The sequence below is a fragment of the Oculina patagonica genome, chromosome 12 (assembly GCF_052425735.1).
Source record: "Oculina patagonica isolate OP01 chromosome 12, crgOcupat, whole genome shotgun sequence".
In the NCBI taxonomy this organism is placed as follows: Eukaryota; Metazoa; Cnidaria; class Anthozoa; order Scleractinia; family Oculinidae; genus Oculina; species Oculina patagonica.
The window spans coordinates 12,811,228-12,882,571 of NC_135769.1; the positions used below are offsets into that span (position 1 = coordinate 12,811,228).

At 38.3% G+C, this 71,344-nt stretch overlaps 4 protein-coding genes across 5 annotated transcripts; 2 read left to right on the forward strand and 2 right to left on the reverse strand.

Moving 5' to 3' along the window:
- Window positions 1–402: 402 nt before the first annotated feature.
- Window positions 403–7,942, reverse strand: LOC144631450 (uncharacterized). The gene is made up of 3 exons (XM_078489877.1): window positions 7,875–7,942; window positions 4,864–5,245; window positions 403–1,383 (listed from the first exon to the last, which is right to left on the reverse strand). Exons 2-3 carry the CDS (start codon window positions 5,216–5,218, stop codon window positions 770–772), a joined length of 969 nt encoding a protein of 322 aa, XP_078346003.1. The 5' UTR covers window positions 5,219–5,245; window positions 7,875–7,942; the 3' UTR covers window positions 403–769.
- A 3,606-nt stretch (window positions 7,943–11,548) lies between these two features.
- LOC144631607 (leucine-rich repeat-containing protein 56-like) lies at window positions 11,549–28,425 on the forward strand. The gene is made up of 16 exons (XM_078490080.1): window positions 11,549–11,752; window positions 12,927–13,107; window positions 13,474–13,561; window positions 14,447–14,507; window positions 16,101–16,197; window positions 16,706–16,788; window positions 17,231–17,348; window positions 19,209–19,437; window positions 20,082–20,225; window positions 20,630–20,686; window positions 20,993–21,048; window positions 21,713–21,864; window positions 25,372–25,434; window positions 25,761–25,946; window positions 26,875–27,069; window positions 27,163–28,425. The coding sequence occupies exons 1-16, from the start codon at window positions 11,712–11,714 to the stop codon at window positions 27,287–27,289; spliced, it is 1,878 nt and encodes a 625-aa protein (XP_078346206.1). The 5' UTR covers window positions 11,549–11,711; the 3' UTR covers window positions 27,290–28,425.
- A 3,883-nt stretch (window positions 28,426–32,308) lies between these two features.
- Window positions 32,309–59,838, forward strand: LOC144631496 (liprin-alpha-1-like). Its single transcript, XM_078489934.1, has 31 exons — window positions 32,309–32,865; window positions 33,444–33,551; window positions 37,416–37,517; window positions 40,483–40,647; window positions 41,247–41,321; window positions 41,414–41,545; window positions 42,202–42,303; window positions 43,252–43,377; window positions 43,836–43,982; window positions 44,455–44,589; window positions 45,007–45,090; window positions 45,670–45,801; window positions 45,962–46,024; window positions 46,238–46,297; window positions 46,820–46,866; window positions 48,241–48,507; window positions 49,376–49,484; window positions 50,921–50,989; window positions 51,606–51,790; window positions 52,124–52,445; window positions 52,801–52,872; window positions 53,397–53,525; window positions 53,652–53,729; window positions 54,030–54,127; window positions 54,316–54,370; window positions 54,477–54,519; window positions 54,869–55,044; window positions 55,558–55,629; window positions 56,076–56,295; window positions 56,745–56,815; window positions 57,320–59,838. The coding sequence occupies exons 1-30, from the start codon at window positions 32,632–32,634 to the stop codon at window positions 56,780–56,782; spliced, it is 3,645 nt and encodes a 1,214-aa protein (XP_078346060.1). The 5' UTR covers window positions 32,309–32,631; the 3' UTR covers window positions 56,783–56,815; window positions 57,320–59,838.
- A 108-nt stretch (window positions 59,839–59,946) lies between these two features.
- LOC144631495 (NACHT, LRR and PYD domains-containing protein 12-like) lies at window positions 59,947–67,854 on the reverse strand. 2 transcript variants are annotated; one of them, XM_078489933.1, is made up of 4 exons: window positions 67,643–67,854; window positions 61,761–65,564; window positions 61,714–61,724; window positions 59,947–60,632 (listed from the first exon to the last, which is right to left on the reverse strand). In XM_078489933.1, the coding sequence occupies exon 2, from the start codon at window positions 65,547–65,549 to the stop codon at window positions 61,779–61,781; it is 3,771 nt and encodes a 1,256-aa protein (XP_078346059.1). In that variant the 5' UTR covers window positions 65,550–65,564; window positions 67,643–67,854; the 3' UTR covers window positions 59,947–60,632; window positions 61,714–61,724; window positions 61,761–61,778. The 2 variants fall into 2 exon arrangements, with proteins under 2 accessions (XP_078346059.1, XP_078346058.1); XM_078489932.1 differs by lacking the exon at window positions 59,947–60,632 and having other exon boundaries at window positions 60,861–65,564.
- Window positions 67,855–71,344: the final 3,490 nt, after the last annotated feature.

The following is a 71,344-nucleotide window of genomic DNA, read 5'->3' on the forward strand; positions in this document are numbered from 1 at the left end:
ATGATATTCATTCTTATTCAGTTTCTTCTGCATCATATTTTGTTGACCATGAGCAGAAATGGGGTTGCAAACGTTACACATTCCTGCTGAGTGGCCATGGTACAGTCGAACCTCTATAAAGCAACCCCCTATAAAGTGGCCAGTTATCAAAGGGCCAAAGATATTGCCAGTTAAGTATCTTTAAAACTGATTAGCACAATACGTGCAAGATCTTATCCATTAATAGCACAATTAACAGTTTTCATCACTGACTACTGCTTTATATGTTTAACTGTAGTTGTAGGTGTTTTAAACATGTACTATTTTTGTGCGTTCTACTTTTTCAATATTAATTAGTTATGAGATCGGGGTTTGGGTGTTTCAACAAGTTGAAAATAAGCAACTACCGGTATCTGTAGTAAGAGAAGGCAAACATTTGTCATTTGATATTTTTTAATGATGAATAAATTTATAATTTGCAATTACCAATGCCTTGTCATACTATAATTAAGGTTAATGCCCTGTGACAAATTGTCCTCGTCTGAGTATATCACAATACTCAACTGTAACATGTAACAGTAACTGCAACAACTGTAACTGTAACATTAAAATGTAAGAAATGAAAAACATTGTCTTGTGATCCGCAATACAAAGATGAATGGGATAAGAGCAAACATTCAATGCTCTCCTTTTTCATCTTTTATCAAAAATAATATCTTATGTCCCTTGTAGGATGTGGCAATTTCATTCACATTTCTTCCCTTATGGAAAGAGTAACTTGAGCTACCATCTAGTCTGACTTTTGCCTTCCTGTGAACTTCCATCTTGAGGGGCAATTCCTCTCTTTAAACCCTTGATAAAAAGACCCATTCATGAGTAGCCCCTCCTCATCACGACTCATAGATACACTTAGCGATCCTTTGTACCATTTACCACACACTTTTTGCTCTGTCTTGAAGTGCATTGTCTTCTGACATAAGTTGTCCTTCTTTGGATCTTTGAATCCTAAAATGTCTCCTCCACTGCAACAATCGTCCAGCAATAATTCTCCCCCAGCCGGAAACAGGTCTAACGTCATTTCGCCCTTCTCCCCTACACTCTCTGCTGGTTCTGTTACAGTTAAGTTCCAAGACCCTTGAGCCTGTTCATTAAGTTGTTTCAAAAGGTTCAACTTCTGTTCTTCTCTTTTTTGTTTCTCATTGGACTTCTTCAAGGCGGCATCAGGATCAGTGTTGAACAACTTTGCAAGCCCTGGATTCAACTCGGCAAACTTTTTTCTGGGCAGCATTGCAACATTCTTCACTTCATTTGTGGTGTTTAACACTGATTTGTTTTTGTCAGCAAGGAGAACTACCAACTGCTGAAGTTGATCCAAATCACACTTTTTAGCCAACCCTGCAACACCTGATGAAAGAAAGAAATAAAGAAAGAAAGAAATCCTACTGTTTATTTAAGGGTCAAATGAACAGAAATTTGAAAATGCCATTTTAACCAACCAAACGCTAAAACTATCCATTGTTAAGTAAAATAAAGAAAAAAATTTCCTTTCCGAGCCTTAAAGCGTGAATAACAGCAAAAAATACGAAGATTTCCGAAGGCTTCACGAAAACGTTTTTGAATGACTGCATGCTGAAATGGAAGGAATGGAACAGGTTTTTCGACGTCATAATTGGTGTTTTTGAAGACGACCGCAGACCGATTCCACAGACCCCACCGACGGCAACGTCAAAGACAATGTCTGGTGGAAAATGAATTTATATTTTACTTGAGAATCTCGCAACTTTCCGGATGTATTCTGCTTATTTATTGCTCCAAGAACTAGCTCCCGTTGAATATTCAAAGATAGCGTTTAACCCCAAATAGAAAAATCTCGATGATTTGCGTAAGTGCAGAATGCAATGGAACAATTGAAGTATGATTTTTATATATGTTCTGTTTTCTTTTTACTTTCGGAAAACTGTTCACAGGCTACTTGTATTCTTTCCCAGGTGTTCCTTACGCTCTTGCAACGTATCACGACACTTTGTTCGGTAACAAAATACTTTTGTCTTCCTTGAAAATGCGATAACATGAAACTTTTGTTTTTTGCTTGTTTTACGGCGGATGGATGACATTTGTTTAATTTAAATAAGTTACGGTTTAGACTGCACGAAAGACGATTCTCAAAAACTAAAGAAACAAATCTAATCAAAAAACATATTTTTCGACAGGTTTTTTAAAAGCAGTACAGCTAGGATATCTGTTTCCTGGTTATCAGGTGTCCACCCATCGGTGCAACCTACGAGCGCGAAGTCCAATCATATAATTGCGTTTACTGCGCCAAGAAGTCTGCAGGAAGCGACCGCACACGCAAACAAGCGACGAAGCAGAACCGAGACTAACTCGCGCGTTGGTGAATACGTTGAGTAGTACCACAAGGAGAGAAGGGCGAAACAAATATATACGTTGAGATCCAAGAAAGCGTAGATTGCTCCAGGACCTAGGGGGGGTGCTCCCCACCCCCACCCCCCCAGAAAAATTAATAATTTAGTAATTATAATTGTATTTACACCATAACGCTTTAAGGGTTTAAGGGTTTGCGGACGACAGCCCCAACACCACACAAAGTGCCCCCACACCCACAGAGCCCTCCGCTCAGAACCTACGAGATGCCTGCCAGGCCGCACAAAACCGAACATCAGCGGAGGGAGCAAGAGCGGTGAAGGACGGACGGACCGCGGCGGACGGAGGCCGCCGAGCGCCAGCGGAGGAGGACGCACCCCCCGAGGGAAGAGAGAGGGGGGGACAGGGGGGGGCCGGCCGGGGAGCTAATAAGAAGAAAACAGAGATTCCTGATTTGTTTTCATACCAGCGTTCATTCTACCTACATGTATGTCTCACATGATTATGCAAAACGACAGCAAACAAAACTTTAAGCTATTATTTAGCTTTAGTTTTTGATTTAACAAAAATGTGCGCCACTGAACAACAACCAACAATCAATCAACTGAAAAACGGCCGAACAGAACGAAATAACTGCTTGAAAAGTCACTAAACACATTTTTTTAAATTCTAATCAGTCTGCGGTCGTCTTCAAAAACACCAATTATGACGTCAGAGGTTTTTATTTCCAACAATTTTCCGACAATTTTTTCGAGCATTTTAGGATTATGAAGGCCTAGAAAAAGCATTTTTCAACTTGCAATATCTCTGCAATGCAATGTCCAATTACTTTGAAACTTCAGGATATGTTTATTTGGCTCTTAACACAGGGTTGGAAATTGGCGCTCTCCTGCTCACCTAGGCGAGTGTGAAAACTGTTGGGCGAGTACAAATCACGGATCACTCACCCAGTTCGGTGAGTATGAATTTCGTGTCCAGAATATATTATTCAAAGTAAAAGTAACTTTTACTTTCCACTTTAAAATAATCTGCACTGTACACAAGCCGATAGCTTACCAACATTTAGAAATCTCCAAAAAAGCTGTGTTTGCGCTCGTAAACAGAGAAAAATGGCTTCCATTTGGTGATTGTTACATGATTGAGGTACTTGTACAAAGTAATACCTCTGGTCATAAATACACTGACTCGTCCACCGAGCCACGAAACCCAGCAAGCTTGCGAGATGGCTATTTTCGCCTCTTTTCAATTTCGACACTTTGCTTGGAAAGTACAGGAATTTGGAAAATATATATCGAATAAAACTGCATTTCAACTTTTGAAGTAAGTGTGCTTGTGTTTCTATTGTGGAGTAAGGTCTATTTTTGGTGATTTTTCAATGAAGAAAGTAGATTGCAGTCTGTATCGTGAATGACCACTTATTATTCGTGGGTGTAGGGGGCTAAATTTTTCTCTTTTTTAATGGAGGAGACTGGGCGAGTGAAAAATGATCTGGGCGAGTACAATTTGAAGGTCACTCGCCCAGATGGCGAGTGCTTCGAAATTTTAGTTTCCAACCCTGTAATAAACCCACGGACAGAAAATAAAATAAAAAATGAAAATTTCTGTTCATTTCATTTTGACCTTTAAGCCGTGAACAAGCCTTCTTAGAAAGGAGAGAAATATGTAGCATATTGTCTTTTCAGTGGCAGTGTTTTTTTTTTGCAAAAGAGGCTTTTTCGGTTGGCTTGGAGCATGTTTAAGTAAAAAAGTTTCTTTAAACCCCTGACAGAGCAAGAAACAAAGAATTAAAAATAAATGACAGAGCATGTATAATCCTTTTGCAATTTTTTACTTATACAATCAGTAAAAACAACTGATGTCAATAATTTTTTAAGGTTCCAATTATGATTAATGGTATTGCAAATCACGCATCACGTGATTGTGATGTCCAGTCCTGCATCATGCGGCTTATATTGGCTCCATCATGCGTCACACAATCGGCTGCTTTTATTCGGCCATCATGCGTCACACAAAAACCTTGTGCCACCCTGATTTTGATTATGACCTGAATGTAGCACCTTTTTGTCATTTTACATCTTGGTGTTTTGCACCAGAAGCCATCTTGAAAATGTTGCTTTTTGTGTTCGAGCAAGATTTGAGTTTGTATTTAAGTCTTCTGCACATGTGTTTAGCCCAAACATCCGTGAGCTTGAAAAGATGGTTTTCAGGAAGAAATAGATAGCCTTTGAGGACTTCATATAAAGTAACGTAGATGCACTACGAGTTTTGCCCGGGGCCGGACACAGTCATGTGCACTCCCCCCACCCCCCTCTACATGCTTCACAAGATTATTAAAAAATTAATTCAATTAATTATTCAATATAAAATGTGGACTGGAATCGAGTGAAATTGGCCCACTAATCACCAAACTCTGAATTTTCCGAGTAAAAATGGAATAAGAATGACTGAAAAGTCAGATGAGCATCCAAGAATTGTTTGATTTTAAAAAGAAAATCCCCTTACCCGTCAAGTCAGCCACATCTTGGTTGAGAGAGTTGGGGTTCTCCTTAATAAGTTTAGATTTCTTTGCTTCGTATTCCTTCTCCTGGTCAACTTTTTTTTCTTCATTGAGTTGGCGCTTCCTGTTTTTCTGCTCACGACTTGCAACTTTTGCCTTCAATCCCTCAACACCATATTTAGTCTCGGCTAGGCGCTTCAGGTCCTTTGGGTCAAAGTACTTGGTTGGTCTTCCCATTCCAAACCTGTGCCATGGTGGGATGCGATACTCAAGAACAAACAACTCTTCTGTTGTGAGAAAATAATCTTTTTTGGCTTCAGCAGATGTAGGCCAGTTAAACATGAAGTTTCCATTATCCATTGTTGAACTGAAGGAGTTACTGTTTCCCTAAGTATTAATTAGCACAACCAAAATAACTGTACTGTTCATGTGCATCTTAGGAAGCATCAATATTGATGATAAAGGTGCTGTCCACACATATCCAGATATTTTTGAAAACAATTTTTTTTTTCTCTGTATTTTATAAACTACTGTAAACAGGCTAACCAAAATGCATAGTAGGCTAACCAAAGTGAATAGTAGGCTAAAAAAGTGCATAGAAGGCTAACCAAAGTGAATAGTAGGCTTACCGGAGTGCATAGTAGGCTAACCGGAGTGCATAGCAGGCTAACCGGTATTAGTATCACCCAACTAGCGGACTAATGCAAATCCTGCATTTTGATTGGCTACACCACTAGAGGACTTATTGCTGGCAAGTGTTAATGAGACAGCACATTATTTTATTCAGTAGGGCCAAAAATCCAAAATTTTCTCGGATGTAAGACTCAAAGCCTGCGCAGTATAGTATTATCCGGGACAATTGAAACGGCAATCACGCGCCCATCACTCACAGAACAGACAGAAGTCCATATTGATTGTGGCCGGTATGTCTCAATTTTCATAAACGTTGCGAATCGTTTTGATAACTAACGCAATGATATTCCATGTGTCCTGAAAAAAGATTAGTATCTCTATACTTTTGTAATATGCTGTTTCGGTTTCACTTCTTATATCTTACATAAGCAGAGGGATCACTCCTGCTGTGACAGACACAGAGCTTGTTTATTCAATTTATTCAGATTGTCTGACAAACATTCCAGCAAGTATTCGCTCATCGTAACCACAGTCTGTGTCTTCCGCCACTAAAATTAACTTTTTGCATCGTGGAGGCAGAGATATAATTTTTGATCACTTTCGATTGCATGATTATCTTTCGCTCACAAAAAATTCGCAAAAATACTTGGTGTAACATTTTAATTTAAATCATGAATTGTTTCTTTGACTGGAGAGTTTTTGCTGTTGTAAACACCTTCGAAAGCCTTGTAGAAGCGGAGATTTATTTCTTGTCGCGATGCTTCTCAAACATCGAAGATAAAATCAGGCTTGTCGGCACGTGTTTTTTCAATGATCAAACAAAAAGTTCGCTCGCAAAAATGTCGCAAGCATACTCGGTGCATAATTTCAAGCTAAATCATATTTTTTCTTTGAGTACAAAGTTTTTTACTGAGATTTAATTCTTGTCGCGACGCTTCGGAAGATAAAATCACGCACCTTTATTTACGGGATCCAAAAAAAAAAATCTTTCACTCGCAAAAATATCGCAAGCATAATCAGCCCATCGATTTAGTCTAAATCATGAATTGTTTCATTGATTACAGAGGTTTTTGCTGTTATAATCTACTTCATATTAAATCTTGTAGAAGCAGAGATTTAATTTTTGTGAATGTCGGACGCTCCTTAACAACGGAAGAAAAAATCGATCTCAAAGTTGTCATGCCTCCAAAGTTCAAAAGTTTTCCAGACTGGTTGACTCTTCAATTCAGTTCCCACTGTTTTATCCACCTTCGCCAGCACTCACTTTCATAATGAAATTCCTAGTAGTAATAGTCATCGAGTAGCGAATTTGGCGCAATCGAGCGTGATGCTTTTTTTTGTTTTATTCCCAAATAAATATTTTTTCAACTTGCATTTGCTAACTTTATTATTGCTTTTTCTGTCCAACTAGTTGGATGTTACTAAAACAATTAGACCCGTCACCCTCAAGGGCTACGGGTATAATTGTTATGCATCTATCAATGGTTTGCCCCGGGATGGGGGGGGGGGAAGCGCAACCCCAGGGGAATTTGACATTTTTTGGAATCCAGAGTTGAATTCCCCACCCCTGAGCACAAAGTGAATTTCAATTTTCGCATATCTCCTCTTAAATTTCTAACCCGGTAGACCATATTTTAGATGTCAAAATCCCTACCCTGGGAGAGCTTCACAATGTCAAATTCCCATGGGTTGCCCCTCCCCCCCCCCCCCATCCTCCACACCATCTTGGGGCAAACCATTGATAGGTGCATTAACTAGTTACCAGTCGACTACCGTTAGTGGCGGCCATCTTGAAGTGGGCGTAAAAAAATGCCCGTATCGATCGTATTACATTGCTTGAACACGAATTTCTAGTTCATGTTAGCCGCTTTGTTCGCTTTCCTGGGCTTTCAATCGCACAATGCCGCCCAAAAAGCCTCGAAGAGAAAGACTGAATGCCCGGGCTGCCACTCAACTAAAGCCAAACATCGTTTTGGTACGATCAATGTCGAAGTTTTGTTGTGGCCCCGAACGAAGATCACTCACACTTGTGGAATAGAGTGTACTGTAGCTGTTCATAGACATAAAGCAATCCATTCCCGAATCCCTTCATCCTCAAAACATCCTGCCTTTCAGCATTCGGAGGTGTATTCAAATTATTGTGTGCCTTTTAAGAAGGCTAGTTGAGGAAGATTATATGGTCCTACATCGAAACCAAACAAACAAGAATGGCTTCGCCTTCAGCACTTCACACCAAAGCGTTTTTCTTGCTTATTTTGAGCCTTTAACGAGTGAAATTTGAACTAGTAAAACATGGAGTACTTATTTCTTATCCTACACTCTCAAAATGATGCTTTCTAGGCTTATTTGAGAAGAAAAGTTACTTTTTGTCGCTCTCACTTACCGACTCCGATGGAATCTCTTTGCAGCAGCGAAGCCCGAAGAGCGAAAAACGCGCCAAAACGTGACGTCACTTTGTGGTCACATGATTAGACCACAGGCACCCTACGATTTTTATGGGGAGGGTGACCTGGCCTGGGCAGGGGCAGCGCGATTTTCCATAACCTGCGATCAGGCGTTTTTCTCTCGCGGCGGTGTTTTTTTTTCGCCTTCCCTCCGCCGCGAAAAAAAGAAAGCCTGTTCGCAGGTTAGATTTTCCAAGGTTGCGTTTGGGTGAACTATGATACACTTTGTGCCGCATACACCGAGACAAATTTGAAATAGTCTAGGACAGTACATATAGCATACATGAAGGATAAATGCTGTTGGCACCGGGGGGAAGCAGAGGACGCTTTGTTTTGGACCGATAGTTTTCTCAAAATTGTGAGTATTGCAGCTACTTTTCCAAGATATTACATCGTGAGTTCTGTTTAGTAAGTTTTAAAAACACGTCAAGTTTATTTATGGATGTAAGAATTCTTTTATGGGGATTTATCTAGTGGTTTATCGGTGCTGATTTAAGTGGTGGTGTTAATAGGCCTGCTTTTGAATGCAAAAGGAGATAATTCCATCGCGTTCTTAGTGGAATAAAAGAGGCACTCTTTACAGAGACCATAGTTAGTACTAACTATGCAGAGACGAGCGTGTTAGCATGGGGTATGAACAACACTTATTTAATGATTGAGTGAATCTTAGCACAGGCCACAATTTAAATCCTTGGATAGTACTATGTTTAATACAAATTTGGATGGAGATGTCAGAAGGGGACTGGGTACAATCAATGTAAGTTTTTTGTAATAATTTTAAATATTATATATATTTTTTTATTACACAAGGTAAAATCATAGATAACAGCTATCAGAGGGAGGGAGACGTTTGCAGTTAAAAAAGATAAAGATAATGTCTGCCGCCTTGTTGAAGTTGTGGATGCGTCCAGCTCAAGTTCTTCATTATCAGAGATCAGCTTTAATGAGGCATGCTTCTACATGTACAAGTAGTGGTGCAATTCTGTCCAAGCCAGAGAAGAAGAGTTTTGGATTGGTAAAAGTTACATGCATTGTGATCCCATTTTTGTATGTTGGTGGCCTGATTTCTCGAGAAGGAGCTGCATGGCTGGAGGAAAATGATATTTTCTCACCTGAAGATGACGACTGACGTCAAAGTTATACTACGCACTGGGCATTAATTTTTTATGCATAAATGACTTTCTGTTGTAAATATAATTTAATTTATTTAGCAGGAGTGTTCCAAAACTAGACTGTCAAGTCCTGGAAACATTTTAACCTACAGTGTATGAATATAAATCGTGATGTTAAAATAATTTTACCAGATCCTGTGAGTCAACATGTATTAGTAGAGTTGGACAATAGTATTAAATCTTGTTCACTTTATCTAAATTTGTTATTTTTTAATGGAGCTTTTCCACTTTTTCTGTTCTCAGTTACAACAAAATTGTGCAGTTTTATGGTCGCAAAGAAACATTTTGTTTGTTGTTGTACAAAAACTGCAGTAAACTACAAGCTTTCTTCAGCATGACTTAGTCTTTGTTAGGTGCCAATAATGAATAAAAAGTTCTTATTCACTACATTTTTGTTCTCTGTGTCAGTATTCCACTTTGGTTCCCATATTTAGCCATTAACATTCTCACTAACATGGGTACACTACCATTCATAACCTAAAAAAAATTAACCATTGAACGGTAGTAATCAGAGCTGGCGATTTTTTGAAAAGAACCTCTGAGTCAAGGGTATGCCAAATGTTATAATAATAATAATAATAATAAATATATTTTTATAGCGCCTATCCAGGCCTGCTCTAGGCGCTAAATATTAATATTATCAATATTTACATGTACCCAAATTATTTCTGATATAAATGGCAAATGTAAATGTTGTTAGTTTGTTTTGTATTTTTTTTTCTTTTCCATCTTTTTTAATAAACTGGTATGTTACTGTTACTGGTCATGCACTTAGCTTTGGATAGCTAGTTGCCAGGCATGCCAATGAAACAGAGGAAACAAAATGAATGAAGATAACGTGGTTAAAATCCCAACCAAGGGGTGTTGAATGGTTAATGCGAGACCTTGCGAGACGGCGAGACTGATATCTTTTCTGCGAGCCAGAGCCCTTTTTAGCCTTGCAAAAGAAATCGAGACTCTGAGAGAGCGTCAAAGAAAAATTCGAGACGAGGAGACCCCTGAAATTTGGCTAAAGTTTTGCGAGACACTCACTTTTTAGGGGTCATGAATGGTCCCTCAAAATGTCGCAGTGCTCGCAAAATTAAGCTTTTGCTCGGAATGCTCGCAAAATTTTAGTGGGTGCTCGTTTGCTCGTTCTCGCACATTTTTAAAACTGCTCGAGTGTCGATTTTTGGTGGGGTAGCTTTTTGAAAAGTGCTCGTTGCTCGCAAGGCTTATTTTTGTCAATGCTCGTGCTCGCAAAGAAAAACGCTGTGCTCGCATGCTCGCAAATGCTCGCAAACACCATTTGATACCCCTACTTTTTGAAGGACCATTCACCCCCCCTTAAACCAGCAGGAGGCAGACCAGGCAGTTGATTGGTCTAATGATTATGCCATCCTATGGTTGAACCAAACCAGTCATTTTAATGCAGAGGCTTGTCAATGGACAGACAGTTGTAGCCAGTCCCGGCAGTCTGCCTCGTGTTCAGAAAACCCCGGGGGGGGGGGACCCAGGGGGGGGGGAAGGAAGGGGGGGGGGGGGGGGCGGGAAATTTACACGCTCAATATTTTTTGGGTCAAGAGATCTGTCACCTTTTTTTTAGGTCTTAAAAAATACATTTATTTTTGGGGTCTTATCTCCAAGCAAATTTTTCGTTTCAAGTTTCCATTAGTGGATCCGAAAATATTCATTCAAACTTTTTTTCAGCAACGTGCATAATTTGAGGTTTTTTTAAGTCTTGTATTTTTGGGGGTTGGAAATTTTGATGCCAGGTATTTATTGGAGGTCTAAAATTTCAGGCTTGTGTATTTTTTCGGTTTGCAATATGTTGCTTCGTCGTTTCCCCCCCCCCCCCATCATGTATACTTCAAGTACCCCCTGGGCAGAAAATATCTTTAGTACCCAGTCCCACTGGTAGACTCCCTAATTTGACGAACATGCCCAGGGAGATCATAGTAGTCTCACAGCAAATGAACAATTTCTTTTCACTACACTTTTATTATTGCAATTTTCAGTCAAAAGCGAACTCTGAAATTCAATCCTCAACCAACGGTTTATGCTTTTTGCTGCTGTCAATCATCTGAGCGGACCTCTCGGGAAACAGAAGTTCTTTTCAACCGGGTCAAAAGGTCAGGTCTGTCAGTTGTGATTGGTAGATTTTGATCCATTTTGCTTGTTTCTGTTTGCCATGGTTTGTTGGCAGTTGTTATAATAATTATGATTGACAGCAGGGAAAAACGCAATCATAAGTTGGATTTTGAATTTCAGAGTTTGCATTTTACTGAAAACCGCAATAAGCAATGGACTTTGCATTTCTAGGTTTCTGTGATCCTGTATTTTTGTTGACATTAAAATTAAAACTGTCTTTCCAAATGAAATCAATGGAACATTATTGTTTTGGGGTCGGTGTGGCTCCTCCCTCCCCTCCCTCTGCCCCAATTTGTCAGCAACACAAATCCCATAATGCATTACTCCGTAGACAAAATGGCGGGCTTGGGCGACAAAGGAGACGAGAGAAAACTGATTAATATCTAGATTTTACGAACCGGGCTGTGATGAGTTCTTGTTTTAGAAGCCCATTGAGGTCCGCCAGTATAAACAATATTTGAGAAATCTCTTTCGATGGCTTGTATGGAAGAAAAATTGGCGTATCCAGGAAAGAGGTAAGTTGACAACTTGAAAACGATGGCAACCGATACACGCTACAAAGCTCTTGCACGAAAAGCAGAAAAAACAACAACATTGCAGCGTTGCAGGTGTATCCACTGCCGTTTAGTTTAGTAAGCGTGTTTAGTCATAATTTGAGCTTTTAATGACACTGGAGCTGACCTATGTTTATGTACCGAACAAAGTTTACTAAATCGATGTCCACAGAAAATTTTGGGATGCATGTTTGTTCAATGTTGTCTGTCTACCATCATATGGCAGCATTTAGGTTAAAAACTACACCTTTGTTTTCTTGAATTTTACGGAAGCATTTGTTTCTTCGTTGTTTTATTTTGGGTAATTTTGATTGTCATTTACTTTTATTTAAGCTTATTACATTTTATAGGACAAAGCTATATAGCCATACAGTGTATAGGAGGACTTTACAACACCACAAGACCTTATAAGTGTACATACAAGGAAGAGACTAAAATAGTGAAATAAATAACAAATTATTGAAATTATACTGTTAAGGACCATAAATTACACAACATATTTAATTACCAAATAATTAATATTGCTCCGCTGAGATCTCCTTATTCTCAGCCACCGTGACGCTCAAAATTGCAAAAATTGGCATCATACTATGACTGGGGTGTTACTAAACTGCAGGCGAGCAGACCCCAGAACCTCCAGAACCCATCATTTTATGTAAAAATAATAAAACTAAAAAATCCTTAACACTACTCGCAAATTCCTTTATGAGTATAAAGAAAATTACATTTAAAAATATTTAATTATTAGAAATAATATTATTAGAATATGTGCTGTCAACTGGGCCAACTTTATTTTTTTGTACGTAAAATTATAAGTTCCGCGGTCTGCTGATCTGCAGTTTAGTAACACCCCTATATATGACTGCAGGGGTATATATTTGCAGAATGCCAAATGCAAATGCTGACCCTTGTTGTGTAAGGAAAAGCCTTGATGTTAATATGGTTAAGGTTTGGGTAAGGGCTTGTGTTTGACATTCTTCATTCAGCATTCAGCATCTAGTGTTACGGGTTTGGCAAATACTCCTAACATTTATACTTTGATGGAAAAAACTTAACAAGTTTTCTTGTCATTAGTTACTGTCAGTAGAAAAACAAAAGAAAGAGAGTTCAATAGTTGATTTTGTATTGTTTTTAGTCTAGGGATGGAAGACACTACGTTAACCCTGGAACAAATTGAACGCATACCTCCAGCCCCTAAAGAAATCTCCTCTGTAAGAATACGTGAGTTTGATGACAGTACTGCCAATCCTGAACCAATAGCACAAGATGAAGAGGCAGACCAGTTGTTGGAAGAATTCCTGTCACCATCAAAACTGGTGGGTGTAGCAAGTTTTGACCTAAAGGAAATTATTTTGATTTCTACTTTAAAAATATTGTTCATTTCATTATTGTTCACTCACTCTTCAAGTGAAGATTTAAATATTCAAAGTGAAACTCTATCTAAATTAACCGTACGCAAACCATGACTGAGTTAATGTTGCACAGATTTAACTGAGAATTTTACAGGCTAATTTTTGCCAAATTAGAAAAAAATAGGATCAAAACCAGGTTCAAAGGATAGATTCAACTGTAGTTGCTATCAATTTCTATAAATTCAGAGGTGAAAATTAATAATGACAATTAAAATAGATGTCTTTGTGAGCCTGTAACATGGGTTTGAAATGTTTTGTTGTCTTTCCCAGAGATCACTGACTGGCTTCAAGAATCTTGATGAAGTTGAATACCTTGAAATGAAAGTTGATACAAGGGAAAATAGTCTTGGAAATTTTGGTGAGTATAGAAAAATTGTTTATTAGCGATCATCAAATATGTCAAGTGCACTTTTATAATAAGTTGTCTCAGTGTTACTGTATTGGACAAAAAGATTAATGATTTTTCAGAGTTTGTACTTATTGTAAAACTTGTTGGAGGTAAAAGATAGGCTGACAGCCAAGCAAAGGTTGATATACAGTAAACTCTCTCTAAAACGGACACTGTTGGGACCGGCTCCAACTGTCCGTCTTAGAGAGGTGTCCGTCTTATTGGGAGTTTAGTTACAGTAAAATGACTGAAAAACGGCAGGGATGCATACGGGACCAACACCAGGTGTCTGTCTTAAAGAGGTGTCTGTCTTATAGCGGTGTCTGTTAAGAGGGAGTTGACCGTAAAAGGAAAATTTAATCTAAATTAATTAATTACATTATTAAATTTATTAATTATTAGAACTTGTGCAGGTAACAGGACTTCAGTTTTCTAAAAGGCCTCTGGTTAAAATGTTAAATTTCTCTGTCCTTTCATCATAATTTGTTTTATATAACTTAAAGAGAAACAACATGTTACTGTAGAAAGTTATACATCATTGTTAGTTTTGTCTAATGTCAGAATTCATGAGACAAAAAAGCAAATAATAGTTTTATTATTTGATCCTTCAAGATTTACTACAACTTTGAGCAGCACCACAGAATCACTTTTGATGAAAGTAAAGTGTGTTATTTTCTCTATCGGTTGTTGAAAAATGAAACACTAGTAGCACAAGGCCCACTTTTCCCAGTGAAACCTCAGTTCATGTTTCATTTCATCTTCAGTATCGACCCAGAGGAAGGTAATCACACCTGATTTACAGCTGCTCAACAGCTGTACATGTAGATAATGTTCATTCCTTTTCCTTTTCTTTAGGTGCTCTATTGCCAAACTTGACTGAGCTTAAATTATCTAACAGCATAATAGCTACTGTAAGGTGAGTCCAGAGCTCTTAAACTTACATGTAAGTCCCACAAGTAATGATTAAGTTATTAAACTTCTCTATGAATGCAAAATGGTGCAATATCAAGTAGACAAGAGGGACAGGTATTGGAAATAAAAAAAGGAGATTAGATTAAAAATTACAATAGAAACATGATTTCTCAAACCTCAAGGGGAAATTATAATTGCTTCAAGAAATCGGGAGGTTCGAGAAATCGGGGGTAAAATTACAGAGAAATATTATCCAAGGGAAATTAAAACTAGCTCAAGAAATGGGAGTTTCAAGAAACCGAGGGTTCAACAGGGGTTTCAATAGAAGCCGGCAACCGGCGAATTTCGCCGCCTACTTTCCAAATCATCTCCGCCTACTTTCTAAGACCTTCTAACATAAACTAACATTAAATTTCATTCGAGTTCCTTGAGTTTCTCGAGTCACACAATTTCTCACCTGTTAAATATGAAATATGGAATAAAAAGAAAACGCTTTCTTTGCTGTGTCCATTTTTTTTTTTGCCGTGCGGGTCCACATAAATCTGCATAAATCGCTCACACTGCATCCTCCGCATCTTCTGCGCATTTTTGCGCATAAAACTGAAAAATTGCTCCATATAAGCGACAAAGTAGCTCTTTACTATCCTCACAAACAAAAATAACAAGGAGACTGATCATCTTGAAAAAGTTTTTCCTCTCAAAACAGCGACGAAAACCACGCTTTTCGTCCGTGAATAATTTTAAACCCCCAGGCGTTTCATGTGTCTTTTGGCGATGGGCCTGGATACTAGTGCCTGGTTACTAAGCTACGAACGCTTTCACGAACACAGCGCAAAATCAGGTGAAAAATTTGATGTAAAAACAGTGATGAACGAAGAAATACCTGTCAACGAATGGCAGAAAAAGATCAAAAATGTTAAAGTTGGCAGAAATGATATTTATTCTATAAAGTTCTAAAATTCTGGGTAAGACTGAAGTGTTTCCCGTTTATGTGTTTATAGTACATCCTGCACATCAATCGGAAAGGAATCAACTTTAGCTTTATATTGATTGTTGAAATTTCTTCATAATCCAGCATTTTTTCACAATCAACTGGGCATTTTCCGCCAGGTTTTATTTTTTTTTTTCTCAAAATCATGCTTGAAATTTAGAGGTGCGGCTTATCTACGAGTGCGGCTTATACACGAGTTTTTACGGTATATAATGAAAAATTCCCAAGATTCAGTATTCTATGGGTGACGTAATCCTTTTATTGAAATTAAACTTCACCTGAAAAACTAAAAATAGTTGTCACTAATGCTGTTGTTACTTAATCAATAATTAGTACTGAAATGGATGCCAGAATGCAGGAAATGGCATTTCCGGGCCTCTAGATTTAAAAATTTTCTGGGGGGGCATGCCCCCAAACCCCCTAGGGGGAGGGGCCTTACGGCCCCTCCTTGTCACAGCCGCCTACTATGAAAGGGTCAGCCGCCTACTTCAAAACTTATTGAAACCCCTGGTTCAAGAAATCGAGATTCTTCTGTAACTGTTCAACAGGATTACATGATGTATTATGCTAATGCTGTAGTGCTGTGTTTTTTGTTTGTTTGTTTAGAGACCTGGGTACCTCTTTGACTAATCTAAGGACACTTTGGCTATCAAGATCTGGACTGAGTGATTTGGATGGAATTAGTTCAGTTTCCTCTTTAAAGGTACTAACAGTACCCGGGCCCACTTATTAGACCCCCCTCGGTTATAGGACAATCTACCTGAAAACAAAAAAGTACAAAAGTACATCTGATTATAAGCCCCCCCCCCCCAGATATAAGCCCCTCCACTTATAAGCCCACACAAAACCCCTTACGAAGTTGTATAAGCCCAGAATTTTATGGTATGACAGGTCGATTCATTAAGTTTTAATTACAGGGTTTAAATTCACGAAAGTATTGGTGGTGCTATTTTTTGCAAGAGTTGAAAAAAAATTACAAGACCCTCTGGGAAAATATATTCCTTGGTACACCCTCCTCCTTTTGGAAATTTCTGGGCCTTTGACCCCCTCTCTCTACCCCCCCCTCCCCTCCCCTCCCCTCCCATCACCACTCTGAAATTTCCAATCCAGGCTACTGTGGGGGGTATATGAATACGCCACAGAAATGGGATATGCTGCAGTGGTATGGGACACGTTGGCCTGAAAGCTAATCAATTACTGATGTGTTGTAGGAGCTTTACTTGGCATTTAATCACATAGAGGATGTCAGCCCTGTCAGCATGTTAGACCAGCTGGAGATTCTGGACTTAGAGGGGTGAGTACAGACCTGGATTGATTGCCATTGTTCCAGATAAGAGGGGGTCTCAGGTCAAAAACATAACAAGGGCTGCTACCTGTCCCAACAAATTAAAACTTTTAATGATTTGGTGGATGCAGTTGGAGTTTGGCCTGTTGGAATTCCTTGTTGACACTGTGCCTTAAAAACTTTACTGCAACCCTGTTAATATATACAAATAGGTAACAGTGGGTATTATTAATGACTGAAATAATGAAAGATTGTTTTTTTTGCACACCAGGCATTTACCAGACTGAAATAAGAAAGAATAGTAATTTAAACATTAATTATCGGAGACTTGATTTTTTGTTCCAGCTTGTCCACTTGGATACATGTAGTCTTGCATTGACCAAACATATACCATTTGTCAGTTATGGGCTAGCCTTGCACATTGTAAAATGTATGTTTGTTTTATCATCAGCAACAATGTGAGTGACATCACTCAGGTGGAATTTTTGTGTCTGTGTTCGTCACTGAAGATCTTGACATTAGAAGGCAATCCAATCTGCACATCACCACACCCACTCTCGTCACAGGAGGTACACATTGATTTCTCTGGCCTTGTAAAAAGCCCTGGTAAACAGTCCCAACATCAGGATCCAGCATCTTTTAACATTGTTGGACCTTATTGTTACATTACAACATGTTTCAAATTGTTGGACTGGTCTACACAGTTAGAAGATGTTGGATAAAATTTTGGCTTAAGTCAAATTTTTGCCCAACATTCCCCAACAGGAGGGTCAAACAGTTCCAACATTTCATCCAACAATGTTGAATTATTTTTAACATAAAAAACATTGCCATGGTTTGACTGTTTTAACATTGACTCCAGTTTACCATAGCCAAATTTGCAATTAAGGTCATTGCCCTGTATTGCATTGCGCATCCTTACTGCGCAGAATGTTACGCGTATTTAGTGGCGCGCGCGCGCGCGAACATCAACAAAATGGCGGCTTTTTTGTATGTGGCTTGGTCCGCGAGAGAAGTAAATTGTCACTTTCTCCTAAACGAGTGTGGTGACCTATCAATTTTTTCTCATATTTTTGGTGTAGCGATCAAATTCTTTCTGTAAAATGAAAACAGATCAATTCATGTGTTTAAAAAATAAATTATCGCTAAAAAATTGTACTTTGCCAGTACTCGCAGAGGAATTATAAAGGAATTATATGGAATATACATGGTCTTCCTGCTCCTAAACGAATCTGGTGACCCCCTTTTTTATTTCAAAATTTAAGTTCCCTCAAAGTAATAAACCAGTAGGCGAAGTTTGGTTAAAAAATTGTGTTCAGTTCTATTTCAGGGCAATGACCTTAACCAATCAGGGACTGGTTGTTCAAGGGGTGCATAATGCTATCCACTGGATAATGAATTATCCAGTGGATAAATGTTAACAAAACAAACCAGGCTATCCACCTAGATATTGGTAGATAGTGTTATCCAACATTTGAACAACCAGGGCCAGAAATCTTGTCTACTGCCCTGATGTCCTGCAATATCAAATCACTGACCTGATATCAAAAGATTTTTTTATAATAACTATAGAAGCGAATTCTAATTTTTACTGTCAATAACAGTACAGATGCATGAAACTCATTGCTGACGCAATCAGCAAAGGTTTTGTCAAACTTTTTAGCACTGATTTAGTGCTGCATTCTTGATGAGGTGAGAATTATACCACAAAACTATAAGTCTTCAATGAGGAAATCATCTCAAGTTTACCGGTTAAAACTTAGAGCAAAAAGATGAGGATGTTTATTGATTCAGACCTGAAAATCAGCATTGAGCGGGAATGTGTGCTGTCAATAAAATTAAGAAGCTGAACCGCATTTTAGCGGATTATTTTGTGAACAATTTTCACTGGATTAAAGGATAGTTGAACAATTAGTATTTTGTCTTGTATATCTAGTGGTATTTTCCAAACTGTTATTTTCGAGCCGCTGATTCTACAAATTACAGCGACAAAATTTAGATTCTGCGGCCATACGGCAATTGCATTTTCCTCATGCATTTCTTTCCTTCGTTTTAAAATCAGTTTTGGCTTTTTGTTATTGTAAAAAGCAAATTGACATCAGTTTTTTATGCATCTGTCCTGTTATTGATGATAAATTTCATCATGTAACATTGTCACAATTTGTCATCAATAACAGGACAAAAATTGAAAATTTATTTTGCCAAAAATAGATATTTGGGTGTGGTTAATACCTTGAATCATACCTTTTTGGTACACTTTAGTAGCATGTAAGGCTCATTTGATCTGGCCATGGGTATTTTGGCCCCGCCAAACTCACAAATAATTTATGCCACTAAGTGTATGAGTAAGTATGATTTGGTATGAATATCACTATGGCTCTCAGGAATTTTGTAAGAATTTCTTCTGAAATATTTTTTATGCTTTTTAGGAAATGAGAAGCTATGATTATCGCAGTGCAATTCACAAAGCTGTTCCCAATGTCAAAGTATTGGACGATGAGCCTTTTTTGGTAGAAAAAGTTAATGGCAAACCAGTGTTGCGGCAACCACCAGCATCGCACAGGCCTAACAAGGTTCCAGAGCATCTTAAAGCAGACTGGCAGCTGGTCAGTGAAGGAATCAAAGCAATTAACATTGACGAACAGGAAGAAAGTTCATGTATGTTATCATCATCATTATCCTTGTTTGTATTGAATGCCGGTGTAGAATGTACATTATTTTGGCCAGCTGTTTGAGTTTTGAATTACATTTCATAGAACCCTTTCTCAATCAGTCTCTTAATAATAATTACAGGCTAACTATGAGGTTAGAGACTTTTTGATCAAGTCAGTGAAAAAATTTTTGAATTAAAGTTAACTCAAGACGTTTTATTTTTCAAATGGGTCTGCATGTTTAGTTTGTACACATAGTAATTAGAGTAGAATCCTGATATCTTGAACCTCCAGGGGAAACAAAAATTGCGTTGAGAATTCAGCAGTAAAATTACAAAGAAAATACTATCCAAGGGGAATGAAAATTGGAAGTTTCAAGATACCGAGGACTCTACTGTAAATGTTGCTCTATAAACATTATAGTGCCAAAAAGAAAGCACCATGTATATCAGATTATATGTAAGTCATCAGCACTGTGATCTAGTAAAATAATGATAAAGAGAAGAGTACATGTATCAAAGCCTTTTTAAAAGCGCTTTAAAAATGAAGTGCAGTTATGTAGTAAAATGACATGCTTCATTTTCAAGAATAAATGGACTAGCAAGGGGAGCTGAAATCTTGACCTTGGGTCTTATTTTCGTTTTATTTTAGTTGACGTGGCAAGACCAGGCTCAGCTGCAGGTGCATCAAGACAAGAGAGACCCTCCAGTGCTATGTCCACAAGGTCACGTCCAATGTCAGCATCACGGCAGAGACCAGCTAGTGCCATGGGGCAGCGGCCTGGATCTGCGGGAGGTGGGTGGTGCTGTTTGATGTTGCTGTACAGTAGCATTGCCTAGTTATGACTACCTACCGGTATTTTACACTATTTTTTGATCAGATGATAAAAAAATAAAATTTATGAGTGTGTTTAAAGGTGTGTGCTGGACCTAAAAAAAAATAAGCTAACTTAGTCTAAACCAAACCTTGACATTCCTTGTTGTGATCCCCATGGAAGCAAAGAAATTATCCTTGTAATATCTTTCATTTTTGACTGTTATGAGTAAGCGAGGTTTGAGATAATGGGAGTCTACTGCAGTTTGGGTTTTAATAATTTTAAATTTCAAAATAATTTTAGAGGGGCCAGGGTGCTTATTCAAGGAGCTAGGACAATACAGCATGTGATGTAATCACCCATTTTAATGATGTTGTGTTTTTAGGAAGCTCAGACCCTGTTGGAGTGTTTTGCCAGGATGACAGCAGTGATCTAACTCACGGTAAGCTGCTATCTGACCCTGATCTACATCTAACATCTCCTTAACATATCAGTTCAGTACTTTGTCTTGGTCCATGTTGGGAGAATAAATTAAGGGGTCGTTGTGTAATGGAAAATGTCTTGATATTTAATCAAATTATCCCGACTTATACTATAAGAAGTGTATCTAGACAAGTGAGGAGAGATTGTGTGTTTACGCTGAGTAATTTTGTTTATGGAATAACCTTTCCTTTTCTGCAAATAAAACAAACCAAAGGGTGATTTACTTTAAAGTAAAGTGGTGTTTTTAACTCTTTTTTTCTGACAGGTTCCAGTCAGGTTATATGTGGAAATATATCACGAGCATTGAAATCACGAAGAAAGGTGTGTGAATTGGAGTAATTTAATACTCATTTATCCCGGCGGTTGTCATGTCAGTTTTGACAAGGAAAATACCAGGCAAATAAGCACGGTTTCAACCAGCTCAAAATGCATTTCATAGTGATATTGTGATTTTGTAGAACAGCAAGCGACAAATGATAGGAACCATCGGGGAGTAAGGATGACTAATGATGATGAAGATAGAAATGGATTACAATATGGACAGACTTTAAAAACAAGTATTGCGTTTTCAAGTTCAGCTCAATTTCTCCGAATTGTGCAAAAAACCTCTCGCAATGTCTATATTTATTTGAATTCATAAATCTTTTTGTTTTTTTTAAAATTTGGGGAAAATGTCTGGTATTTTGCGGTTTTGAGCAAACATCTGGAAGAGTTCTTTTATTGGATGAAAAAAATTCCACTCAAAATGGGAACCTCCAGCGGCCCTGGTCGTTTTTTGTTTGACAACTGAAATAGTAGCTACGAAGTAGTATCGCGGCCCTCTAGGAGACATTTTTTCTTTACAGTCGGTGCGTCCTTATGGAAGCCCTCGAAAAATTTCAGCGGAGATTTTCCAAATGAGTAGTTGTTTCTCCGACTGCGTCGGAGCGCCACTAGCTCTACAGCTTAAGGCTAAACTTGTAACCATAGTTTTTACTTGGTATAGGACTTAAAATCGCCCAAGGTGCCAGTGATAGCATTTCTAGAAAGTCCTCGGCTTTACACGCCTGAAAAGAGTTTTGAGGAGGACACTGGACCATCAGCCAGCAAGAATGATATACTTGAAGAACTAAAAGCTTGGAGAGAGGAGTATTCCAAGTAAGAATGTCACTTGAAGCTGACTCCAAGTTTAAGTATTTAAACAACAGTAATTTCTAGGATTTTCCTAATTGATTCCCCCCTCCCTCCCCCCACCCTTGCCCCTTCCCCCCTCCCTCCCCCCACCCTTGCCCCTTGCCCCCTCCCTCCCCCCACCCTTGCACCTTCCCCCCTCCCTCCCCCCATCCTTGCCCCTTAAGGTGATTCCACTGGGAAGGAAAGAGTATTTAAAATTTTCGAAAACGTGTTTCAGGTTACAATTATGTTATGAGCATTACCCAAAAAGAAATAAAAATGGGGGTCACCATGCTGGTTTTGTGCAAAATGGATGGCCATTTCAGTAAATACACGACCCGCGAGGTTTATATTGGGGACCTTCAGATCAAAGTACCAGATAGAGTAAGGCTACAACTTTTCAAACCAAGTGCTTATGCTTTTGATTATCACATTTCACACCAATCCCGTACCAATAGTCTTCCTTTCAGCTGGTCAGCAACAAGGAGGATTGAGGGCTCTGATAACGTAATTGGATTGAAATTCGAAAGTCGTACTCGTACTTGTACTCGTACTCGTATTCCGAACTGAAGGTCCCTATTAAGAACCCAGGTAATCCGAATGGGGAACTATCATTTCTAGAAAAAATCATTTCTTGCATTAAAGTCATTAGTCAGTCAGTAATCTGAGGCCAAAAATATATGGAAACGTGTTCCTCGTCTAGTGCGGCAGCGGCATGAGACCCGGAGGAAAGGGTACAATAAATTAGACAAGGTAACATTGAAAATAAAAAGCTTAGCGAAAAAGGGGGCGAACATGGAAGCGTTGTACTCCTGCCAAATGCCTCTCAATAGTCCCCAAATACCCCATGCATGACAACACGTGCTCCTGTACATCGTGACGCCAGAATGTCAATTTTCTGGCATATCCACTCCAAGTCACTTGCAGAGCAGCACGCCATACCGTTAATTACTTTTGACGAATTTTTGGCATCTGTGACAACTTTCCAATCAAATTGCAAGCAGTGATGGGGGCGGAGCTGACAGTTGTCGGAGAGCGAACGTGGAATTTGACAATTCCGTTTCTTATTGTTCTTGCATCTTAAGGTGATACCACTGAAATAGAAGGAGTATTAAAAATTTTCTGAAACTTGGTCCAGGTTACAATTATGTTATGAGCATTAAAAAAATGAAATAAAAAATGGGGGTCATCGCGCTAGTTTTTGTGTAAAATGGATGAACATTATAGCAAATATACGACCCGCGAGATATATATTAGGAACCCTAGTAATCCAAATGGGATCGCTATTGTTTCCAGAAAAAAAACATTTTTGCATTAAAGAATTAGTCTAGTTCAATAAAATAGACTTAGATCTTATATTAAAAACTATTCTTATTGTACAGGAATTAAGATAAGGAAAGAAATTTAAGATTTTGCTTCGTTCGCACGTTAACGGCACTACCTAAAAACGTGTTTTATACGGCATTAAAATTAAAATATCTCAATGTGGAATTTTAAACTTTTCTTTAAATCGCGATATATTGTAGACAACCGTAAGACATTTAAATTAATGCATTAAAAAATGGGGGTCACCGTGCTCTTTTAAGAGAAAACGACCATTTATGAATCAAAAACTTTGTCAAACGGCAACGGTACGGCGCGCAGCACTGTAATCGTCTGAAATTACACTTTTAATATAAACATGCAGTAACTCTGAAATGGCTACAAATTGCGTGCTTGCCGGAGGCTTCTATCGACTATTATTAGCGACTGCTTAATTTAGCCAATTTAGTGATTTCTATTTCAGTTGTCAAATCACTAATTTAGTCGCTAAATTTTAAAATGGCTTCGAAATTTCAGCAGAGTCTACTTACATCTCTAACAAATTAATTAATAGTCGCTAAATGAAGAACCCTAAAAGTAATACTCGCGCTAACAGCAGTAACTTTCATAGGGTAATAGTTGGTCGGCCGGTCGGCCAGACTCAACTTTAAGACTCAATAGAAACCAAAGAGCAAGAAGTCCTAATTGTTTCAAAATAGCCAACCAGCATAACCAAGCCATTAACTACCGGCAAAATCGCAATCCGATTGGCTATGAAGGTATGTCTGTCAATTTCCAAATTCGAACACGTGCAGACAGAAATTGACGCCCTAAGGAAATCATTCCATTCATAACTCCTTTGGGTAAAATGTAAACAAATTTAAATTATATTGGTTGTTGGACTATCGAGATCGTGTTTGTGCGGGTTCGCCGCTCGCTTTGCTCTCGGAAACCCCACTCGAGAGCCTGTTCACAGGCTATCTAAGAGTTTATTTATGGCGCAGTGCACCCATAAAGAGAAAAGCAATGTCAAATATTTCAAGTTTTCTGCTAGTGACTCATAAATATATGTCGTTTTTAAACACCTGGTGCTGCTTGCGTCGTTGCATTCGCCGAATCTGACATGCACTGAATATGATGCAAATTTGAGTAGAGTTAGCACGCAGGGCTTCAACTGCCTGTTTATAATAACGATTTTCTTGTTCACGTATTTTTCACGAAGTTAATCGCGAAAAGACGAAACAGCCTGGGTGGTCACCCGGTATCAACGCGGAACTCCCCTCCATCCCCTCCCCTCCTACTAACATTTACCCTTAAATTATTGACTGGGCGCGAACACGATTAGATTGCAACTTTGTTACTGTTTTAAACCAAACAAATGGAGGTATATCGGCGAAAATGATGGTTGCTCATGAAAGGTCCATCGTGCCTTTAGTTTTTTAAACTTCTGACTACAATGCTCTTTAAAAGTTCTTTATAGGACACTGTACAATGGTTGGCTGAATAAAACTAACACTGTATTAGGGGTGAGGAGGGGTTTGAAGGCAAGGATAATCTGTTAGGTGAAGTGCCCCAAGACTTTTGATGAGGATTTTTCAAGATGATCAAGGCGTAGCTTAGGATATAGTTTCCTGCTATTGCATAAAGTATCTTATCTTAAATTCCACCTTTTTTCAATCCCCACTGATAAAAAGAAATTATCAGATACATGTATCTTTTAGGACTTCGACTAATGCCACCGCAATACAGAAAAAATTGCGACGTCGTATGCATACGTCATGTTGCTAGGCTAAATTTTCTAAAACCACGTGCTCAATCCTTAGCTGCCTCAAGCTGTCCGCCGTCTCTTTCGATGGGGGGGGGGATACACAAGAAGACGCCCCTTCAGGTTTTTCTTTTTCCCTTGTATAGCAATCAAGTGACCCATCCAACCGAATTACACCCTAATCTGACCGCAAGTACCACAGCACGTATTTTTGAGCTATTTTTTTATCTGTAGCGCGAATCACGTAGGAATGTTGAAGACCACGTTGCCACTGATTTGTTTTCGCTGCAGTAATGTTTAACTCTCATTTCTACATCTACATTTATTAAGTTGATAACATCGTTTAAGACATCACATCAACTATCACATCAACTATAAAAAATAGATACAAAATAAAAAACAAAATTACATTTCATTTATTTTAGGATGTTAAACGACGAAAAAAGCACAATAGCCAACAGGGAGGACAAAAGTATTACATCTCATGGGTGAGTTGATTGATTTGTTATGAAAGACAAAAAGCTCTCTTGCCATGACGTAAAATTCACTAATGGCTTGTGGTTCTCCACAACTAAAGAAGTCACGCTTAATTTGCGCGCACTCTAACCAAAAGAATGGGAAACATGTAACTGTGGTCAAAATCCGACATACTGTTTTTCTAAAATTAAATTCTTCTGGGAGCTGAGTTGCGGTTTCAGCAATGCTCCTGGTCGCTTCATGCTACAGAAGTTTAAAATATCCGCTAACCTTTTTGAGTCACGTAAGTTTCGCAAAGTATTTTCTTTACCAAGAAGTATTTCCTTGTTCTTTTTAGAGAATCAGCTGCATCCACGCCCGAAAAAGAAGCAGCCATAACACCCACCTACTCTCCGTCCCCTCCCACAAAATCCTCTCGTCGCCCTGTTAGTCCTTCCGCCGTACGCCGCTCGCTCCCTACTCCTCCCCTCATGGGAAAGGAAATAAACAGACCCAATACTGCTGCAGACTTCAGGATGCGAAGGTTGGTGTTCGTTATTTTTCTTTGTGTTTTTGTTCTCGTATTTGTTTAGCTGTAAACACTGTTACCCATTGCAGACCAAAATATTAAATGTTCGATACTTTTTCGGAACTGACTTGTAGAATGTATCACTCCTTATCAAATGCAGTGACTAGTTTTACTTATCGCTCTCTTTGCATGTAGAGATCAACGCACCATAATCTCAAGAGAGAGAAATAAGCTATGTGTGATATCCGTAGCCCCATGTAGATTCGCACCAAATTTCAGGTTCAAAGGCAAGCTAAAACTAAACCGACGTTTCTGTGACGGTAACGGTTCTTCTTGACGCCATTACGGACTTTAAGATCGGAATACGGCTACGAGATTGAGTACGAGTACGACTTTCCAAATGTAGTGCCTATGCTTTCGATTATGTAATTTCTCACCAATCCCGTACCGCTGTCTCCTTTTCAACTGGTCAGCAACAGGGGGGAATGAGGACAATGAGGGTTCTTGGAACGTAACTGGATTGAAATTCCAAAGTCGTAAGCGTACTGCGAAAGTCATGAAAGTCACAACTGTCAAAGTAACAACATTGTGCAATATGCATAATAGAGAATGCGAAATCTACATTACACAAATTGAGTCTGATTATGCTTGGGCTAAGTTTCAGTGTGTAGTAGTCTTGACAAGACACCGAAACGTCGGTTTTTATAGTTAGTTTTTCTTGCCGGCTTTTGTATTGAGTCGTTTTCACTGAGTGTCGAAAGTAATTTGCGTTTGCTTTGGTTTTGCATTACTACGCTTAGTGATTGGCTCCAAAAAACTCGCGCCACTTTCTTTGGGGATGTCACATACCTAAAACGTTTACATAGGGGTCCCTCTCCTCTCCCTCTCTTCTTTGGTAACATAAACAACAAGACGCCGCTAACTCACAACATTTGCTCCTTAGATACCGGCAGCTTTCCGGCGAGACAAGTGTAAACCAATTAAGACTTCGAACTCTTCATGGGGACGAGAGTTTTGAAGTGGACAAGAATACATCGACTCCTTGTTTAGATACCAGACCTTCTCCGCCGTTAGTGGCCGACCAAGACTCGGAACCACGCTCTTCGTCTGCGCCTGTGCGAATTAACAGGCGGACGAGGTAGGAAAGTAGCTAATACCCAGTTCACATTAGTCTAGCAAAACACGAGTAAGAGATAAACTAATAAGAGATATTTCTGGGGTTTTTTTACAGGGAGTTGCCCACAAAAGATGGCACCAGGCCCTCTCGTAAACTTCCTGACCCAGCTTTACTGGGACAGAGACCTGGAACAGCAGCCGCTGCCCTGCAGAAACGGAAACTCAGGCCTTTGAAAGACTGACCAGATGTGCGGTGACACTTCAAGGCATCAGCGGCTCCCAGTGTTAAAGTTTGCGCGTGACTGGTGTGCGTACAATCACTCATCGAAGGGTGATTGGTTATTTAAGATTGACCGCTGAATGAGAAAGTTTTTAAAACGTATGGACGTGGAAAACGTGAGATTCGGTCGGTTGTTACACTGTAAATATGTTTGTTTTGTGTGCGGTGACAATGTAAATAAATGTAGATTAATATACACCATTGCTGACTTAAGCAACTAGGCGTTTGTCGTCGGTGCGGTAGTAGACTCTTAGATCGAACTGTAGACCGATTTTAATTTCCATTCGAATTCGTAAATGAGAACTACCGCACGACATGACACAGGGTTTCAAGGTTTCCTTTGTAAACAAGAATGCTTCATACGATCTTGGACTCAGCCTTGGAGTGAATTTTACCCTTAACACTCCTCACTTCCGGTCACGTGGAAGTGAAAGTTCCTTAAAGGGGCTATGTGACGGATTTGAACAGTTTTTTGAACAGCCAAAATGTATATTTGTGTCGTAAGAAACCTAAAACTAATGGTCCATTTATGACATTTATTAACTATTGCTATATTAGGGCACTGAAATTGTTACCAAGCGTCATTGGTGCAGATAGCTAGGATGGAAATGGATTGCAACTTTTCCACGCGTATGTATCTTCCTTTAGATGTTCAAAGATAATGTTTTTCATGGGTTAAGTTGCCTACCACTAATATCAGAACAGTTTAGACCAAAAATCTGCGAAATCTCCGTGACATAGCTCCTTTAAAATTGTCCATGATATGACAAACAGGATAAACAGGTCCATGATATGACAAACAGGATAAACAGGTCCATGATATGACAAACAGGAGAACTTTATAATTTTCGTCCCCAGTTCCCGATGTGAGTGCCGTGTGAGTGTGTGAGCTACATCACAAATGGCGCGTCTGAAATTACATCGGACAATTTGTACGAGAGCGCTACGGAAAACAATGTACTGGAGACCTGTAAAAAGCCTGATTTAGGGAAAGAAAAAACTCTATAATTTATTCAGTGAAAAGTTGCATAAAAAAAGGTGTATATAAACAACTTTATTAAAACACGGTTTGTGTGTAAACTAGAAGCTCTTCGGGGCCGTTATCAAATAGAACAGTTAAGAATCCCAGCCCTGTGGGAGGCTGGGCAGATGGCTATAAGAAAGCTCGCGGGACCACAACACAAATTCAGCTAGTGAAAGGGAAAAGGATAGGCTTACTCCAAGTCGCTCGGGTTTTTTTGTGTGTGTGTCCGGATAGAGTTACCCTTAAAACTAATGTGAAATCGAGCGCTAAAAACCGTGCGGGTTCTATTGGTCCGTGCACTAAATCCACAAAACGGCTCGAATTGTCCGCCGTCCGGCGCCATTTTGTTTTTTAAGCCCGGGCTCGCACTCCATTTCCTATCCAGCGGTCTCCTGGTACTGAAACAGCTAGCAACTAGCCCGGCGCAAGTCTAGGAAGAGGACTAAACCGGGAGCTCCAGATAACAAGTCCAGCGCCCTAACCACTAGGCCACGCCCACTCCTTCCTTTATATAATAGTATTCTCAGTTGTCAGTTGTTATTTCATGTTTTTCTTCGAATTAAAGTTCGAAATACCCAGCTGTATTAGGGCGATTTTCAGTTGAGTATCGAAAGTAACTCGCGTCTGCTTTGGTTTTACATTACAACGCGTAGTGATTGGTCTAACAAACTTTCGCAACCAATCAGAGGTAAGACCAAAACCAATCGTGACTCGGGTACACTCGTTTTCCACGCTTTGTTCCGGCTACATGTTTTTACTTGGATTTTGGTTCACTGGATTGTGTTCCCTTTGTGATTGGCCAGAGTACAGCTATAGTTGAATAAGCTCTTTTTAGAGCGATTTTCACTTGAGTGCCGAAAGTAATTTGCGTTTGCTTTGGTTCCGGATTACTGAGCTTAGTGATTGGTTTAAAAATGTTGCGCCACTTTCAGAACCAATAAGAAGTAAAACAAACAATAATTGCGACTCGCTCACCACGTTTTCCCGCGCTTCGTGCCAGCTACATGTATTTGCTTCGAGTTTTGATTGGTTCAATGGATTGTCTTTGTCCCTGATGATTGGCGAGAGTAATTACTTTTGGTTTTGGTTTTTCGATAAACGGAAGTCGAAACAGTCTCAACAAGTGCGCGTTCGAGGGCGATCAGGAATTAAAGTAATCCGGACATCCCAGATTCATTTCCACCGATCTGACCACTAAGCTGGATTTGAAACATAGATTAAAGTCCTTAGAAGTCAACTATCCCAATTTAGATCGCAATATTGTTTTCGTCAGTATCCAAGGTCCCCTAATTAGCACTAAGTAGTGCTAAATTGCATAGAGGAAGGGTTATTTATTTTACCCACGCATCCGAGTGCGATTAGGAGCTCCCGTTCCACTCCCCCCCCCCCCCCCAACTCTCTTCAAAACCTCACCCCTACCCTTCGATGTGATTCCATGCCCCGGACAAGACCACAAATTAATTATCCCAGAATAGCCCGAAACTGATCCCGTCAAGTTTAAACAGAGAATGTTATAGCGTGGAATACCCTGATTTATACCATGCCATAGAAAATACAGCCAATCAGAATGCAGGAAAGCCGTTTTATTTTCGCGGTATTCAACCCAACCTTCCCATATTACGCTCGCTTTTTTTCGAAATTTTTTAAGCGTTTTTTTTGCATTGTTAAAAATTATTTACACATTTTTTTTTCTTGTTTTTTTGAATTCCCATTTTTTTTTTTTTTTACCCCACGACCTTTTTTATCCCCCACAAAGTGTCAAAAAAATATACGTCAGAACTGTACACCGATCTATTTTTACCAATTATGCAGAGGAATTAGAAAGCCACTTAGATGTCATTTCCGCTATTATTTAGACCACACCTATATTCTGATCTCATCCCTCTCTCTCCCACCTGTTCAAGTGTATGGTTTGTTAAATCTTTCCGCTTTTTTTTTTTTTTGGTTTTAACTTAATTCCAAATAATCTCAATCTTTGTGGTCTTAAGTAGATTGTTTAAGTTTTAAAACGAACCCGAAAATCTTCATCCTAAACTGACAACCCGTGTCGTGTTTTTGTTTTTCGCTTTTACCTTTTCGTTTTTTGGCCAATTGCAAGTTCTACTGTTTTTCTGGATTTATTAAAACTCGGGCTTGTACGCCGGGAAATGGGTGGGATATTTGAAGTTTCTTATCACGAGTCTAAACACCTTTAGCCGGCTAAATTCTGCATTTTTTCCTCATTATTCAAGGCATAGTCACAACTAATTTGTGAACGAAGTCTTTATTTTTGGTAGTCACATTAAAAAGTAATTTTCATCTTGACGGATCAACAATTACTGGCCGGTTTTCCACGCAATTGGCTAATTCCGTTTGCTTTTGGCTGATATTTGCCCCTATTCAGCCGGTTTTTTGTTTGGGTTTTTTTTTTTTTTTTTTTTTTTTTTTTCCCCCCCCCCCCCTTAAGACTTGCTCAAGTAGAATAACCGTCGATAAAATGGTTATGAATTAGTAGAAGTTTTTTTAGTATAGATGATATAATTGAGGGACTATTTGAAATTTTAAAAAGTCTTGTTGTGGTACACCGTTAATTTCATAAAGGTCAGAATAATTCTAAAAGTCACCCCTATCAGTATTATTCAAGGTAATAGCTTAAAAGACCAAAATGCGCTCGGAATTCAGAAATAAAAACAATGCTAAAATGTGACAGTTGCTGGTTGTTATTTCTTAAGCTCCTGTTAAGCACATTTATATTTTATAATTTAAAAACCACTTGTTCTAATTCATTTTCATATTTGTAGGTATCAAGATGCGGGAAAATGAAAATAAAGAAATAAAGCGGGGGCTAGGGAGTGTAGTTAGGGCAAAAATTCACATTTTAGTCTCGATTTTATCGCATGTTTTGTCTATGGCGCCGCGCTTTCTTCTCCAAGGTTAGTAAATTGTTTTAAAGTTGCTCTCTATTAACTAGCTTGACACTGATAACTCAAGATTCCTCATCTAACAAGGTCAACGCGATAAGAGCTATATCGGAAATCGCACTTCAACGTTGTTTCTGTTTATTCGCATTTCCCTCGCCAGAACCGCCGCAAACAACATCTACATCAATCACGCACGCATGCGATCAAAAAGAGAGCGACAATTAAACGCCTCTGTGTTCCTCGTGTGTAAAACAAAACCAAGGCTCTCCCAAAGAAATGTAATAATGAATGAGTGTTGATTTACATCTATTGCCTCCTAGACAAGCGTCTAGCGTCACAAAGCGTCTGATTTTTGCTAAGTCTTGATAGCGCCTTACGTCCAATGAAGTCCCGCGAGATAAAAAAATATTTTGGTTGACCGTAGCGGTAGGAAGCCCGCTTTTTGCATTTATTGCTGCGTAATTACAAGATTACACGTCTGGTACAATGTTCTGGTAAAGTCATCACAGGACGGATGAAAACCTTTGTTATTTAAGGAATGCATCAAAATTGATTACTTTCAGCGAAATTTTTTAGACGTAAACACGAAATAAATAACAAGATAGGCAGGGAGTCCCTCGAGGTAGCGGCGCTGGACCAAAAAAAATCTTTTGCGTTTTTTGTTTTTCGCCCCGCATCAAATTCTTTTATCGCCGATATCGTTGATATGGGTCGTTAAAGTTAAGATATTTTTATTTTTTATTTTTTCTAAAACAATATCGTTATAACAATCCTGCGTGGACAATATGCCGATATAAACATAACGTAACTCATTTTATCAGAGTGTCAAAAATTTAATCGTTTCCTGGTGCATTGTAGGGCAACCTCACGGATTGAAAGCCCTTGCATTGTTTATCAATCATCTTGAGACCACGCAAATGAAGTCTTTGACCGGTTTTAAATTTTGATTGTTGAATAAATTGTTGTTGTGTGGGCAGGACCTTCTTGAAGCCCACGAAAAATATTTCTTCCTCTGTTCGGTTCTGACAGGTGGCTGAGACCGCCAAGCGCGCAGGGCGTCCTGGGATATACGGTGCAAGTTTGCTCTCTGAGCTGTGTATATCTTGTTCTTTTGCGATTGTCAAACGAATTACCTCTAGAAACGCGTTTTATCGTCTTTCCAGCTACTGCATAGGGACAGACAGAGCTAAGGATAAGTGAGAAAGTGTCAGTATCCCACAAGATGGTGGAAGAATGCGCGGAAAACAGATTCCATCGGCCGTTTTCGCGCTAGAGGAAGTGTTCGCCGGTCACCCCTCGCGGCCATGTAATCGCACGTAAAATCACTCATCCTCCTGATCTGGTTTTCTCTGGGCTTCGGTGTTTCGTTCTATCGCCAAAATGATGTGCGATATAATGCCTACGATCTCTGAGGACCCGCCAGAGATCCATTATGGGCAAAATGAGGAAACGAACTTCGAACAACTTATGGTGAATATGCTCGACGAACGGGACAAGCTAATGGAAACTCTTCGCGAAACTCAAGATTCGCTTGCCCTTACAAGAGCAAAGTTAACAGAATGCCAAAAGGAGAAAGACGGTCTTATGAATCACTTGGAGTCTGTGCTTAATGATGTAAGGAGCAGTTTTACTAGTATTTTAATCACTATTTTGCCGTGGTCTGAGGTTTGACCATTCATTCTTTTGGCTTACTCAAATACGCCATATTTGATCTGTAATTGAGTGTCATTTCATGTAGCGAGTGTTTACTCACTCACAGCATACGGCTAGCATTGTACACGAATGATTGCATGTGCAACATTTTAACAAGAAACCTTTTGGTTTAGCGACAGCGTCGTTCAAAGCGAAGTTTATTCGAAGGTATATAAAATTCCAGAATGCGTGAAGAATCTCTAGCTTGTCGTGTTCGGCTGCCAGGCTGCATTCCTCAACTCTGCAACCAAGAATTCCTTTTACTTTATAGTCTGAAGTACTAGATTAAACTGTATAGATGATAACGCGAGTTTGTGGGTCGAGAACTTATAATTTGGCCATGAGTTTATGTTATTTTTCGCCAGAGATCATGCATATTTATGTATTTATGATGCGTTCTTGTTTTTTCTTTGCTAAACGCATCTTGGGGTTTATCTTCTCGAATCACACGTGTGTAAAAAAGATTTATTATTTTCCGGTGGAATTTCTTTTATTTCCAGGGCGATGATCAGCTAATTGAAAGACTAGCTGGTTTGGATGGAATTATTACCGAGTCTGGGAATAATTTAAAAGAATCTGGCAAGAACCGGGTTCGTGTTTTAGCAGAGGTAAGCTTGTATTCCTTCTGTTTTTCACTTGGCGAATCGCATTAATCACATCACTCAAATGCGAACGAATTATTCTAATTAGCAATTCCTTGGTTTTCTTTGGAATAATTTGCTCCAGAGAATGTATTTAGGAGAAAGAGTTTTGCTTTTGGTTCTAGGTGTTTGTAAACAATGCTAGTGGGAATCCATTGTGCAGGCTGTGATCTTTAATTTAAAAATTTTACACAGAATTATAGAATTTCTAAGCTTATGTTTTGCTTCCAAAGACACTTGCTCCCAGCTTTTAGATATTACTTACAAAGTTCACCTTAATTATACGAGGCGAATATTAAACAAGTTTGTTCTCTCGAATATTGCATTTTTAATTCGTGCGTATTTGACTTTGAAAATGATGAGTTTCTCTCTGGCGTGTTTGTTTTGCATGAATGAATCTATCTTTGCATGCCTGACGCTTTTCATCAACTTTCAGTAAAAGACAGATCGTGTGTCGTACTTTCACCGTGCAAAGATGATCGTAAAGAATGCTTTACGTGTTTTTTTTTGGTCGGCGAATTGTGTCATAACTTTGCATTTAATCATTTCGCCGGCGCATCGTAGATCATGCGTTCTGTTTTGTACGTTCGAGAACACTGTTCCCAGCTTGATTGAAAGTCGTGCTGCAAAACTTATGCTTCTCTTTTTCTGCAAAGCTTTTCAAAGAACCCTAGTATGTATTTCCGGTGAATTCTCTATGTGGTATTTCATTGCTGTACAGTAGGTTTTGGATCGCTGCTTCTTAATAGCGGTCATGATGACCTATTCAATTCGATCAGTCGTAATTTGCCGTGGAATTTAATCGGTTTTTTGCTTAAAGCTGGTATTATTTGCTTTTTGACACTTAGCTAACGAAGACTTTATTAAAAAGACCCTCGACTCCTCAAACAAGTCCATTTTAATCAAAGCACTTGAGCGTATTTTCGATAATTTTTTTCACCGTGCCTCGCATCACGACATCAAAGGAAATTAGTTGTATACAACTATTATTCCACCGCGTAAATGTCTCGCGACCGCGAACAACCTTTTTGTACAGACAGTAGTGTGTTTACCAAACTCTTTAGTTTAATTTGCATGAGAATAAATTTGTGATCGGTGATTGTTGAGTTAGCTCATGTTGTACGGTGCCGAAATGTTTCTCACATGGATAGCTGTCGTTAGCTAATGCGTAATCCTAAACTCTGAGCGAATATAATATTGCACAGCATATGATATCTTGTCGATAACAAGCGATTAGAGAATTCCATGTTGCTTGGCAAGTGATGTGCGCTGTCTTCCCAAGGGCAAATAGCAATTTAATACATGTCCTGACATAAAAAGGGCAAACAGGGTTTCTGTTTATATGTAAATACACCCTGCCTCGTCACGGTATGTGATCTGAACTATTTGCTTGCATTTGACATTTGCAGTGTCCCTTGCTAATCAAATAGTTTCTTAGCTTCACTACTTGTGGTCGGGAAAGGTGATAAAAGCACTTAAACAATACAAAGTGCAAACTAAGTGTGGAATCATATTTGGAAATTACAAGACAATCTTTTGTTCATTCGTCACGGATTGAGGTTATTAATAATTTCTGCAAATCCAGAGCTAAAAATATTAGTTATTTTGATCAAATATGCATATTTTGTGGTTCCAATATTTTTGTCATTTTATTTATATGTAAAAGGCTTGAATTTCGGACAACCATTATTTTGCCATTTAAATGGCTATCAAGTGTATTTCTTATATTTTCCAGAAATAAGTATGCACATTTTATTTTTGGTTGAAAAATTGGCAGGTTTTTACCTCAATCTTTTTTTTTTTTGAGTGTATATAATTTAGTTCATTTAATTGATATTTAATTACAATCATGTTAATTAAATGAGGCTTTCTGTAATAAATGTCAAACCTGCTTTATTCTGAGTTGAACATTTATGGAATCCTCATGATTATAATGACTATCCATTGTATTTATATAATTTGTGGCATTTTGAAATCAATCTTTTTTAAAAAAAAATGCCACAACATAACCACAATGAGACATAATGATTTAAGACGTAAAAAATGCTCTCTAGCTAACAAGTTTTAAAATGTTATTCTGTCAATTGCCTGACTGCAATCTAAATGGGTGAAAATAACCTTCATAGATTAGAGTCAGGCAAACACTCTATGTAAGCCAGAGAACATCTCTACATTTAATTTTGGTCAGAATCTGTTTGCTATGCACAACATATGAATCTTTGTGACTCATTTACTGGCCAGATTGCTTCAAATCTGAATACAAACTGATCATCACAGTCTACGTGGTCACAAAAAGCTTGTTTTAATCTTGTCAAATAAATAAGTAATTTTACTTCTTAATAACTGTCAAACTCATGTCCTCAAGAAAGGGAAAAATATACAAACAGTGGATTCACAGCATTGCCAGAATTAAGTGTACTGTCAGTCTCAACTAAATAATAAATCTGATAAGAAGTATAAAAAATTTGATGTTTACTTGTAAGCAAGTATGCATACTTCCACTTTAGATATATAATTCTTCTGGTACTGTGTACCTTTTCGTGGAATATTTACTTTTATTATTCAACAAATGCGCACGCTGTCCATATATGGTCAAAATGTTATTGATTTCTGTCATTCGTACACAACATAGGTTGCGAAGATTCGTCCGAAGCCTTTTAAAGCGCTGCATAATTACAGTTTTTCTATCTGCAAAATGTGTTTCATTGACAAATTGTTGAATAATGAAACAATCATCCTGCTCAATCTTGCAGAATATTGTCTGATTTTAGTTGACAAGGCTGTATCAGGCGATATTCCTCGTGATTTTGGAGGATATTTGTTAAGTATTTAGCTGGAAAGACTTGATAGTTTGTCAAATGACAAGGCTTTAAGATAAGTTTTTCCAGAAATAAATTTGTAGCTTAAAGAAAAGTGTTAAAAATATGAGTGAGAGAGGGTAAGGGAAATGTTGCTGACCATGTAAATGCTACTTGTAAACTAGATATGAAAGGTGCTTTCTAATAATACTTGACTTTCTTATGATAAACAAAATATTGTTTAAATTTATACATTTAGTAGCAGTGAGTGCTAGCAGGATTTTCCCTATTTGTAATGAGGGCCGTAGAGCTAGAGACAGAAAAGGTTTTTTCTTAAGCAATAATTGCTTTCTTATGATAAACAAAATATTGTTTAAATTTATACATTTAGTAGCAGCGAGTGCTAGCAGGATTTTCCCTATTTGTAATGAGGGCCGTAGAGCTAGAGACAGAAAAGGTTTTTTCTTAAGCAATAATTGCTTTCTTATGATAAACAAAATATTGTTTAAATTTATACATTTAGTAGCAGCGAGTGCTAGCAGGATTTTCCCTATTTGTAATTAGGGCGGTAGAGCTAGAGACAGAAAAGGTTTTTTCTTAAGCAATAATTGCTTAAGAAGAACCTTTTTATTGATATGGAAAAGCCTACATGAACATTATAGTTTGTAGTGGCTGAGTTATTTGTACTGTTCACAAATTTTTGTACATCTACTTTATGGCTAGGCTTGGTAATGCCACCATAGATATATGTTGTGGTTTAAATTTATCTTTCGTTTAAAATTTTTCAAACCAGTTGATTTTTATGTCCCTTGGTTTCAGGCTCTGATAATGAATATGAGACAGTAAAAAAATCAAAATCAAACTGGTTTGAAAGATTTTAAACAAAAGATCAATTTAAACAATAGCATAATATTAATACACTGTATGTCTGAATGGTAATGATAGACTGTTCTTGGATGATTGTGTCATCAAAAATCAAGTTCCCGAATGCCTTATTGACAAATCGGACTAAACTAATACCTTGTCATCACAGGACTTTGCAACAATGCTAAAAGAACTAAACCAAGCAAGGGAGCAGCTCTTAGAAAAAGATGAAGAAATCAGTGAACTAAAGTCAGAAAGGTGTAACACAAGAGTAAGTATGCTGGATACTTTCAGAACCATTGCCAGTATTGAAAAATCTAGTAAATACATGTGCAGAACAGACAGTTTAGTGAGGCAGAGTGCAGTGTGATTTAGCATGAGGACAAGCTCATGTTTGTACTCCTTGCTCTGCCTCACTAAACTGTCCTGTTCTGCAGGCTTAGTAAATACTACAGCTGTAAGTCTGAAATCTGAACAGCATGTTCAGGGCTAGTTCAATTTTAAATATTTCTTTGAAGTTGAAAGCAGAGGAGTAAGAATTGGGCTAAAGTGGCTACCTACTAAAAATAGCCTCTGCTATCTACTCCAAAACTAAGTGAAACCCTGGATATCATATTTACTGAATGCTATGCACACCATGAAGTCTGCTATACCATTGGTGTTTATTTGTTTAAGTTCGTTATGCAAACATTGAGAACAAAAGAGAATGTTGAAATAAACAAATGAGACTCATTTCAAGTTGTTTAATTAATTACAAGAGACAAAGAACTTTTCAATTAAGTCTGCTTGGATACCAGCCATATTGCTGAATGGGCAACCCTTCCTAAACAAAGTTTTCTTACACATTAATCCTTACTTGTAAAACTAAAACCCGAAGCAATTGCAAAGGCCAGTCTCAGCAAACTAACACAATGAACTGGTGCAAACTTGAGGTAAAATTCCCTTGACTGAGGCTTAACACTGGAAGGTAATGCAAACCAAGCACAGAGTTACTACTGTAAAGCAAAACCAAAGCAATATTATTCTGAATTACAGAAGATTCTCCATTGAAAAACCTTCTGTTGTGCTACGCGTACTTCCCTTTTTCGACAATTCAGTAAAGTCTTTGTTGCTGCCAAATTTGTATTGATTCTGGACAAGAAATCACAGAATTTTGGTTTAAAGGGGGGGGGAAAGGGGGGATATATATTTTTAAAAAAAAATTTTCATTAAAAAAAAATTGAGAAAAAAAAAAATTTTTGTGGAAAAAAAAAAAAAAAAAAAAAAAAAAAACTTTAAATATGCAAGTGGGAAAACTTAATTTCCAGAAGGTGAAACAACAATAATGAAGATAAAAAATATCCTCCACTCAAACCCTTACCAAGTAAATCAACAAATAAAGACAGAAAAAAGACAAAAAAACATGAACCAACATCAAATGGCCTTTGCTCCCTTCAAATGCTAACTGTTTGCATAATCAATAAGCCTTTTATCTGGACTGATCATGTGACCATCTCAATTATAACATACAATGGCTGCAAAAACTCATAACAGTATGTCACAGTATTTAAACAGTGAAAAATTTATCTTTGTACTGGAAAATTAGTTGAGTACAAAGCTTTTAGAGTGCAAGATTTTAAGCCTTCCTGCATGTGCTGAGTGCATCTTATCTTATACACATGCATCAACTTGGTCAACCAATCATATGATTAATTGTGACAGGTACGTCAAAATTGTGTCAAATTAAAGTTCCCTCTAGTCTGACCCCAGCTAATACACACCAATTAAAAATATACAACAGTTAATTAAGCTTTTTGGCAGACAAACAGACAGACAAAGTTCATGATGGCAGGATGTTGGCCAAAGTTTTCTTGTTTTGTTTTTGTTTACTTTGTGTGCGTGTGTGGGCTGAACTAAAACGTAGAATGAGAGTGAGGCCAATATCCCACTATGTTGACTAAGAAACTGTAGTCAATTGCTGTCAAAACAGCTTGAGTATTCTTTCTGATTGCAAGGATTGAAATCTGATTTCATTCCTAATTTCAAACTTCTGTTCTTCCCATGAGATGTTCCAAAACAAAGTCGAAAGGAGCCTCCTTTGAAATATAAAATAATGTTGATGTCAGGCACAAATTAGAATTAGACAATTTTTCTGACATTTGTATAATCACATGGACATTTTTCTCTTTGCCTCTTCCTTCTATGCACTATTTACGTAGAATACTGCATCTTGGCTTACCAAAGTAACTGTTGCGATTATGTATGGCTCTTTTACAATGTAAACTGTTTTGAAAAATAATCTCCTTTTAAGCCACTTAGACAAGCAAAGAACTAAAAGCTTTTCTACTATATGTATTGGTTACTAGCAAAGCGTGAGGTCAAGATGCTGGGATATTGGCCAAGTTCTTTTTTTTTGGCGTGTTTACGAACTGAGACAAAGTTGAGGTCCATAAACACGCAAAAGAAAAGAATGAGGCCAGTATTCAACCATCTTGCATTGAGTGAACAAGGTTGGTCAATAAAGGATTAATTATACGACTCTAAAGACACCAAAGACAGTAAATGATTTGGTTTTAAGAGCACTGAAAAGGAAGCTATGTAGTTACATACAGAATCGATGGCACATCCTACTTATCCTGATTGGGCCAACTAAAAAATTAAATTTCAATCACAGAGTGAGATTTGCTTCATCTTGACCACTCACAGCTCAGCCAGTCACTATAACAAAGTAACATAAGTACTTCCTGGATTAAGAACCCCCCCCCCCCCCCATTATTTAGGTGCCCTTCTTCCATTAAGCACATTTTTATAATATTACGGAAATTTTGATATATAGACCTAAATCACCCGTTAAAAAGCAGTCAACATGAACATAGCTATTACGAAGTAACAGAAGGTGAAACAACACCACCCGGTGTTTTGCTAAAAATATTATGATAATGGAATGTCATAATGAAAAAGAGAGAATTTTGACTGAGTGCCTGGCCTGGAACTTGAGTCATTGTGTGTCATTAAATATTGTTCATGGTGTATTAATTTATTGATTAAACAATATAGGTAACAGATATGAATTCTTATATATAGTTAAATTTTACTCTTGGTACAATTTGGTATTTTTCTTTGTTCTGGTGTATGGTAATATATATAATGAAAAATAAAACAAAGGAAAATATCAGATTGAACCAAGGGTAACCACAACAGAATAACACATTTTTAGTATTAATTGATTGTTATTTATTTCTATTTACTTCTGTCAGCTTCTTCTAGAACATTTGGAATGTTTAGTAGCTCGACATGAAAGATCATTAAGAATGACTGTTGTTAAACGACAAGCAGCCACAACTGGTGGTGTATCATCAGAAGTAGAAGTACTAAAAGCACTAAAATCCTTGTTTGAGCACCACAAGGCTCTGGATGAAAAGGTAAGCATTTGTTATTTTCTGCAAAAAGTTATTTACCGGTAAGTTGGCTGTGGGGAACAGAGGCATAATAGTTAGTGTATCGGAGGTTTGAGTTCAAGTGCTGGATGGGGCCATTGCATTGTGTTCTTAGGCAAGACAGTTTACACTCTCAGTGCCTCTCTCCACCACAGATGTTATCTAACCTCCGATAGACTAGTATCCCATACTCTTAGTCACTTCATGATACAGATTACAAAGGTGAGCACCAGCATCAGTGGGCTCATTCTCGGTGTAAAAAGCTGTGAAACTGACCAAGAACCTCAAGACAATATATAGCTGGAAAACAATAGCTCTAACACAAAGAACATTTTAACCAGTTTTTACACAGGAGTAAACCCCATCAATGAGCTATCTGGTGCTTCCACTTTTAGCCTTGACCCCAGTTGTTCAAAGGGTGGACAATGCTATCCACCGGATAAATCACTATCCAGTGGATAGCAAAGTAGGTTTTGTATGACAGTTATCCACTGGATAGCGATTTACCCATTGGATAGCGTTATTCACCCTTTAAACAACTGGGCCCTTAAGTGGACTCAACCTCTGCATATGTTTTTTCACAGGTGCGTGAAAGACTACGACAGGCTGTAGACAAGAACAATGCTCTTGAAGCAGAACTTGAAGAATCACGAGAAAAGGTAGAGCTTTGTCACCATACACTGTACATGCATTTTAATACTGTTTGTATTTTCACTCCTTCATGATCTCAATTCTGTTTAAATTTTTACAGCTGAAAGAGCTTGAACAAGAAAATGAGGATATTAGACTTCGGAATCTCAGAAGAGTGAGAACTGAGGAAAAACTTCACACATCAAGTGAAAACTGTCTGGAAAATGGTGACGAGAATTCTAATGATGAAAAGGTTGGCTATCATGTTGCACACTGTTATAACCCTCGTATTTTCACGCGTCACGGCCTAATTTTTTGCCTTTTCACATGTCACGCATAAACCCTTTGCTACCCTCTACTGAGAGGTGCTCAAGTAAAAAAAATCCCAAGTTTGAATTTTTGGGTAGAAATCAAATTGACTGGCTCCACATTAGGCTTGGATTTATGAGAAAAGGGGTATAACCTCTGTTTTCTTTAACCTAATAGCATGGTATACATGAAGCCTTTAAAATAAATGGTCAACATTGCACTTCTGAACCACCTCATCACATTATATGCAGTTTTTGCAATCCTTGGAGTACAGCAGTATTCACTGGTGATTACTAGTGAATACTGCATTCAGCCAGTGATTCAGTGCTCACTGGCTGGCCCTGAAAACTACATATGGGCCCTTTGCCCATGGTCACATGGTACAAAATAACACCTTGTCAGAGGACAAGCTACACTCTGGGACATTGAAAACAATGAAAAGTCTCGGAAGCATGACTAGTTGAAGTCGCTTTGTTTTGGTTGCCCCAGCACCTTGCTTGCCCTCCAGAATGGTGTTCGTTTGTACCACGTCACTGTTAACTTCAAGGGCCCATGGCTGCTTTCTAGTGTTGTCTAATCTAATGTTTAATCTTTCCACAGCATCTTTCTAATGGACCTGTTACTCTGGACATGAGTGCACATGAGGAACAGATGGAGGAGATGCAGTTTCTCTTGGACAAACGAACAAAGGAGGTGGAACGGGTAACAACAATTTTGTTATCAAGTTACAAGAATAGTATTATGTTTAAGAATAAAAATTGGCAATAAGAGTTTTGCACAACGTTTCGATGTCGCCATGATGTCATTTTCAAGTGAAGTGACAAAATAAAAAATTTGAACAGTATAATATATGCAGTGAAAGGTGTGGGGTGATAAAGCATTTACATTTGTCTAAACAAATAGTTTTGCGCAGATGGAATCTGATTGTGTGTTGAGACTTGGCTTCTTTCTTATGAATAGCAATCACCTCCTAACTTTTTACCTCATATGTGACCCTCCACGGGAAAAGAGGGACAAAGGTGATAGCACACTCACAACACGCTTCAACTATAAAACAATAGATTTCGATTTAAGCACTCTTGAAGCATGTTCTGAAACTTGCCTCATTAGTAAAGCCTTTGTTTTACAGGACACACTAAACACAATAAAGCGTGCGTAGCCGAACAAAATAGCGTGTCAAGCACACTAGGTGTGCTCGCTCGCACGCCTAGTGTGTTGTGCTGACCTAGTGTGTCCAGCACAACACACTAGGCGTGCGAGCGAGCACTAAAAGCGTGTCCAGTCTACTTTATAAAGGAAGATCGTGTTGTTCTTAACCTACCATTCCTTCGCGAAAACGAAAATACGAGGAAACAACTTGTGTTGAAAGGGGTTATTGTTACGAGTTTCAATTCTCGAGAAAACATCCAAGAAAGCTTTGCACCGTGTATAGTTCAGCAAAAGCTGCAATTCCAGTTCCTAAGGATTTCAATTCTCTTGTTCAGTCTTTTATAGCTGTTTGCTATGTTTTAATTTTTGTGTTTGTACCTCATTGTAGGAGATAACGAGACCATAACATAACTTATTAATAATTATTTTGTGGTATAATTTTTTTTCTGTAAAATGTCTTTTATAATTAATTTTTTTTATCACAAACCTTTCCTTTTTTAGCTTACAAGAGAAAACAAGGACTTAAAAGAGCGATGTACGACACTTGAAGAAGAATTGAGAATATGTAATAAACAACTGGACAGAGGAAATGCTTCCATTCAGAGACTGGAAAGAGATTTAGATGAGGTACACAGAAGTTGCCTTGATCTGTGCTTGATTTGTTAGCAAATTTGCGGACATGTGGACACCCTTGGAACCTAAAAAAGTGTCCACTTAGGGAAACTATCTGCTTATGAGAGGTTAAGATGTAGTGTTTGTATGTGGCTGGAACCATTACTAAGTGTCATGACTACATCTGCTAACTGGAGGTGTTTTCCTACACGAGGTCGAGGTCGATTTGCAGAGGTTTGACTTTACTTTATCACCCCAATTACTCCTTTGTTGTACAAAGTTTGTACAAAGCCTGCAGCTCATGTTAAAAGTAATTTCCAAGAAACTACCACAAAAAAATCCGAGACCATTGTCCAAGTTGTTTAACACATTAATGTAGTTGTCATCCAGAAACCAAGATGGATGCCATACATGTATAACACATTGTTTTATTGATTTGATTTATGTTATATCTGGCTTTCACTTGTGAACAGGCAGCAGCACAGAAATCAGACATGGAAGATAGAATAGCAACTCTTGAGAAGCGTTATGTGCGACTTCAGCATGAAGTCACGGCACTGAATGATGATAATGAGAGACTGGAGACAGAGCTTGCTAGCAAAGAAAGTGAACTCATCCAGGTGATTGATAATATCAATAACAATTTAATTAAAAATTTATTACACAGTGATGTATTGAAAACTTTATCAACAATGTGCTATTTCTTGTGGAAGCAGCGTTGGCCTAATGGTGGCCTCTGTATCCAGCAGTCTGGGTTTTGCGTTCTTGGTGAGACACTTTACTTTCACAGTACCTCTCTCCACCCAGTTGTATAAATGGATGCCAGCAATCTGTTAGGAAAACCTGACAAAATGTTGGAGTCTGCTCTATATACATGTCTTAACACCTTTATGTTTGTACATACAAGTGAACAATGTGTAAAATTGAAACTGTCAGTTTATCCAAGACTCACAAAAAACTTTTTACACTATCCTTCTTGTGACAAAAATGAAGCTCATTAATTCTTGTTACTTGATCAAGGCTTTCAGATTTTTATTATTATAATAATAAGTGACATTATAATTATAGTCTGAGAAATTTGTGTTTTTATAGGCGGAAGAGAAAGTAAGGTGTCAGCAAGAAAAACTGGAACTTGCCGAGCAGAACCTTAATCAGTCTTTACGAAAAGCTGAAGCATTACCCAAAATAGAAGAGGAGTTAGCAGTACAAATGGCAGCCTTGAATGAGGTAAGATGTACAGACTTGTGAATGTTTTGCTCCAGTAATCCCAAGAATTGGTAGTATACAGTGGTTACGAGTGGGTGTGATCCAGTATTGAGTAATGTGTGGTTCCAGAAAATATCCATACTCCCCCACAGAAGGGATTGGAAACTCTGGGGAGGAGGGGGGTCACAAAGACCCAAAACTTGAAAGCAATGTATGAAGCTAAATTGGAATTTCCAGAGGGGTGGGGGAATCATAGGGCAAATCCCTTCTGTTGGGGGGATATGGATATTTTCTGGAACCACACAATCTGTTTATCACCAGAAAAAGCGGTAGCAGCTAGTAAATAAAATCCAACTTTTTTTACTCCCAATTTTAATATTATTTTTCCCCATACAGACCTTTTGTTCAGGTAATAACAACAGTGTATTGTCTTTAAAGGCTGCAGAGAAACAAGGCTCAGCAGAAGAGACAGTTCAGCAGCTACAGAGCCAGGTTCAAGACCTTCAGGCTGAGCTTAGCAGGGTAAGAATCTGCTTGTTGTTTATTTATAAAGAGCTTTGGGTTACAGTTTAAGGTCAATTTGGACAGTCCAGTTTGGTGGGTGGTTCAAGTTTGTACAACCTAAAACATTTGCAGTGCGCTTTGTCGATTGAGTCCAGTCTTGGATGTCTTCAAATGTTGGGAAAGACCATATCATAATCCCTGAGGTCTATAAAATAATATTTTATGCTGGCATTCAAAACCATGCAGTAATCATTCTTTGTGGTCATAAGCTGAACCTTGTAACAATGTACTTAACAACAGTAAACATACATTTAATTGATGAAGGCTTAAGATTTAGCCAAAAGGCCTTAACCATCTCCAAACAGCGAGTCAGTGGTAACCAATTTAACATGTTTCAACAATATCAACTCTTGACTACAGTTGTACTCTGGACAAATATGAGTCTCTTGTCTGCATGAAACATCTGGACACCAAATTATACCAGTGTCGGTAAAAATGTAGCTGACTATGCATGCAAGATCTTTAAATTGTGATTTGAAATTACCTAACAGATGATAATGCCGAGTATACTGATGGTGAAAATATTCTTCATTTTAGGCTCGTGAAAGAGAAAAGATGAATGAAGACCATAACACTAGATTATCAAATACAGTTGACAAACTGTTGGGTGAATCAAATGAAAGACTACAGGTTCACTTGAAGGAAAGAATGGCTGCACTAGAAGAGAAGGTTTGTTGTTCACAAAACATACATACATGTAGCTTTTGTGATTTTATACTTCAGTTTAGCAAAGAAAAAAGTGGAATGCTCTTTAAGAAAGCCATTACTACCAAAGGATGTTGGTTGAACTCAACATTATTTGATTATTGATGTGTTCTTTGTTACACAGACTGCTCTCGCCCAAGAACTTACAGTAGTGAAATCACAAGTAGAAGATCTTCAAAGAGAAAAGGTAAGGAATGAGTTTTTTTATAGGAATTTTGTCCATTTTGGTGAATACCAACAGTAAGCAGTCAAAATCAAAGTCAGCATTCTTTAAACTAACTATCATGAGACGTGAAAGTAGTTAACAACTTGCTATCTGGTCATTCAATTTAATGCTTATCCACACAGTTTCTTTGAATTTATTACAAATGTTGTTTGATGTCTTGTTTTTCTTCCACAGGAAATATTAGCTCTAGAACTAGGAAGACTTAATGAAGAATTTGAAAAGCGTAAATCTAAGGTTTGTACAGTCTTTATTAATTAAAATATTTGAATTTATTTACTTAATTGTATTAAATATATTTGTATTCATATCAAAGGAGATACCTGTATGTCATGATGTCTTTAGTCATTTTTGTGATGTACCAAATAACTGGTACTTTTAATTTCAAGGAAACCTAAAAAATTGTGGTTTTCTAGGAAGATGCCAAAGCATTCATAATAAACCAAAATTGAACAAGGCAATAACAAGGGAATATAAAGGTAGATTGGGAACAACAAACTTGTAAAAACTGGCCAATTTTTTTCAAGATGGCAGTCCATGGCATAGTTACTTGTAACAAGTTTTTTTAAGTACTTCTATGTGGCCCACTGTTAATTGACTAGGTTTTGGATCAGCCGTGTCCCAGAATGGTCATAGTTCTACCCTACATTCTCAACCCTCTGATCTTGAACCTGAACAATTTCAGGCGTATTGAGTGCTCTGCCCTCATCTCTAACTGTGTGTTCTTACATATTTACTAATTCTTTTTACTTCACCCAGGGTACTCCATCTCCAGCAGTTAATGGCCCTGTTGTGACATTTAGCAGGTATATAACTAAACTATGTGTAGAGTGCTTTTCTATTCACTGTTTGGTTTGCGTTACTTCTGCAATTTCCCCACTCTGTAGGTGGCTTTAGAACCTCATGCAAAGTGCCCTTGTCAATCCAACTAAGCATGTTTCTGTGTAAACCAATACCAGTGCTTACTCTCTGCACATTTTATTCCTGCACTTATGATTATTTAACAATTATTCCATGAGCCCGCGTTGGATACGAGGTGGTAATAGCCAACAAGGCGCGAAGCGCCGAGTTGGCTATAACGACTCGTATCCAACAAGGGCGAATAGAATAATTGTTTTATTAAATTATTCTCAAGTTTAAATCGACTGGACATTTCATTTTGATGTAAACGAAGTGTTAGTACGAGGAGGCGCGAAAATTTCTGGCGCAGTGTTCACTTCTTGAGTTGAATGAAACATACGAGGAAAGCGAGCGAGAGAGTTTTCTTCCCAAGATTTTCCTCGAACAATCTCCTCTAAAGTCGTCTAAATATCCTGGAAATTGTCACAACAGTTAAGATTAACGAGAAGATCCGAAGCAAAAGCTTTTCTGGAAACTACAAGTCTTGTGCAAGTCGAACGAAGCAAGTGTTTACATTGTACTTCTTTACGGCTCCACGGCTGTCATCAAGACTGCTATATTTAATATTTGAAGCGAAATTGAGCTCAAAGTGGAACAGGTTTATTGAAGTATAAAAGGACAAAACAAAGATTGAAAGGTAACAAACTTTACTGAAGTGCTGAGCCTAGTATTATGACGTACACTGAATGAAACTGTGTCAGTTTGCCGTTCTTTCGTAAATTATTTGCTGCTTTTGTACTGTATTCGCTCGCTCTTGTTGTGCGTTTACAAGTATTATTAATTAAACTTTTCGTATCTATCCTTTTGTTTTGCGTAGTTAAATTTACTATGGGATTTCTGTGGTTTTTGCAGGCACCGCTGATTATTTCTTGTTCATAAAGCTCGCCAAATTTGCTGTTTAAAACCATTTTTTGATGGAACTGTCGCTTCCTGCAGAAAAAAAAATTACGCTGAGCGGCACTTGCCACACTCATTTCCCATATAAGGTCAAACATAGGTATACGAGCTGATAACCGGGATTCAGTAAACCAATCAGAAAGCTAGAAATGCAATATCTGAGGTTGAGAATTTAATAACACCAGTTACTTGGTTTTGATAGTTAGGGCTAGGCTATTGGTGGTGTAGTTACGATTACTTTGGTTTAAGTTTGGAGACAGTTTAATATTAGAAGCCATTGTTACCTCCTTTGTACTTTAGGAAAATATAGCATCTTTTTTCTTCTCATATAAGGTGGTTTTGAGAATAACAGAAAAAAATTGCTTTATTATTTGAATTTTTAGTGAGCCTGTTAAGCGAGAGACAAAAGGTCGTTCTGGAATAGAAGACTCTCCCAGTAGAGTGTTCACACTAAATGAACAGGAGTGGCAGAAGCTTGAACAAGCAAGCGTGCTTAAAAATGTTGCCATGGCATTTGACTCTGGTCGACTTTCTGACATTGAAAGTGATGCAGGCAGTGACATTTCTGAAGAAAGAGGTGTGGGCGGTGATGCACAGACTTTAGCATCTCTGCTACAACAGCAGATAGACGTTATTAACAAAGAGCTCAAGTAAGTACCTTTTTGTTTCATCCAACACTTAAGGACGTTCGCGCGAAAATCTTCCAACATTGCAATTTTTCTTAAAATTTCACCAGAGCTAGTTTATTAGTTACCTTTATCAGAAATGTAAAAAAAAGTGGGGGTCACCGACTTCGTTTCCGAAATACGATAACCGAAAGAGGGCGCGTATTTGGATAAATTTCACTTTGTCACTCGATATGACCTCAGCGGCTTCAGGCGACAAAATATTTTAAATTAATTGATGTAGGCTAACTTTCTTTGTCTGAATTTATTTTAGTGGGTTTATTGTACAAATATATTTCGGTTTTGAAGTCCCTTAAGGAAAATCTTGCCTTAAAGAATTGGATTTGCGAACACTCGAGACTGGAAAATGTAACTAATTTGGTCGCGCGCGAGGGGAGAAAATGAAAAAATAACAAAGTTCCAACATTGGAAATTCGCTCATTTTTTTGTCAATCAGCAGAGATTTATCGGTAAAGTTGGTATATCCCAAAAAAAGTGGGGGTCACCGACCGTTTAAGAGAGGAAACTGCAAGCGAAGTTAATGCAACGGCTACCAACCCTATATGTGTTTGGAAAATGTTCTCAGCGCGCGCGCTCGTGCATGATGTGGCGTGACAATGCGACATGAATTACGTGCGCAGTAAGGATGCGCATAAACAATTAGCGCGAACGTCCTTAACCGAATAAAGAGAACTTTCATATGATCCAGTGTACCAGATTATCATCACCTCTCTCTAAAACGGACACCTTTGTGACCAGCTCCAACTGTCCATCTTGGAGAGGTGTCCGTCTTACAGGGAGTTTAATGTGAGTAAAACCGTTTTAATTTATTCTTGAAATTTTGTACAATTAGCCAACTACAAGAGGAACACAAGTCCACTGAGAGAAGAGCCATTGTCCTTGAGAGGACTGTAACAAAAAGTCCAATGCATAAGGACGTGTATTCAGCTAATTCTCAACAAGTTAGTAGATTAATGTGTTTTTCTAAGATTGTTTTTTCTGTGGTGTACACTAACTTAAGGTATCAGTATACCCCAAATGACCATCATGCGTTGGAGCTGCCTTACTGTCTGGTAATTAACGCAAACTATAGCAAAGTATATATTTTCTGAAAGCTTAGGTATTGTAGATTACGGAGATATATTTATTTTAAGTAAAAATATTAATGTTATCCAAAAAGAGCGTGTTATTTCCAAAAGTACCGAAGCTCACAAATCGGGTTCGTTTCCGGACAAATTTGAGTGGGAAAAAGCGATTAGCATCGCTGTGTGTTCTTCACACATTTCTCTAAGAAACTGTGTCGGGGAATATTGATCACTTGTCTGGTTTGTTTTTGACACTCAGTTAAACTTTCAGAGTGTAAGGAACAACTATTCTCTGTGTTTAAACAGCCATAACTTTTGAAAGAGGAAAAAAGTTAAAATTCGCCGACACAGTTTTGTTGCTCAATTATCGGGCAACATTCTTGCCAAATTTCAGCGAAAATTGTTGAAACCCCATTGAAAACGAACTTAAAATGTGCGCCTCTCTCTTCGAAACTGTGTTTACAAGATACGAAAGAAAATGTATTTTGGGGCGTACTTCCGCTTTAATGAGATTAATTACACAAGACGTGTGAAAATGATCACGCGTTGAGCGATAGAACGAAGGTTCATCTTACTTTAACAATAGAACTTGTTCAAAGCGGTGTCAAATGTTGCTTCTGGTCGAAAACAGTCTGTTGCATAATTTTATTTCTACCGCTCGCTTTTTAACAATTTTGGTCTCACTGCAACAGTTTTAGAAATGTTAAATCTAAAACAGCAAAAACGTGGAGTCGCAAGCATCCTATAGGTCCTAAAGTAAGCCGAGGAACTGGTCGTTATGTCGGGTCGAGGCGTTACCGCTTCAAGCGGCGAAAAATAATTCGCTGTCGCTATCTACTAGTGCATCTGCCAAATCTTTTGTCTTTTTCCGTTGTTGCAGCATTCTTTGAACATGAGAAAGGAATGGGAAAATGTTTCTTCTTTCACGTCTGAAAAACTATGCATTTTGCCAGCGCAAAACACGCAAAGCATCTTGTCGAAAACCAAGAAATGTGATAATCACGCAACGTTAGATCGTCGCGCTTCTTTAGACAACCTGTTGACAGCTATCAATATCAAATAATTAATAGCAAAAAAAGTTTTTCGTTCATAACTTTGTGTAGAGTCAATCTTTTTCCATGCTCTTTTTTTTAATGAAAGGTCTTAATGAGATCTACCTGAAAATACCAAAATATATTTTTCTTTAAAATGGTCAATTTTGGGGTACACTGATACCTTAACCGGCCTCATCTTTGTGTCACGGTACTTGTTAATGACTAATTCTGAATTAAAATTTGTTTTTAATATTGGGCATGTTTTATTGTTTTTTCCAGGAACTGGTTGCATCTTCTACTTCTTTTCCCTTTCCTCCTCTTGATCCCATGGATACAACACCAATCTGGGTATGTTCATGGGTCTTGTACACTAAAAGAAATCAGTCATCAATTGTTATTGAAATCCATGTTCTCATAAGTTTTAATTTGGATTGAGAAGCTATCTCACACACTTTAGACTGTGTTCATCAAAATTTTGAAACACCTCAAATTTTGCTAAAAGCATTCCACTGTGCATCGTAATTATTTTCAACTTTCTTTGAGGTTTTGTCATTACACAGAAGACAAGAAAAGAACAATAGTCTCCTTTGTTGTGGTCAAAAGGCAATTGTCTCTAAAAAATCAAGACTTGTGTTGTATATTCTGTATTATCCACCCTCGCATTCATTGGGAGTCACATTGGTCTTGTGTAAAGGCTGTCAGGTGTTGTCCAGAGATCAAGAGTTAAAGCCCTAGCTGTCACTATTCTGCATATTTAACGCGGTGCTGTGTTCTCTCAGTGGTCACCCCACCCAGTTATAGAAATGGTACCAGAAAATTCTGGGGTACCTTGTCACTCTGCCATAATCTTACTCCAAACCAGGAGGTGTAGTCTTTTCTTTTAAATGCTGGAATGTTTCTTGGTTGTTCTTGTTTGATTTAAAAAATGGTTTCAAATCATTAACTTGTGTTTTCTCCTCTGAAGGTTAAGTCAAGCAAGGAAGGTTCACTGAACAACCTTGATGATGCACCCACCCCTCCCACGCCCAGTTCAGGTACCTCTGATTCTACAGAGAGTTCTAAACCCAGTCAAACAGGAGCAAATTCCAACTCATCACCTGATGATACAACAAGTACAGTGCCATCTACTAACGGCATGATCAAATTAAGGTGAGAGAATGAGCTGTAGTCAGAGTATTAAACAGAAAGAAAGGGTGTTTTTTTTTTGTCTTAGCAACAACCTATGACCAGAATCGCTAGCAACATATAACAATTAACATAGAGAAGCTTCATTTTAAAACAGATTCCAAAATTAACCTAGAAATTGACTCAGCTATCATTTGCATCTGTTTAACAGCGCTTTAGAATATTTATAGTTTGAGTGGGGGGGGGTTATATGAATTTATTTATTTGTTTATTTTATATGGTAAAAGTGGAAGGTTGTTCAAAAAATTATGCTCTTGCACACTTAACATTAGCAAATAAAATTGTTTGGTTTTTCAGAGATAATTCACTGGACTCCTTACCAAGTGTTACAAGCACAACAAGTAGCGCAGAATCTTTATCCAAGAAAGGCTCACACAAGAAAGGCATCAAGGGATCATTTGGACGTCTTTTTGGAAATAAAACAAAAACCAAAAATAAGGACTCTGCGGGTGTCCTAACAGACTCTTATTCACTCCCTGATGAACCTGTCCCAGGAAGTACAGGACAAAGAGAGTTAGATAGAAGAATAAAAAATAAATCACATTTGTTAGCAGAAGCTTTAGCTGCTGGGACACCTTTTGCTTTGTGGAATGCACCTACAGTTGTAGCTTGGTTAGAGGTTAGTTGATTGTGAGATGTCATTTCTTTTACTGCAGTCATACATATAGTTTCTTGTGGAAAACAGATTAAATTCTGCTGGCACAAGATTATTATTTTATTAAGGATCTTGCAGGTGATAAATGGTTGTATGTTATGTTGAGTGTCAGCAGGGATGTTGCTAAGGGTTGGCCACCGGCTTATTTCACCAGCTAAAAGCAAACTTAAATTCGGCTGAAAAACAAATACTTAGGTAAACTTTTAGAGCTGCCAATGCCAGAAAAGCCAGCTGGGCTTGTTGATAAGCTGGCTCAGTGTTTTCTTAGCTACATCCCCTGTTGTCTGTCTACAACTTTTTGTTTTGTTTGTTTTTGTAGTTGTGGGTTGGAATGCCTGCCTGGTACGTTGCAGCTTGTAAAGCAAATGTTAAGAGTGGAGCAATCATGTCGGTAAGCAGATCACATTGTGTATGCCTGTCTTGTTTGGTATTTTATGAATTATCTAAATTCATTTGTGTTAACTACAGTACTTACAGCACAATCCAATCAGAAGCCAAGGACAGCTTCCAGTTGGCATCTGATTGAATTAAATCTGTATGAAAGAATGTGAACTGATCAAAGGTAGTCACATGTACTCTTGGGCTCCTTGCTGTTAACTGTGACAGTTGCTGTGTAATCATGATGGAAGTTTAGTGGTCCATTCCCTGGTTACCTCCCCTACCATTTCATTCAAAAAGAGTCCTAGTTACATCCTTTCACATGAAATTTAGTTTGATTTGTATTAAAATAAAATGTGAATAAACCTCATTTTCATGGGAAAGCCTGTGCACAATTAATGTAGTCTCATTTTGAAAAAGAGTCAAAAATGAGTAGTCAGAGATAACCTGTTTGAGGGATGATTCTAAGCACTAACAGTTAAGTTGACAAATAGTATCTTGAATAGATTTTGACATCCTTGTGGTATTTTCTTGAAGGCTTTGTCAGACACTGAGATTCAACATGAAATTGGAATATCCAATCCACTTCATCGGCTCAAGTTACGGCTTGCCATTCAAGAGATTGTCACTCTTACAAGTCCATCCTCACCCACCACTACCAGAAATGTGAGTAAATAGCTTATGTATATTTTATTTATGGCATGGTATGCAAAGGAAGTATGTTTTGTGCCAAATGACAATCACAAGTTCTGTATGTTTATGACACCATTTTCTTTCAATATTGTGTTACAGTCTCTAGTTTATGGTGAAATGAACCATGACTGGATTGCTAATGAATGGCTTCCAAGTCTAGGACTTGCGCAGTACAAGGTGAGATATTAATATAGATAAATAAATTAAACAAAATTTAACTAGAGATGTGTTTAAAGCGAACAACACACATGTAAGCACTGCTAAATAGTTCTTATTTAAATGATCACACACTGGAGTTTCCTCCAGAGAACCATCTTGTACAGTACAGTAACCAGTACCACAAGATATTGCTCAGTAGCTTTTTCGTCCAGACTTGAATCTCTTGAACTGCATTGCATGGCACAAAAATTGACTCTGTGGGAAAAAGTTTATTCATGTGATGCAATCTTACCTTGTAATATTATTTTTGTCTTTCAGAGTACTTTTCAAGAATGTTTAGTAGATGCAAGGATGCTGGAACACATCAGCAAGAAGGAACATCAAAAGTACTTGAAATTAGTAGATGGTTTTCACAGGTTTGTACTTACTGTAGCTTTGTAATTAAAAAAATGACAGTATTTTTGTTTGCTTCTAAACCTTTATCCTAAGGCAGCTAAAGCCATACATGTGCTTTATGCAGTTTAATGCATGACTGACTGACGGACTGACTGACTGACTGATTGATTGATTGATTGATTGATTGATTGATTATCTGTCATTGCAGGCACAGCTTACAATGTGGTGTCAAATGTCTAGGATTTATGAATTATGACAGGAGGGTAAGTTCTGAAGCTATAACTACTTTCTCTTAAGTAAATTGTGACCACATCAGCGTAGTGTGCTGGTTTTAAAGGATGCCCTCAAAAAACTGTTATTTTTTTTTAGTTGTTGGAGAAAAGAAGACAAATGTGTGCTGATGAGGTTAAAGGTAAAGCTCAGATTTATTGTTCTTTTCTTTTGAATGCTAAAATAAATTGCAACAGGAGATGATTTGGCGGCATTTGGGGAAATTTTTAGGCGATTAAGACACGTTTTATATTACATTACTGCACTGTTTGTTGAAGAAAAACAAACTTTTGTTGGTTTTTCAAATCGGGAAATTTAATATTAAGTTTCGTTGACCAATTACATGCTGTGGGTATGTAAATACGTTTTCCCAAAACAGAGTCTTTTGCAGCAACTCTCAGAGCTCTCACCCCCCACAAAAAGTAGCTGCATTTATAGGTAACAGGCATATTGAAACTTTTCTCATGCAAATATGTTTATTTCCTATTCAGATGTGCTTGTTTGGAGCAATGAACGTTTAATTCAGTGGTTAAAGAAGATTGGACTGAGTGAGTACGCTGATAACTTACGCGGTACAGGAGTACACGGAGCTGTTATTGCACTTGATGACACGTTTGACTTCAGTACTCTGGCGTACGCTTTACAGATACCCAGTCCAAACGCACAGGTAAGACAGAACCCTTGTGCTGATCCTATTGGTAATGCTTATTACTGTTAATTATTACAGTCGAACGTCTACGAACGGTCACCTGCCATGATAGGCACAGATCTCCCATAAGTTATGGACCCAGCCGCATGTCAACACAAAGTTTTTTGGACACCTCTCCAAAGTGGACACTTTTTCAGTTCCGTAAGGTTTCTGCGTACAGTAGGTTCCACTGCAGTGGTTAGTGTTAATCAGGGTTACACTGTAGTTGTTCTAACTAAAACTCAAGGACTTGTCAAGGCAAGGTAAATACAAATCACACTAGTTTGAAAACATTGTGTCCTGAAATTCATTGTCAACTACAACACATATACAAGCAAATATGTGAGTGACAAACCCCTTCAGCTGACCTGAATGAACGAACAAAGCACAATACAAAATTTTGTTCATAACATACTACATAAGTGATAGTTAAGTGAATCTTTAATTTTTTTGACCACTACATGTATTCAATGTGATGCTTACCTCTTACAGATACGTCAAATTCTTGAACGGGAATTCAACTGGCTGCTGGCGAATGGTACTGACAGAGAAGTAGTAGATGAAGTAAGATTCTTCTTTTTTTACACTGTGATTTTATTTATTTTTGTTTTCTAGTCAAACGTTTTTGACAACCAAAAAATTTGCCAGCCACCTATATCATGTATGTAATTAATTGCCCCTCTCCAATAAAAAAATATATATCAATATCTCTTCAGTGACCTTTCTCATTTTAATAAAGTTTTAGTATAGAGGTGGGTGTGTGGAGTTTTTTGTGTTTTTTTTTTTTATTATTTATTTTTACCATCACCGGGAAAAGAAATGATGTTATACACCGAGGTTCTTAGAACTTTTTTGCTCTAAGTTGTATGTACAGTGCTGTTTGTTGTCGTGATTGTTTATTTGTTTGTTTGTTTGTTTGCCTCAGTTTTTGAGTGAGTGAATTGTTTTTCATCCGTAACAACAGTGTGTCAAAAATCTAAATTTTATTACGTTCGTACAATCCACTTTAGCTTGGCAATGTTGGTGATTTTAAACGCTCTAAATCCTGGCGAAAGATGTTTAAGCAGCGAGATAAAGGAAAGGACAAGAACAAAGACAAAGAAGCTAATATGAGAAAAAACTCCTCGGGATCCGAGTCATCTCTCAGCCAATCAAGTGTAAGCTCGTCTCCAAAGCCTTCAGCTAAAAATGCCAAACACAATGTAGTCAGCGGTGACACAAAAACTACAGGTAAATGTATACTGACAGGGGAGGGGCAAGGAAGGGAGATACTGATGCAGGGTAGGGTGGGCAAGGAAAGTGGGTTACTGCAGCCATGCCAGACTCATCTGCACTTTTTACTGTGTAAAGTTGTAGTGTTGGGCTTTCAAATGAGTTACGTGAGTACGGAGTTAATGTTTTCCTTTCAGCCCTTTTTGTCAGCATATCAATACCGGTCTCTTAGATGATTATTTTCTTAGAAGGCTGATGTTATGTTAATATTTGGAGTATGCACTTAACTCTAACTTAAGAAAACGTTGCTCAGGGTTAAGTGTCTTTGTTTTGATTGAGACACTTTGCCTTGTTTGCCTGGCAAGATGTTATGACCACTACTGTGTAATAAACGTCTGTCTTTTCTAGTTACTAGTTTATTGTTCTTTATTGACCTCTTATTCACCATGGGTTTGTTTTTGCTTTAGATGGCGGATCAGTGACCACAAGTAACAGCCAGTCATAGCAGTTATCAAACAATCACTAATCACACAGTATGGTAAGTATATTATCCATAATAGAACAAAGACAGTTAAGATTGGGGATGGATTACTTTAAATTCCCTTCTCCTGGCATAATTGAAATGTTCAAACCAATTTTTCCAAATAAACGCCATCCATGGCATTCAAGAGCCTGGTAGACTGGAACAAGCTGTACAACCGTTCTTTGAACCATTGCTCGCTCGAGTGCATTCACGTCCCCAGACGCCATGATCCTTTTGTTCAGGACCAAGAATCACGTCGTCTGGCCAGTTCTAATCTTTTGAGCATGCGCAGAAGGTTAATTATCAATTGTCGACCAAAAGAAAAAATCAGAAATGAAATCGATCAATAGGGGGGGTGTTGACCAAAAGTATCACTGCCTATTAGGAAGAGAATGGCTAGATTGTGACACACTAATTTATGCAAAGACTGTGCACTTCATTGCTTTGATATCTCGATATTTAGTGGATAAATTTGTGAGTAAAATAACTCAGATATTTCCCTTATCTTACTCTTTACAGGTGTCAAATATCAATGGCTTATTGAAATTAACCAGTATATCAAGTATGCTTAAATTATAAATACAAATTTATTTTTTCATTTAGACAAGGGTATTGGTATGTAAACTATGCTAGTCGTTTTAGTACCTAATTTTATGGAATTGTAACAAAAGATTTATTAATATGTAAGAGAATTGGTATGAGATTCCTCAGCACTGGCCGTAGCAAAGGTTCTTAGGCTTGTGTAAAGATGAAATATCTCGACTGTTTTGTATAATGTAATTTGCAAGCCTGACTTGTGAATATGATTAATTCTGTCAGGATAATAAATTAATTAATGAAAACTATGCACGCACCGTCCATTATGTGGTGCTAGTAGTTTTTGTTTGAGGTCTCACCAGTTTTCAGCATCTGATTTTATGATTCAATGTTAAATGCTTTACTGCTGCCCTTGGCGAACTTCCTTTTTTATAGTTTCTTAAAAATTTCCTATCTCCCTTGCCTTTTTCCTAAAGAAGTCAATCCATTTTGAAAAAAAATATTTTTTCGTTGGTATCTGTTTGATTGTTTTTTTTTTCTTTTTGATTGAGTGCAGATGAAAACTGGTATTACCCAAGTCGTCAAAGGCTACTAGCATTCATTGGTTAGTCTTAAAAGAGTTGTGTGCATGTTTTGATAAAATTTTGTAATGAATTGAAATATAATTGAACTGTTTCGAAATGAAATGAATTCAAAATACCTTCTCGTAAAGGAGGCACAGAGTTATTACGTCATGAAGTTTGACCATATATAGCTTGGCACATGATTAGTGAATTTTTGTCATTGTGTAGTTGAAGTATTAGGTACTTAGTACAGTTTTATAGTAATAAGCAAATTTAGTGCTAAAGCTAGTATTTTTTCCCACTCATCCAGATTCAGATTATAGTCCTTTCTGGTACGAATTTAGTCACTACGTAGAGAAAAAATTGTGAATCGAGCTAAAAAAATTCCTTACTGATGACGCAAGCGTACAGAGATCCGTGCAGGGTCTGTGATTGGTTGTACTTTATTTCAACCAATCAGGGACACTACACGAATCATCTACGTCATCGGTATGAAATGGACCTGATTCTCGTGAGTGAGGGAAGTGGGGCAGACGCATTTTTTTAAGTGTTAAGTAAAGTTTGGTCAAGCTTCTGATTTGTATAGAATTTGAATTACAAGACATAACTTTCAAGCCAGCAACTTATCTCTTTTGTCCGCTTGCTTTTTTCTTAAATTTACGAAGAATAGTTATCTACTGCAGTCGTTAACTGCTTATGCATTAGGCATTGCGCATGGGTAGAGCGCTGTAACCCCTAACCCTGTCATTTCCAAGAGTACCAGTTCAAAGTTACAAAGAAAGTGCAAGATTTCATTTCGCAAATATAAATATTCAGAAAACGCTTGTTTTCATTTGATTGGCCAAACATTGAGGTTTCATCTACAGATGACCTTCTACTGCAGAGTGTTCAACAGTAGAACATGAAAGTACTGATATGACACGATTTACTCCTGGAGTGAAAGGGTTAGGTCAAGTTTTGTACTTAAAGCCAAATATCAGAAGGCATTTTCCCTAGGTGAACTTGTTTAATTTACAGTGCTGGGGCATTTTTTCATATCCTGGCGATAATGGATGTAAAGAAAAAGGATAATGGATGGACAGAGAACGAACATTCATTAATTTCACGTTACAGCTACTGTTGTAGATACGGGAAAAGAATGTACAGGTGATGATTGGGCTGCTATGTAACCCGGTCAAATGCTTAGAATTTTGGAATATAATGTTACATGCTTCTAAACTTCGCAGACCCCTGTCCTCTAGCTTCAAAGAAATCAATATGAAAAATGCTTTTTATAAGAAAACAAACATGCCTGTTGAAAATTGAACCAGGCTCCAAGACGTTACGAGTAATTTATACGGTGGAATGAATTTTTGGAAGTATTGAACAAGATGGGGAAATTTGTATCCTCTACCAACAATGTCCTTTATCGAGAGTTACCGTAGGTAGCAATGGACAAAATGAATTTATAGTACATAGCCTTCCACTCGACGTCTTTAATATTTATCTGTACTGTGCAAAGCTTGTCTAATACATTTTTGTATCATGTCTCAAAACTTAAACTTGCTATTGATCTGTATGCTACCCGTGTTTTTACTGTAGTTCTATAAAGCTGTTACTTGTAAACTTAATTTTGACCATACCTAAAACAACTCGACTTTTATAAATTTGAAATTGCCTATGGTGTGCAAACATCTCGGAGAGCTGAGCAACAAACTAAGGTGAACGCCGACTGAAAGCTTAAAATAGCAGCTTAAATAGCTGGTCTATGTGGGATAATTTTGCTATGTACAAGTTGCACAGGAAGCAGTATCCCTATATTTATTCACAAATGAAAACATCATTTTTTTTTCTGTACTGTATATCATTTGTAAAATACGAAGACTAACAACTTTGTTATCTTTAATGTATATGTAACCAAATATCAGGATAATGAAATACAGTTATATTTTAGTACTAGCAGTCTGCGAGTTTTTATAGAATACACCTTTAGATTCCTTTTCTCGAAATTTCTTGGTGTTCCTTTAATGAGTGTGGACTGGGGATATCAAGCGTTGGTATTTTACCACGTGACCCGTTTCAGTCAACGAGCGGCTACTATATTAACTCCGCACACCCCCTCAATACCTATCACGTGATTGCTTTCACGCCAGCTGTTATATTTGGCTATTAAAGGAAAATTGGAAAGAACGGGACGGTATTTTTTTGCTCGAACTCGGTGAGACTGAGGTTTAGGGAATTTATTACTTCGCTATTATTTTGCAGTAGTGCATCTTCTCTCGTCGGTCCCTACCCCCCCTTGGTTCTACCGTGAAATGTGGGTCACGAGAAACAACTTTTTGTAAACTCCTCGTGCTGCCGGCTTTGCAACTTCATTCCTGGGATTTTAGTAGTGTTCACGCCATAAGTGACGACTGTAAGTTTGGACAACACCAAATAAAATTATGTCAAGCGAGCGTAGTAAGAGAACGAGATTGGCAAGAAAAATGTAAAAATCCAGAGAGAGAGAATGTATAGTTTCGACACTTTTCGTTGCATTTCAAAATCATTGTCTGTGTCAGGGTAGGGCACCTCGTTTGCGTATCAGTTTGTGTTTATGGTGTTCAGATTCCCACAGTTAATCAACTGGCTCAATTAAAAGTCTTGGTCGGATTGATATTACGCAACAGATCATTGTTGCCCGTTACTTAGCGGGATAACTCTGGCCATCTCATCAGTAGCCACTAAAGAAAGAAGGGGTCTGTCCAGTTGCCCTGTAAATAATAATAATAATAATAATAATAACCTTTATTTCCCTCGGTTTTTTATGGGGGGGGGAAAAAAAAAAAAAAAAAAATAAATAAAATAAAAATAAGGGCGGGGGGAAAGTTGGGGGGGGGAAGGCAAAAAAAGGGGGGGGGGGGGGGGGGGCCGGGCGCACCCCCGCGAAGAAAAACCCCCCCCCCCCCCCCCCCCCCAAAAAAAAAAAAAAGCGCAGACTAAAAGGTGCGTTTCTGTAACTTAGTAGCGCGACATGTTAACGTATTGATCGCGTGTGCAAAGAGGATTAACGATTTGGGAATCGCAATAAGCAAGTGTTTCTTTAGAGTTATAAAATTAATTTATTTACTGAACGTCTAATCTCATGGATACTACTGTACACTGAAAGATAATTACGTTCTACCTGTGCACAATACTGTCAGTGAGTAAAAAAAGGTGGTTTCTTTACATAACTAATAACCAAATGTGCAATCAAAAAGTACCTTTGGAACAAATTTAAGTCACTAATTTCCAATAATTTTGAAACAACCTTCTGAACTTTGCTTCGATCTCAGCTAAAAGCTTTTTTTTCTCAATCTCAAAATAATCTCGAAGAAAAGTTTTCTCCTACGGGTGACAAATAGTATAAAATCTAAACAAGACAATTTTACCAGTACACATTGTACTGACATTGCAGTCACTACCTCTTTTCTTACTGGCTAAGAGCCCATAGTCAAGTCTAAAAATTAGTGCACGAGAAAGCAAACGAATATTCTGCTAGGAGATTAGTGGATGCACGCCCGGAATTCGACGGAATGCACCCCGATTTCCAAGAGTTCACTTGAGGTGTCATGGCATCTTGTAAAAACCGTATCTAACAATTATTAAAAGTTTTTGATGCAAGGAAAATATGAAATAACCGGACTACGCATAACCGTTTTTACATTGTTTTTGGCCTCACAGTACACAATGTGCATGCAGTTTACATCGCAGCCAAAAAAAGAAAAAGCAAACTAAGTTGATCAACTGACTGATCTTGCCGTTTTTCGGAAATGGCATTTATCCTGAATTAAAGAATTATTTAATGCAACTTACAACATTCGATCTCTTGCAAAGGTTCCATGTTTAACCAAGCAAACATTTCTTGGCACACGATGTATCTAAGTCAGCTTAGTGGCTATGGTGCCTTGCTTTGCCTCAAATGATTCGCTTAAAGGGGAATCCTTCAAAACCAATTGTTCCAACTGACAGAAGGGACTCTTCAGTGCCTCGCTCAAAGTTTCAAGGCTGTTACGACTGATCAAGTTTCTTCCCAAGTTAAGATGACCCAACTTGCAGTGTGGGCTTCTGAATGCATGCGGCAAGGCGGCAATCCCTTCATCGCCTATGTCGTTTGCATCCAACATCAAACTGTGCAGCTTGCAGTTATGGATCCTGAGTGCTGATAGTAATTGTGCCGCTCCTTCATCGCTGACTTGGTTGCCTTGGAGATTTAACTTCTCCAAACAGTTGTGCTTTCTGATTGCTCCTGCCAAATGCTTGCAGCCCTGGCTTCGAATTTCATTTTGACTCAAATCAAGTTCTTGAAGGGCACAGTTTTGGTTGCTCATGCTAAGTGAAAGGCTCTCTACTCCTTCGTCCCCAATGACGTTACAGCTTAGGTTCAGGCGTCTAACCTTGCATTCTGGCGAACTGAGCGCTTTTGCTATCTTCCCAACCCCGTCGTTAGTGATGCTGTTACCAGCGAGGCCTAAACATGTAATTTGGTTTTGTGAAAACGTTAAAACCTTTATGCAGTGGTTGACTCCCTCGTCTTCTAATTTACAGTGGTTTAGCTCAAGGCACTTCATTATACAGCCTGGAACCATTAAGCAAGGCAACAGTGCTTCCAATCCACCTGCCTCGATGACATTTCCACTTAGATCAAGTTCTTCCAGATTCTGTAAGGTTTGAAATATCGAGATCAAGGAACGAACGCCTTTGATCCCAATGTTGTTCCACGCCAGGTTGAGGGAACTTTGGCGAACTGATGCCAAGCAAGCCACCCCATCATCTCCAAGATTGTTCCATGAGAGATTTAACCTTGAGATTTTGCTCTTCTCTTTTCGGAGAATCGCGGAAAGTTGTGCAACTCCTTGACTGCAGATGTCATTGCAGCTCAGGTTTAACTCCTCCAAACAAACGTTTGATTCAAGTGCTGCAGCTAATTTTGACACGCCAGTGCTTGTGATGTCATTGTCAGCTACGTTCAGAATCTTCAGCCTGCATTCCTTCTTCTTGAGAGCTTCAGTCAATTTCTCGAGTCCCTCATCACCCAACATGTTTTCCTTCACATTTAACTCCTCAGTTGGGCCCTTACCAGGAAGAAGCAATTTCTGAGTCAGCTGTCGTGCGCCCATCACACTGATCTTGTTATCTGATAAATCGAGTCGCTTGATGGATGCAAATGGGGAGGTGCCAAGCACATTTGCGAGAGCAGAGCATTCGGCAACTCCAACATCACAGCAAGAAAACTCGACTACAGGGATCATCGTACTCGCTACCTCACGTGACAGTTTGCCATGTTTAACCTCGGCCACACACTTGATCATTACAAGTTGCAGTTCCTTTTGTCTCATCTTGCCGGGTTGAGATACGCTGTATAGCTGCGTTACAAGATGAATCGCTTCTTTCTTCTTCTTGACGGAAGCTTGTGACTCGTTAAATAAAAGACCACAAGCAAACTGAAGCACTCGGTCTCGCTTGTATGAATTATCGTCTTTAACTTGCTCAACCAAGTTCTCGAACCTCTTTAGTTGGGGATCTGAGACGACAAAGTAGGCTGCTAGAAATTCCTGGAGATAATCACATCGGAAAGTGAAGTGCGTTTCCACACAGTCCTTTGGCAGTGAAATCGGCTTAAAGTAGATGGAAATTACTTCATCAGATATAACTGAGCGAAGTTCTTCACCAGTAAATGTGGCCTTCTCTTCATCGATACTTCTCATTGCCAGAAAGCAAACTTCTGTATGAATGCCAACAAATGAATGAAGAGGAGCACATTGTGGTCTTGACAACGACTTTACTTCAATGTGCCTCAGAGCGGAATAAGTTGAAACTTGATTGTCTGTCGTGACAGTTCCCTTCGATGAACTTGAAGTATCAGTTGAGTTCTCCTGAGAGCTGTGCAAAGGTAACGATTGTGTTTCCATTGAATTGGCCAGCGTAGATGGTGACGGCTGCGAAATCATTTGCACAATCCCAGCGTAAAGCTCTGTAATGGTCTCTGGAATGTTCTCTTGCACACTCAAACCAGATGCACTGTGGGAGTTTTGGCACCACTTCATAAAGGAGCACAAGTAGAAACAATGCAATGGGACACAACAAATGGAAAGCGTATTGTCTGTCAAACTCTCCACCAACATTAACGTGACCAACTCGTCTTCTTCATAAACGTCATTTGCAAAATATTTCTTGACGTACTCCTTGATTTCCTGCGGAGAAAATCCTACGATGTCTGTTCGACTTCTAAAGCCTGACAAATCAAAAGAGTTGTTGTGTGTTGATCTAGACAAAGTTAGGACTGTTGCACCCGTCAGAAGTTTTCCGGTTACAACTTTCTTCAACAAAGCTGATAAAGGCATTTTTTCTTCAAAACTATTGCCAAAGTCGGCCTCTTCACACTCAGAATGTGATTCACAGACGTTGTCAACTACGATTAGAATTGAGTTGGGATTGCTTTTCACAAAATCGAGGACTTCGTCAGGAAGATCAGGAAGTTGGTTGCAGACTAATTCTTCGAGGGAAACAGTACGAGTCGTGTCTCCCAGAACGTTGAAGTCAAGCCAAAGGACAATTTTGGTGAGGCCCGAAAGTAATGAATCTCCTTTCGCCCACTTTCGCACGATTGTTTGAGCAAAAGTAGTTTTTCCCATTCCTGGCCTTCCTGTTATCAAAATATTAGACAGTTCGTCACAGTTTTCCGATTTCTTTTGAACAGAAGTATTTCTCACAGTGGATTTAGGACGTCTAACTTCTGAAACGATTGGTCTTATGAAGATGCTATCTAGTTCCAAGGCCTCGGTGTTGTCCAAGTAAGAGTCATCGATGTATTTGGTTTTTTTCAAGTAGACATGCTTCATGTCACCAAAGTATTTTTGCAATACGTTTACAGGTTCGCATGGAGGCTCCTGACGAATTTCGCTCAAATGAAGGCGAAACAAACTGAACTGTCTGTCCGTTGGCATAACACATTCGCACCAACATCCATTGTCGAGATGTTCTAAACGTTGCCCCTCATCTCCAATGAAAACTGTTCTGCTTCTCGACCTGATGAGATGCAAGATGTAAGCGAATTCCACAAGGGAAAACAACGCTAGAACCGCCACTACTAACAACAGTGTTGTCTGCATGACAGATTTCTCCACGCGGAACTTGTCAGTGCATATTACAGTTCCAGTAATATTTCCTGCCATATGCAGGTCTGGATCAGCTTTGCTCTGAAGAACACAGTGCAGACCAACTGGGAACCAATGGTGGGCGTAGAAAATGTAAATGAAAAGCATCACAGCGTTGAAGAGAAGTTTTGCAAACAGTTGTAAGCAATACGCTAGGTACAGACCGCATAGTGGTGTTGTGTCTTTTCTTCTACGAAACCGCCAAAGTCTAGGAACGATGTAGACTGTGTACAGAAACCAAATGGCCAACGATCCGCCGCCGTAAATTCTCGTAAAAGACGACTGGATTCTCAATGTAGGATTTTCAGGACACTTAACACTCAGCTGTTCTGTTTCAGTGTAGTTGCAAGTAAGATGATTATCTCTGGAATGAAGTATTTCCATTCCGATTAAGGTGGCCAAGTAAGACACGAACCAAACACAGGCTTGAAGTTGGCCAAAGTATGTGTGGGACTTCCACACGAGCAAAATAACTTCCTTAGCTTTGACTGCCATGATACTTGTTCAGCACTTAAAAAAAGAATGATAAACAAACAGTCTTGTTAAAGGAGCCACGTAACGGATGAAGCATCTTGAAAATATTGGCCTTTTTTAAGCGATGGCGTGACATCGCATTATGCCATCGAACGATCGGTTCTTTTTGTCTGTTTTGCCCGATCGAACAGAAAATCAAGTTTAACTTAACAAGAAATCGCCGCGTAAAACACAAAAGCAAAATACTTCGCTGCAGTTAGAATAGAACACTACAGTGTATAAACGAAAGAGACTAATTATATATGATGGGATCTATTACGTTTAGTAGACAGAATTTTCTAATTCTTATAATATAAAGGGACACTGTGAGGAAGAGACCATTTGACCTTCCTTTAAAAGCTTGCTCGCGCGTATCGTATGTCGTTTATCCGTGATATCACATTTCAGTAACTTCAGTATAACGAAACATTTGTAAAAAAATAAAAAATCTATAAAAAATATAAAATAAAATATTACTGTTGTTCAATTGAGCAAATCTACGAAGAAAGTGTATTATTTGCATCCTTGGTCTGTGAATTCATAACAACTGTACTTATTTGAATTCCATCAGATCCTCAGGCTATGCTATTTATACAATCACTAACAAGCTTCTTATGTTTAAAAATATAAGCTGCAGTTGGATAACAGTCTATTTCACACACAAGGTGTCAGGTACTTTTATTTACTTTACGTTTTTTCCCTCAAAATTATATAAGACCCCTTGTGAAACGTCATCGCTTCTGCATGCATCCCGTGCCATTTATTTAGGTTTTACCGTGCGTAATCCATCTTCATATTCTTTAGTCGTAGTCACCCTTTGCTTGGTTTCGGTTTATTTATTACCTCTGATGTTTTTCTGCCCTACACAACTCAAAGTATTAAGTATTATTCAGAGATATTCTTCAAATTGCAAATAATTTTGTACTTCACAAAAGTGATTCAAAATATTGTTACATAACTCCATTAATTTCGGTTCCTGTCGGGTCGGCAGAGGTTTACTTTGCGAGACAGATACTTCTTTGAACCCGAATGGAAAAGGAAGGCATCTGTTTCACAGAATATTATATTAAAATAAACAGCGTTTGTGGGAAACAAGTTCTATGGTTGTCGAAAAAGAACCTGTTGTTATGTAGCCAAGATGTTATCAATGACAGAATTTCACAGAGTTCGAGAAATAAAGGAAGGAAAAAACTTACCGTGACTTAGCACGACCTAGCGTGACTTACCGAACGTTATCTGGCCTAGCGTGATATATTCCTTTCAAAGAACCTATTGTTATTTAGCCAAGATGCCTAAAAATTTCACAGAGTTCGAGATTTTAAAGAAGAAAGACAAAATTAGCGTAATTTAGCGGACCCTAGCGTGACTTATAAAACGAAATCTATCCTAGCATGATCTAATAGTATGACGTCTATTCCTTTCAAAGAAAAATGGCTTGTGTCCAAAAAATGTCTTCACATTAAAGTAACTACGGACACGTATACCTTCTCATTACTCTAAAGGCCTGGCAAAACGAGGAAACATGTTTCCCGAAACATTTGTAGTGCGCGCATGTTTTCCCAATGTTTCCCAGTTTTGTCATATGGGAAGCATTGTTTCAAGCGCCGTTTTGCTTCCAGGAAGCAAAATTTGCTTCTGCTACACGGCACAAACATTTCGTGTTTCCCCGCGGCATGGAAACACGGCAAAACGAAGAAACAATTATGGAAACATGTTTCCAGCACGTTTCTGTGGAAACATGTTTCCTCGTTTTGCCGGGCCTTAAAGCCTGGGTTTCACTGCGTTTCACTAGCGAAGCACGCGTGATCACGAAAAAAGGACAAATTTTGATCCTTGTGCTTGTGCTCAAAAATGCAATGCGCTTGTGCTTTTGCTTGAGCCGAAGCCGTTTTCACGGAGAAATAAGAGCTGTTATCCTTGCGCTTGTGCTTGCGTCGCTAGTGAAAACCAGGCTTAACACATGATTCGTGAAAAACGATTGGTTTACACAGCGATTTATTATGGTGATGAACTTGATTTTTGCTACGGAAATTTTTCTTCTGACACAACTGTTATCATGTCGAGTGTTGGCTTACCGGCTTGTGATTTCGTTGCGTTGCTTCCTCGGCCTTTCGGCTGCGGTGGAAAGACGTGGTCAGACACAATCCGCCCCTTTTAAGTTCCTTCAGAACCAGCAAGTGATAAAACCTGTTAACAACGCCAAATGTATTAGCTTGACCAAGGCAACGCCATTTACAAGTCCATTAGCGCTTTGCCACTTTTCTTGCTTCTCAAGTAGAGGTTTCAAATGTCGTGCTTTAGTCCACCAACGCGACGTCATACAATACTTGTGATTATGAAAGGTCATATTTTTAGCGAGTTGAGAAGGATTATGTTGTCAGTGTGAAATGCTTTCATTCAAGCGCTGTCTTTTGGCCTTAGGTCTTTTCTTGTGTCTTTTCCGAGAGTCTATAGGCCACATGTGGTTAACAAAAACGAGTGCTCCAATACGGAGAGTGTAGTGTTTGAAATTCATGTAGCAACTAAGATTGACACCTCTATTAAGCCGAAGCGGTTATCGTTTCGACCATAAATAAATGCAACACAACATTGTCCTCCCTTGGACACGACGATAAGTTAAGTTTTACTTATCGCATTGCATTACTGTTGATGACAATAATTTAAATTGTGATTTCAGTATTTCGAAATGTAGTGATCTCAGTTTAATTTTCGTTATAATCACAATGATATGCGAAATTTTCGCTTATTTCCCTCCTCCGTCCATTTGACCGCTTATAAACTAATGCTGACTACAGACTGTCCGAAAATCTAGCAATCAATAACTATTTCTCTGCAGGGTTGAATAACAATAGTTGTGAATAGTTGACAAACCAGTCAAAGTGGACTTGGAAATTTTCGGCCCTCAAACTCTTCCAACTGACGAAGCCAATCCGTTTGTTAGTTCACAGTGACGTTACAGTGTCCACGTAAAAAAAAAAAAAAAAAAACCCGGGTTATTTTTTTTTTTTTTTTCTCTACTCTAACGGGGTATTTTATTTGGAAGGTTTTTTTAGGATGCGTCAGTCAGTCATCTGTTGCAAAATGTATCCTAATACAGTCATCTGCTACAAAATGTATCCTGATTACAATCTTGAATCTAGCAAAAAAAACAACAGTTCGTTCAAAGAGTATTGTGTGCTACGCCAGATACGAAAAACCACTAAAAACCACCCTTTAGAAGTGGCCAAAAATATGTGGAAACGTATTCCTCATCTAATGCAGCAGCACGAGACCCCGAGAGAAAGGGTACTAAATAATCTAGAGCATTTTTCAATAGACTAGTTACAAAAGCTGAACAAACAACACTTCTAAAGAAAAAAGAAAAGCAAGCGAAGACGAGGACTGACGACGTAGAATGACCTAAATCTTCCGCCAAAACCTATATATACCTAGGCATCCCATAACAACCCGCGAACCTCTCAACCGTGCCGTCAGAATATTAATTTCTGCCTAATTCATTCATTCAAACGTCAGAAATTAGGCATTTTTCAACAGAGTGGTATCAGAGTGAGAAGTAGTGTTGTTTTTTTCGACAAGTTTTTTTGCACTTGCGAGAATTTCACACAGTGACACGGCTCTCTTCTTATATATAATGTCTGACGGTCTGAAACTTTCTTCTAGAGGAAATATGTTCGCTCTCGAACAAAACGTTTCATTCATGGATGGAAATACTTGAGAAAATGTTCAATTTGCGTGCGGATTGTCGATGTCGGGAAAAGGTCATGTCGCTTTAAATTTAAATTTGGAAACATTCAGCTTACATGATTTTACAAATCACAAGAAACTTTACTTGCCAAGTCCTCGCTTTTTGACATGTTTTTACTGTTTCTTTTCCGGTAAAGCACAAGAAATTCTGCTTTATGATGTTTTTTTGAAGTAGATCACTGTGTCGTCAGCGTAAAGGGCCACTTCACAATGTTGCAAACAGGTAGGGAAGATCGTTGATATAGACCAAGAACGCAAGTAGAGGGCCGAGGATGCTTCCTTGAGGAACGCCGACTTGGATCGGTCTCAGCGGAGACTGGACATCTCCAATTACCGCATATGAGTGAGTTGAAAGCGATTGTTTAGATACGATCTAAACCAGCTGTTCCAACTACGATTATCACCAGCACCGAGTGTTTGCTTCAGCTTTTCTAACAGGAGGCCATGATCGACGGTGTCAAAAGTTCCTTCGAAAGATCGAGAAACACTGCTCCTGAGAATTGTATTTTTTTTTCTTCTTCTCTTTTTTTTTTTTTTTTTTTTTTGTTTTTTTTTTTTTTTTTTTTTTTTTTTTTTTAACCTCTTCAAAGACCAGACGCGAGAAGGCAGCGGAAATCGAGCGTAGGCTTATGCACAATCAATGTTCTTTTGTCTAATGATTCCGTTTTTACGGGACATTTGACTCAATTAATTCCAAAGAGACGTGGATAAAGATATTTTTCCTTTCCTAATCTTGAGTTGATGTCTGGTCTTTTTTCGTTGCTGTATGTTCAAAAAAATGTAGCAAACGAGGAAGAAGAGTAGAGAAAATGCTCAAAAATGTAACAAGATAAGTAGAAAACTAGATAAAATACACAAATACTGAAGCAAAAGTGAGAATATATCCCAAAAATACATGGAAAAATACTCGTGGAAGATACCCTTGGAAAATGTTTTCACTGGTGTTTCAGAGCATAACCAAAAGAGCAAGGCCAAAGATAATCACTCTTAATCTATTTTTAGATTGGTTGGTTTTATGATTTAGTCACGGGCTGAGAATAACGCTCGTGTAATTTGTTAATTTGAACATAAAGTGGATTCTAAAAGGCATGCGTTCCTCTTGCCACAGCTCTGTTTTGCTATTTCCAATCATTATTTATACTTAGACGAGTAACTTTCTGATGTATACGGCATACGTCTTAAGAACGTGAATTTCAAGAAATCCAAGAAATTTCAAGAAATCCGCTTTTAGATATCAAGATATCCATGAGTTCAATACGTCTGTCGGAATTTTAAATGAAAACAGTCATTTTGAAAACAAGCTTAGCACCATAACGAGGCTATGCCTCGTGCAGTCAAAGAGGGAGGAAAAGAATTGAACATCACTAGTATAAAGCTAGTTGCTTTATGTGTGTGTTGGAGCTCCCTCGTGCGGGTGGACCGGTGAGGGTGGTACTCAGCGAGACCCTGCGCCCCTAATTTTAAAATCACCTTAAATCTCCAATTTTTCTTATTTTATCTTAACCCTCAATATGCTAAGTCCGGATTATTCCGGGATTTGGAGGAAAGGCCATTCAACCACTTATGACAACACCAATTAACACGTCAGCAGATTTTTGTGACGTGCAACTTATAGAGTTTGGATAGATCTTTACACAGGAGTGTCCGTCTTGACTATTGACTGCATTCTGACAGAGCTAATCGAAAAAAACGTGATCAGTTTTTGGTGTAAAATTGTTGCTAAAACAGGCCCATACACCCGTAGTTGATCATGGTCTCCTTTCCAGGGACAAGATAAGCAATAAAGTTAGAGTTTCGTTTATGCCCTAATTTTTGTAAATAAATCCAGACGTTTCGGGACTTCTGTCCCTTCATCAGTGGAAAACAGCCGTCCAAGATAAGCAAGGCTGACACTACGTAAAAACCTTAACGGGACAACGACATGATAGAGTCCAAACTGAAAGTCAAAAATGCAAACTCTGGACAGCTGTTTCGACCTGATTGGGTCTCTTCAGCAGAGTGTATGCCGCACAGAATAGAACAACCAGCGCAAA

Bases quoted from the DNA above. Each gene is read 5' to 3' on its own strand.
- LOC144631450 (XM_078489877.1), bottom strand. From the start codon at position 5,218: ATGGATAATGGAAACTTCATGTTTAACTGGCCTACATCTGCTGAAGCC. The intron at 1,384-4,863 runs GTAAGGGGATTT...TTCTTTCATCAG, and splicing joins AGATGTGGCTGACTTGACGG to GTGTTGCAGGGTTGGCTAAA.
- LOC144631607 (XM_078490080.1), top strand. From the start codon at position 11,712: ATGGCTTGTATGGAAGAAAAATTGGCGTATCCAGGAAAGAG. The intron at 13,108-13,473 runs GTGGGTGTAGCA...TGTCTTTCCCAG, and splicing joins TCCTGTCACCATCAAAACTG to AGATCACTGACTGGCTTCAA. The intron at 25,947-26,874 runs GTTGGTGTTCGT...TTTGCTCCTTAG, and splicing joins GCAGACTTCAGGATGCGAAG to ATACCGGCAGCTTTCCGGCG.
- LOC144631496 (XM_078489934.1), top strand. From the start codon at position 32,632: ATGATGTGCGATATAATGCCTACGATCTCTGAGGACCCGCCAGAGATC. The intron at 41,546-42,201 runs GTTGGCTATCAT...ATCTTTCCACAG, and splicing joins AGAATTCTAATGATGAAAAG to CATCTTTCTAATGGACCTGT. The intron at 49,485-50,920 runs GTTAGTAGATTA...TGTTTTTTCCAG, and splicing joins ATTCAGCTAATTCTCAACAA to GAACTGGTTGCATCTTCTAC.
- LOC144631495 (XM_078489933.1), bottom strand. From the start codon at position 65,549: ATGGCAGTCAAAGCTAAGGAAGTTATTTTGCTCGTGTGGAAGTCCCAC.